At 43.6% G+C, this 72,089-nt stretch overlaps 1 long non-coding RNA gene and 1 pseudogene across 1 annotated transcript; one reads left to right on the top strand and one right to left on the bottom strand.

The window, feature by feature from the left end:
* The first annotated feature begins 19,793 nt into the window (after positions 1–19,793).
* Positions 19,794–21,671, top strand: LOC137324007 (leucine zipper transcription factor-like protein 1 pseudogene; annotated as a pseudogene).
* A 20,642-nt stretch (positions 21,672–42,313) lies between these two features.
* Positions 42,314–65,503, bottom strand: LOC137323327 (uncharacterized). Its single transcript, XR_010963350.1, has 3 exons — positions 65,381–65,503; positions 65,135–65,233; positions 42,314–42,958 (listed from the first exon to the last, which is right to left on the bottom strand). It is a non-coding gene; the product is annotated as an uncharacterized lncRNA (long non-coding RNA).
* Positions 65,504–72,089: the final 6,586 nt, after the last annotated feature.

Genomic DNA, 72,089 nt, shown 5'->3' with positions numbered 1-72,089 from the left:
CATTCCCAAGGTTAACAGATCCCCTTTTATTGTGAGGTCCGCCACTGGAGATGATGTAAATTGCCCACCAAATTTTCCTCTCTCTGAAAGGAACTACATTCCATACTGACAGACTAAAGCATATAGGCTAAAACTAACAGGCACATTTATTTACAAATAGAATAATACACAGAAGCAGTAAGATATATCAAGATACTAACAGTACAATACTTAAACAATAAAGTTAGAAAAAGTACATGAAAAGGTAAAATTCCCTTTTTATAACATACTTCTTACATAGTTGGATAAACAACAGATTTTTTTGTTAATTCATTCTCAGGATATGGGCATCACTAACAAAGCCAGCATTTAATGCTCATCTCTAATTGCCCTTGAGAAGTTTTTGTAACATTTTATGCAAGAAGTAATTTGACAAAATGCATCTTCCAATAATGCACTAATGACATTTTCAATGGATGCTGCAGGCAAAACCCAGAGGTAATCCTTGTGCAACCTGCAGATGGCTCTCCCAATATTGTGCTATGGTTCACATTTTCTGTCATTATTAGCAGATAGTGCAGTTTGTTTTGTAATAGTAAACAAACTTAAGATAGCATGGCTCAGTGGAGCATTAGTTAAAAACAGCTGCCTCATTTCTCTGTGGTCGCAGGTTCAAATCCCATTATAGTTGTGTTGAATACCCAGTGATGTGTGTGATAAACTTGCCACTTCTCAGTCAGCTGTTTGCCCGAGAGGTCCATTGGTGTCAAACTGACAGTTCTGGCTTGGTAGCCATGTGATTCAGAATCTATCATGCCAGAGAGCTACAGCAGACTATGCATTACTGAGGACTGTAGCTCTGTCTAGAAGACTGCTAGTGCGAGAATTTGGATGTCTGAGACATGACATTCAGTGGCAGCGTGCCAACAGGGTCTGCATAATGTTTCTAATCTGGTTGACCAGTAGGATTTGGGGTTATTCTAATGTATTTGTCTAGAGACATCTTTTTACATCCTGAAAAATGAAAATTTTTGGCATGAGCTCAACATGGTCTCTGTCCTTGTAACAAAAGTAGAGTTTTCATCCCGTGACAGATGGTTAAAATGGAAGCTATCTTTCCTGATCAAATTTTAAAATGGAGACCAAAAACAATGAGACACAGGCCAAGTAGTTTGTTCTATAAATCAATCAGGATATAGGGCCTTTATCCTAAGTACTAATTAGATCAATTAAGTTGAAAATAAAGTTGTATTTTAGTGGCTGGAGCAATTTAGTGGAATGTTAACAAATGTAAACTGACAGAGCAAGGGTTGGTTGAATTCAATTTGTCTGATAGTTAAACCATTGAACGGAGATATTTGCTTTTATATTATTCTTCTGCCACCAGTTCCCACAAATAGATTGTGCACAGGCAGTGGCTGCTACAAGCTAAACATGAAGGATTTTTGAAGAATAATAACCAGAATGACTCAAATTTTATTGGGGTAAAGATTGCAGTAGCTCCTTTTTTCAATGACTACAAAAATAGCATTTAAAGGTGACTCCAAAAAAATCATATAACAGAAAATAATAGGACAAATTAGTGTAAAATGTAGAGAATGTCAGTTAACACCACTCTGTCAGCCAATGAGTTGGAGGCGGGGCAGGATTAAGGCAGGACTCACAGCAAACAATCTGTTTACTCAGCAAACAAAGTCTATTTACAGAGTTTGTTTAAAAAAAGTCTCCATGAACCACAGCAAACAGAACTCATGACTGGGACAACAGCAACTTCTCTCGATAAAAGCAGGGTGATTTCTCCAGCAAAATGCAATGAGTGGAGGATAGTTACATAATACAAATTATGCATGTAAAATCCTCATTGGAAAAAACTATCATGTTAAGCAACCAGACATCCTTCCATGTATGACAAATGGCAAAACCTTCATTCACTTACCACGCAGTTGCCTTGCACTCATTAGTAGGTTTTTCTTCCACCCTCAAGAGAACATTTCTCATCCTCTCAGAACATCCACAATAACCTGCAGGGCTTCATCAGTGAGTTTTCACAACCTGTGGTTTCTTTCCATAAACACTTGAATTCACACATTCCAAAGCTGAATTAACCCACTCTATGTTATTTATAGCACTTATGTGCCAATTAAGATAATTGATTCAACAGCATTGTTACAGGTACATTTTCATTAGATCGTTCAATTGTCCATTAGTTGTCATACATCCAAACTCAAAGAAAGTAAAGTGTTCCTGCCAGTGCACTAAAATGAAATCAAATTCCACATCCTGTTAAATCCATATGTGTAGTATTAGAATCCAGAGGGATTACTTGATTCATCTGGCATTCTATTAATATTGGGCACTGTTTCGAAGTTTTCATTTTCATAGCAGATAATTGAATGCTGGTCTTTCTGGGCCAGATGAAAAAGTAATCAAGTCTTTAAAATTGATTGTGATTTAGTGAGCTGTTACATTTAACCCTATAGCTTTGTTCTAAAATTAAATTTTATCTTTGGGAATAGATATAGCAACTCTCCTACAGGGGTGATTCAGCATTCTGGTCCATTATATATCTGTTTTGAGTGGTAGGTCGTGCAATGTTAAGGCCTGAGAGCTATTTGTTCAAACTTCATCAACTCACAAAATCAATCTTTATTTTCATTAAAGGACAATAGTGATGCTTCACTAATTAAAGAATAATCAGTTTTCCTTGAAATCATTTTGCCAGTTGAATTTGTCAAACTCAGTAAGACCAAATGTGACTGGAAAATATATTCTTGTACAATATTTTGAAATAAATTAATAATTGGCACAAGGCAAAGGATCTTCTTTACAAATATATTTACAAAATAAAGAACCAAAGAATAAAAGGATACCACATAGGAACATAGGAACAGGAGTAGGCCATTCAGCCCTTCGTGCCTGCTCTGCCATTTGATAAGATCATGGCTGATCTGTGATCTAACTCCATATACCTGCCTTTGGCCCATATCCCTTAATACCTTTGGTTGCCAAAAAGCTATCTATCTCACATTTAAATTTAGCAATTGAGCTAGTATCAATTGCTGTTTGCGGAAGAGAGTTCCAAACTTCTACCACCCTTTGTGTGTAGAAATGTTTTCTAATCTCACTCCTGAAACGTCTGGCTCTAATTTTTAGACGGTGCCCCCTATTCCTAAAATCCCCAACCAGTGGAAATAGTTTCTCTCTATCCACCCTATCCGTTCTCCTTAATATCTTACAAACTTCGATCAGATCACTCCTTAACCGTCTAAACTCCAGAGAATACAACCCCAATTTGTGTAATCTCTCCTCGTAACTTAATCGGGGAATCAGGGGGAAAACTCTCCAGTGGCTGGAGTCATACCTAGTGCAAAGGAAGATGGTAGTGGTTGTTGGAGGCCAATCATCTCAGTCCCAGGACATTGCTGCAGGAGTTCCTCAGAGCAATGTCCTAGGCCCAACCATTTTCAGTTGCTTCATCAATGACCTTCCCTCCATCATAAGGTCAGAAATGGGGATGTTCGCTGATGATTGCACAGTGTTCAGTTCCATTCGCAACTCCTCAGATAATGAAGCAGTCCGAGCCCGCATGCAGCAAGACGTGGACAACATCCAGGCTTGGGCTGATAAGTGGCAAGTAACATTCGCGCCAGATAAGTGCCAGGCAATGACCATCTCCAACAAGAGAGAGTCTAACCACCTCCCCTTGACATTCAATGGCATTACCATCGCCGAATCCCCCACCATCAACATCCTGGGGGTCACCATTGACCAGAAACTTATCAGGACCAGCCATATAAATACTGTGGCTACGAGAGCAGGTCAGAGGCTGGGTATTCTGCGGCGAGTGACTCACCTTCTGACTCCCCATGGCTTTTCCACCATCTACAAGGCACAAGTCAGGAGTGTGATGGAATACTCTCCACTTGCTTGGATGAGTGCAGCTCCAACAACACTCAAGAATCTCGACACCATCCAAGATAAACCAGCCCGCTTGATTGGCACCCCATCCACCACCCTAAACATTCACTCCCTTCACCACCGGCGCACAGTGGCTGCAGTGTGTACCATCCACAGGATGCACTGCAGCAACTCGCCAAGGCTCCTTCGACAGCACCTCCCAAACCCGCGACCTCTACCACCTAGAAGGACAAGAGCAGCAGGCACGTGGGAACAACACCACCTGCACGTTCCCCTCCAAGTCACACCCATCCCGACTTGGAAATATATCGTCGTTCCTTCATCGTCGTTGGGTCAATATCCTGGAACTCCCTTCCTAACAGCACTGTGGGAGAACCGTCACCACACGGACTGCAGCGGTTCAAGAAGGCGGCTCACCACCACCTTCTCAAGGGCAATTAGGGATGGGCAATAAATGCCGGCCTCGCCAGTGACGCCCACATCCCATGAACGAATAAAAAAAAAACCTTGAAGTCCGGGTATCATTCTAGTAAACCTACGCTGCACTCCCTCCAAGGCCAATATGTCCTTCCGAAGGTGCGGTGCCCAGAACTGCTCACAGTGCTCCAGTCACATTTGGTCTTATTGAGTTTGACAAATTCAACTGGCAAAATGATTTCAAGGAAAACTGATTATTCTTTAATTAGTCTAACCAGGGTTTTGTACAGCTACAGCATAACTTCTGCCCCCTTGTACTCCAGTCCTCAGTCCTCTAGATATAAAGGCCAGCATTCCATTAGCCTTATTGATTATTTTCTGCACCTGTTCATGACACTTCAATGATCTATGTACCTGAACCCCTAAGTCCCTTTGGACATCCACTGTTTTTAACTTTTTGCCATTTAGAAAGTACCCTGTTCTATCCTTTTTTGATCCAAAGTGGATGACCTCACATTTGTCTACATTCACCAGGAAGTTACCAGGGCTGGAGCGCTTCAGCTATGAAGAGAGACTGGGAAGATTGGGTTTGCTTTCCTTGGAGCAGAGGAGGCTGAGGGGGGACATGATTGAGGTGTACAAAATTATGAGGGGCACAGATAGGATGAATACTAAGGAGCTTTTTCCCTTCGTTGAGGGTTCTATAACAAGGGGACATAGATTCAAGGTAAAAGGCGGGAGGTTTAGAGGGGATTTGAGAAAGAACTTTTTCACCCAGAGGGTGGTTGGAGTCTGGAACTCACTGTCTGAAAGGGTTGTGGAGGCAGGAACCCTCACAACATTCAAGAAGCATTTGGATGAGCACTTGAAATGCCATAGCATACAAGGCTACGGACCAAATGCTGGAATATGGGATTAGAGTAGACAGGGCTGATGGCCGGTGCGGACACGATGGGCCGAAGGGCCTCTATCCGTGCTGTATAACTCTATGACTCTATGACTCTATGAATTCCATTTGCCACAGTTTTGCCTATTCACCTAATCTATCAATATCCCTTTGTAATTTTATGTTTTCATCTACACTGCTTACAATGCCACCAATCTTTGTGTCATCGGCAAACTTAGATATGAGACTTTCTATGCCTTCATCTAAGTCCTTAATAAATATTGTGAATAATTGAGGCCCCAAGACAGATCCCTGCGGGACTCCACGAGTCACATCCTACCAATGTGAATACTTACCCATTATCCCTACTCTCTGTCGCCTTTTGCTCAGCCAATTTCCTAACCAAGTCTGTACTTTTCCCTCGATTCCATGGGCTTCTAACTTAGCTAACAGTCTCTTATGTGGGACCTTATCAAATGCCTTCTGGAAGTCCATATAAATAACATCCACTGACATTCCCCTGTCCACGACTTGATTCACCTCATCAAAAAATTCAATCAGGTTTGTCAGGCACGACCTACCTTTCAAAAATCCATGCTGGCTCTCCCTGATTAACTGAAAATTCTCGAGGTGTTCAGTCACCCTATCCTTAATTATCGACTCCAGCAATTTCCCCACAACAGATGTTAGGCTAACTGGTCTATAATTCCCCAGTTTCCCTCTCTCTCCTTTCTTAAAAAGTGGAGTGACATGTGCAATTATCCAATCTAGAGGGACAGTTCATGAATCTAGAGAACTTTGAAAGGTTATAGTTAGGGCATCTGCAATCTGCTCACCTACTTCCTTTAAAACCCTGGGATGGAAACCATCTGTGTGAGCATACTCTAGAGCCACTTTCAGCATGCGATAACATCAAAATAAAATTAGCAGTAAACTTCACGAGTAATCCAGATTAATATAACATTCTAACAATTACTCAAAGTATCTATTACATTTTTTTTTATTCGTTCATGGGATATAGGCGTCGCTGGCAAAGCCAGCATTGGTGGCCCATCCCTAATTGCCCTTGAGAAGGTGGTGGTGAGCCATCGCCTTGAACCCTGCAGTCTGTGTGATGAAGGTTCTCCCACAGTGCTGTTCGGTAGGGAGTTCCAGGATATTGACCCAGCGACGAGGAAGGAATGGCGATATATTTCCAAGTTGGGATGGTGTGTGACTTGGAGGGGAATGTGCAGGTGGTGTTGTTCCCATGTGCCTGCTGCCCTTGTCCTTCTAGGTGGTAGAGGTCGCGGGTTTGGGAGGTGCTGTCGAAGGAGCCTTGGCGAGTAGCTGCAGTGCATCCTGTAGATGGTACACACTGCAGCCGCAGTGCGCTGGTGGTGAAGGGAGTGAATATTTAGTGTGGTGGACAGGGTGCCAATCAAGCGGGCTGCTTTGTCCTGGATGGAGTTGAGCTTCTTGAGTGTTGTTGGAGCTGCACTCATCCAAGCAAGTGGAGAGTATTGCATCACACTCCTGACTTGTGCCTTGTAGATGGTGGAAAGGCTTTGCGGAGTCAGGAGATGAGTCACTCGCTGCAGAATACCCAGCCTTTGACCTGCTTTTGTAGCCACAGTATTTATGTGGCTGGTCCAGTTAAATCTTTGGTGGGGGATTCGGCAATGGTAATGCCAAATGTTGAATGTCAAGGGGAGGTGGTTAGATTCTCTCTTGTTGGAGATGGTCATTGCCTGGCACTTGTCTGGCGCGAATGTTACTTGCCACTTATCAGCCCAAGCCTGGATGTTGTTCAGGTCTTGCTGCATGCAGGCATGGACTGTTTCATTATCTGAGGGGTTGCGAATGGAACTGAACACTGTGCAATCATCAGTGAACATCCCCATTTCTGACCTTATGATGGAGGGAAGGTCATTGATGAAGCAGCTGAAGATGGTTGGGCCTAGAGCACTGCCCTGAGGAACTCCTGCAGCCATGTCCTGGGGCTGAGATGATTGGCCTCTCTCATCCACTACCATCTTCCTTTGTGTTAGGTATGAGTCCAGCCACTGGAGAGTTTTCCCCCTGATTCCCATTGACTTCAATTTTACTCGGGCTCCTTGGCGCCACACTTGGTCAAATGCTGCCTTGATGTCAAGGGCAGTCACTCTCACCTCACCTCTGGAATTCAGCTCTTTTGTCCATGTTTGGACCAAGGCTGTAATGAAGTCTGGAGCTGAGTGGTCCTGGCGGAACCCAAACTGAGCATCTGTGAGCAGGTTATTGGTGAGTAAGTATCGCTTGATAGCACTGTCGATGACACCTTCCATCACTTTGCTGATGATTGAGAGTAGATTGATGGGGCGGTAATTGGCCGGATTGGATTTGTCCTGCTTTTTGTGGACAGGACATACCTGGGCAATTTTCCACATTGTCGGGTAGATGCCAGTGTTGTAGCTGTACTGGAACAGTTCTGCTAGAGGTGCGGCTAGTTCTGGAGCACAAGTCTTCAGCACTACAGCTGGGATGTTGTCGGTGCCCATAGCCTTTGCTGAATCCAGTGCACTCAGCCATTTCTTTAAAAACAGTGCACGGTGACAACCTTCCAAAGGTGTTGCAACTGTTAATTGGTACAGTGAGTATAATGTTACATGACACAAAATTACATGTCAGGACAATCTGAAGCAAAAATAAAGATGTAACCTTTGGGATCATGCAAGAGGGAATTTTTTTTAAAGGAAAGGTACTTAAAAAAGTCTCCAATTGATTGTAATTGTAAGGACACGAGCAATAGATATAGATAAAAAATCAGATGCTTGTCCATGACAAGTAATGTTAGTCAAAATACCAGCTTAAATGCAATCATGGCCAAACATGACTGAAAGCAGCCTACAAAAAGATGTCTCACCGAAATGCCAAAGGAACCCCATATTGAATGTTATGATACAAAATATTGGGAAACAGAATAAAGCTCATAATCCAAACCTGGAAACAGGATGAATTACGGTGCTTGGACCAAAAATTGAAAGTTCATACCGCCGTGCAAAGAACCATCCATTGAATTAAAAATGTCCCATTGGAAACTGATACCTGAAGATTGAACCCATTCCACACTGATTTGGAAAAATCACCGCAAAGACCCTCTCCTGACGACTGGAATCCCCCCCCGCCATCCCCGAACCCACTTCTTGTCGAGAAAACAATCACACCCCGTCTCTCCCTCCTTCATAACTGAAGGCAAATTACGCACTGACTCCTGCCCCCCCTTGTTGAATGGGAAACCACCTCTGCCCCTCCCTCGCTGACAGTACTTTCCCCTGGCTGTCACCCCCCATTCACTAATGTGTTCATTCATCGCACTACTATAAACTCTTGCAGTAATTGTTGAATGACACTGTGACCTATACTTAAATACACTTTTACACTGTACTAAACACTCACAGCATTTTAGGATACAAGCTTGTTTCTTTAATTCCTCAAACAGAGGGCTTTTATCCTCCTATATAGCAGCAGAAGGAACCATGTGGAAAAGACCAAGCATTTCTCTACATGGCGGAATGAGGGCAAGTCACCTGCAGTCACTCTATTGTATCTTCTAATTAGTTGAGGAAATTGATTAAGGAATTAATTGAGGAAAGCCACACAGATTTGTTAAAGGCAAATCGTGTTTAACCAACTTGATTGAGTTTTTTGATGAGGTAACAGAGAGGGTCGATGAAGGCAATGCAATTGATGTGGTGTATATGGACTTCCAAAAGACGTTTGATAAAGTGCCACATAATAGGCTTGTCATCAAAGTTGAAGCCCATGGAGTAAACGGGGCAGTGGCAGCATGGATACGAAATTGGCTAAGTAATAGGAAACAGAGAGTAGTGGTGAGCGGTTGTTTTTCGGACTGGAGGAAGGTATACAGTGGTGTTCCCTAGGGGTCGTTACTAGGACCATTGCTTTTTTATATATATATTAATGACTTGGACTTGGGTATACAGGGCACAATTTCAAAATTTGCACATGACATAAAACTTGGAAGGGGAGTGAACAGTGAGGAGGATAGTAATAGACTGCAAGAGGACATAGACAGGCTGGTGGAATGGGCGGACACGTGGCAGATGAAATTCAACGCAGCAAAGTGCAAAGTGATACATTTTAGTAGGAAGAATGGGAAGAGGCCATATAAATTAAAGGGTACAATTCTAAAAGGAGTACAGGAACGGAGAAATCTGGGGGTATATGTGCACAAATCATTGAAGGTGGCAGGGCTGGTTGAGAAAGTGTTTAAGAAAGCATTTGGGATCCTGGGCTTTATAAATAGGGGCATGGAGTACAAAAGTAAGGAGGTTATGATGAACCTTTATAGAACACTGGTTTGGCCACAGTTGGAGTATTGTGTCCAATTCTGGGCACTGCACTGTAGGAAGGATGTGAAGGCCTTAGAGATGATGCAGAAGAGATTTACTAGAGTGATTCCAGGGTTGAGAGACTTCAGTTATGTGGATAGACTGGAGAAGCTGGGGTTGTTCTCCTTAGAGCAGAGATGGTTGAGAGATCTGATGGAAGCATTCAAAATCATTAAGGGTCTGGACAGAGTAGATAGAGAGAAACTGTTCCCATTGGCGGAAGGGTCAAGAACCAGAAGACATAGATTTAAGGTAATTGGCAAAAGAACCAAAGGCGACATGAGAAAAGATTTTTTTACACAGCGAGTAGTTGTGATCTAGAATGCACTGCCAGAATGGGTGATGGAAGCAGACTTTCAAAAGGGAATTGGATAGGTACTTCAAGGGAAAAAATTTGCAGGGCTACGGGGATAGGGCCGGGCATTGGGACCAGCTGGATTGCTCTGGCAGAGAGCCAGCACAGACTCGAGGCCAAATGGCCTCCTTCCGTGTTGTAACCATTCTATGATTCGATGATTCTAACTTATTGTTGAAGGATAACACAAACGGATAATTGGAAGTATATCACCTGCCCATCATCTCAACTAGGGAATTATGAACGGCCCTAAAAGAAAGATAAGAAAATGCCTTCTGAAGAGGAGGAGAGAAAATTGGCAGTGAAAATTGGGGGAAAGAAAGAAAAGACCCACCATGCATTCATCATGAAAATATAGCTCGAAAGAAAGAAGTAGAAAGGCAACCACAAGAGTGCGCTGTTACATTATTAATTGTTTCTAGCTCTACCTAGCTCCACCTGGTAGAAGCTACAGGAATTGCAACCATGTTTATAACAGACAAGCTTTCGGCCCGTGTCAATAGTAATGCCAATCATACTTTTTTCCTTTGGTAAAACTCCCCTCACATTCTACATAAAAGGTATTTTTATATGTGAATGTAACTTAAATGGATCCCATAAATCACAGTGACGCAAAGTAGCTAAAAATCCGTGAGTTTGCAAAGGAGCAAAAGATGAACCAATACACCACAAATTCCAAGAATGGTCTTTTTGCTATATTGCTTTAACAGAATCCAACACCCTGAGAACTTCAATAGTTTTTTTTTAAAGCGACCTTTCAATATATTTTTTCTAACAAGTCATTGTGTAAAATCGGGTTGTTGCAGAACAGTTCCAGAAGAAAATGCAGAAATGTCTCTTTAAATATAGCTCCTTTTACTAAAGAGGTGCAATAGTAGTTGCCTTTTTTGGAAGTGGTGCAAAAACATTGTTACAATCTATCAAAAAGGGCAGAGTGACATTCCTCGTGATACAGCATGCCATGGAGTGGGGGGGGGGGGGGTACAGCTTCTTCCTCTTGTCCCCCATGAGTTCCTCATCTCACCCAATCTTTTTTTGGAAATGCGTTGAATGGAAATGTGCAGTCAGTCTTTTGGAAGAAAGAGAAAGAAAACTGAAGGGCAAATCAATGTGAACTGCTCTCATGCACATCTTCCCAGCCACTTACAGACCCCTTGTCGGAAGGTATATATGCCAGTTTGGCCAGGAATTGACAGGTGATTCAGGTATCATGTTGCATTACTGCTGGCACTAATCTATTTCCACTCAAACTGAGTTGGTGCGAAGCACCTTGTTCAGCAGTTTCTCTGAAATATCAGTCTTTTTTTTCAAACAACACAAATCAAAACATTAAACATTAGTAGCTTTTAATTGAATTACTTCATAGGATAGCCCTGAAAGAATTAATCATCCTTAAAAAACACTCCCAGTTGGTTACTTTAATTATGGTTTTGTTTCAAGAATATTAAATTTTAATTATTATCTTGGCTGCCCCAAATATGTCTTATGGACAATGACTGGAAGGTGGAGACTTTTTATGCTTGGGAAATATTTCCATATTATTTCCACATATATTTGACCGCAAAGCAGGATTCTTAAAAACAAATAAAATTGTGCTGTGGTCAACAACAAAAAAACATAATCCTCAGCAGTTGCCCCTTCTACAGCTAATTATTTAGACCTTTATATTCTCTGTTCACTTTGCAATATGAATTATTCATTGTTCCATTGTAGAATTGACTATTCCAAACAAGCTTTGCCTATTTTCACTATAAAAGTAGTCATAGATACAATAATATTTTTAGGGTCTCCAAAAAAATATAGAAGTAAGAATGAAAGATGGGGCTGCCAGCTGCAATGATCAATGATATCTCGGCTGATTGATTGATTTATTCTCTGAAGTGCTATTTGTTGCATTGTTTCTAGTTAAGTAGTTTGTTTTACTTCATAATTTCAAACTCTCAGTATCTTGTTTTTTTTTTCAGGACCAGCAGATGCCTGTCATACTTCACCTGTAATTCTCTTTGCCTGCCTATACACACTGTCAAAACTGTAAACCCTTCAAATTCTCACAGCCCAACAGCAGTGGGGCATTTTTCATCCCTGTCACTTATCACTGCTCTCACTTGCCTCTAGTGCAAGAAAGGTGGGTATGTGGAAAGAACCTATTCTTCAAACCTGTCATATCCTGCAGAGCAAAGACAAGAATCATTCAAAAGCAATTTTCCCTACTCTTCTCAATTGCAGTGAGGAGTCAGATGTGAAACATACTGCCGGGAACAAGTGGGGAGCCGTGACAATGAGGTTTACCGTCTTTATGAAACCTTTTTTTTTAGCTCGAAACTAAAATTTGAAACAAAGTTTTATTTTAATGACTACTTTATTTATGCTATTTACAATTGTTCATTCTGTGAAGCAGTAAGATAAACATCTTCCATTGAATGTATTTTTAAAATTCTGGTGTTTGATAGAAAGGCAGATGAAAAGTTCACATTTGAATTCAGCAAAAGAAACGATATGCCATATCACTAAACAGGACAGATTTAATTGGCAATAGACCCAAAGGAAATGTCTTGTACATCCCAATTGAGAGAGAATATCCTGATCTGATTCATGCATAGGATCTTGATGACACTATTCAGCACTTATCAAGAATTATTTGTTAGCCGTCTTTCAAACAAATGGAATTCAGAAATTGAAAGAATGTAAAACCCTTTCTGATCCTTTCTGGAATCGTGCGACATGGCGGCAGAAAATGACACTGCCTCACCACCCCGACCAGGATTTCCCTGCCCCTGCCCCCACTGGAACCACTGCTGGCCACTCCATCCCTGCCCTGCAAATGGTGGTGGTGGGTGGGGGGGTGCAGGGCTGAGTCCCATAAGAACATAAGAACATAAGAAATAGTAGCAGGTGTAGGTCATATGGCCTCTCAAGCCTGCTCCATCATTCAATAAGATCATGGCTGATCTTGGACCTCAACTCCATTTTCCCGCCCAATCCCCATATCCCTTGATTCCCCTAGAGTCCAAAAATCTACCTATCTCAGCCTTGAACATATTCAACGACTCAGCATCCACTGCCCTCTGGGGTAAAGAATTTCAAAGATTCACAACCCTCTGAGTGAATAAATTCCTCCTCATCTTAGTCTTAAATAGTTGACCCCTTATCCTGAGACTATTCCCCTTAGTTCTAGACTCTCCAACCAGGGGAAACAACCTCTCAGCATCTATCCTGTCAAGCCCCCTCAGAATCTTGTAGGTTTCAATGAGATCACCTCTTATTCTACTAAACTCCATGGAGTATCGGCCCATTCTACTCAATCTCTACTCAGAGGACAACCCTCTCATCCCAGGAATCAATCTAGCGAACCTTTGTTGTACTGCCTCGAAGTCAAGTATATCCTTCCTTATATAAGGAGACCAAAACTCTACATAGAACTCCAGATGTGGTCTCAACAAAGCCCTGTACAACTGTAGTAAGACTTCCTTACTCTTGTACTCCAACCCCCTTGCAATAAAGGCCAATATGCCATTTGCCTTCCTAATTGCTTGCTGTACCTGCATGCTTGTGTTTCTTGTACAAGGACACCCAAATCTCTCTGAACACCAACATTTAATAGTTTCTCATCATTTAAAAAATATTTTGTTTTTCTATTCTTCCTACCAAAGTGAATAACCTCACATTTCCCCACATTATACTTTAGCTGCCACCTTCTTGCCCACTCACTTTATCTATATTCCTTTGCAGACACTTTGTGTCCTCCTTTCAGCTTACTTTCCCACTTAGCTTTGTATTGTCAGTAAACTTGGATACATTACAGTCAGTGCCTTCATCTAAGTCATTAATATAGATTGTAAACAGCTGAGGACCAAGCACTGATCCTTGCGGCACTCCACTAGTTAAAATCTGGCAACCTGAAAATGACCTGTTTATCTACTTTCTGTCCATTAACCAATTCTCTATCCATGCTAATATATTACCCCAACCTCATGAACTCTTATCTTGCATAACAACCTTTTATGTGGCAGCTTATCAAAGGCCTTTTGAAGATCCAAATATACTTCATCCACTGAAACCCCTTTATCTACCCTGCTAGTTACATCCTCAAAAAACTCTAATAAATTTGTCAAACACAATTTCCCTTTCATAAAACCATGTTGACTCTGCCTAATCATATTATGATTTTCTAAGTGCCCTGTTACCACTTCCTTAATAATGGATTCCAGCATTTTCCCGACAACTGATGTCAGGCTAACTGGCCTGCAGTTCCTTGTTTTCTCTCTCCCTCCTTTCTTGATTAGTGGTGTTACATTTGCTACCTTCCAATCTGCTGGGACCATTCTAGAATTTAGGGAAATTTGGAAGATCATAATCAATGCATCCACTATCTCTGCAGCCACCTCTGCAGCACCCTAGGATGTAGGCCATCAGATCCAGGGGATTTATTGGCTTTTAGTCCCATTAGTTTCTCCAGTACTTTTCCTTTACTGATAATAATCACTTTAAGTTCCTCACTCTCATTAGACCTTTGGTTCCCCACTATTTCTTGTATGTTTTTTGTGTCTTCTACTGTGAAGACAGATACAAAATATTTGTTTAATGTCTCTGCCATTTCCTTATTCCCCATTATAATTTCTCCTGTCTCAGCCTCTGAGGGACCAACGTTTACTTTTGCTACTCTCTTCCTTTTTACATACTTGTAGAAGCTCTTAAAATCTATTTTTATTTCTTGCTAGTTTACTTTCATATTCTGTTTTCTCCTTTTTTTAATCAATGTTTTGGTCATCCTTTGCTGGTTTCTAAAACTCTCCCAATCCTCAGGCTTACTACTCTTCTTCGCAACATGATTGGCCTCTTCCTATAGGAGTTCCAGGAGGATTTCCTTCTCATCCACTCCTCTTACTGCCGCTTCACAGGGCTGCCTGGTGTAAGGTGGCAGTTGGCTCCGGAAGGGGTCTTTGGCTCCCTCAGTGGAGGGAAATGGCCTTGTAGCATCCTTGTCGTCCTCCAATCTAGCCCCGGTGACTTACCTGTATGGGTCTTGGTCCCTGGAGGGGTTCTGCCTCATTTATTCTGTTCTCCCCTCTTTGGGTGCTGCAGTGGTCATTCCGCTGCACTACCATCAGAACTTCCCTTGGGGCCAATGGCAGGCTCCCTCTCAGCAGCGAGAATCTCACAAGAAGCCCACCATGTATATTTGATGACTCCTGACCCAGGGAAATGGGTTGGAGTTGGGCTGGAATCGGAGGCTGGAACTTTCCAAAATCTTCTTATGCTATAACAATTTCCTACTGTTGAAACACTAAAATGTTCTAACAATTTTCAGTCAGTGGACAAATTTACAGAGCATATGTTTATGCACCATTTGCACGGAGAGAGAGAGGGAGAGAGAGAGAGAGACAGACAGACAAAGAGGTGACAAAGAGAAAGACATACCCATTTGCTCCATTTTGTTCCATTTTTGATTGTATTTCTCATAGAGTCATAGAATCTTACAGCACAGAAGGAGGCCATCTGGCCCATTGTGCCTATGCTAACTCTTTGAAAGAGCTATCCAATTAGTTCCACTCTCCCGTTCTTTCACCATAGCCCTGCAAATGTTTCCTTTTCAAATATATATCCAATTACTTTTTGAAAGTTACTATTGAATCTGCTTTCCTTTTTATTTGGATCCCCCATGCCAGAGAGTGTGCCCCTAGCTCTCTGCCACTGTAATCTACTAATAGGAGGTGCAGAAGTGACCCAGGGCGACACACCCTTCAGCTTCCCCTTTATCCCTGTGAAGAAGTGCTTAGACTTTACATGGCAGCTTCCTCTGACTGCCCTGCTGAGACCAGGATCGTGCCACCTGGTGAATTGCGGGTGTGAACCTGTCTCTTACCCCTTTGTTAATGCAGCACATTGCTTCATCATCCCAGTTACTGTAATACTAACATCTTCTAAATTGCTCATGCTATATTCAACAGTACTGCATTGCATTAAAGCTAATATAATTATTAAAATATTGTTTTCTGTTAGTGATGTTTTCAAGTGCCTAATTACTTAAATAAACATACCTATAACCCTTAATCAAAAGCAAAATACTGCGGATGCTGGAAATCTGAAATAAAAACAAAATGCTGGAAATAATCAGCAAGACAGGCAGCATTTGTGGAGAAAGAAACAGAGTTAACGTTTCAGGACGATGACCTTTCATCAGAACTGGAAGAAGTTAAAGGTTTAACAGTTTTTAAGCAAGTACAGAGCCAGCAATGGGGGGGATGAAGGCGAGGGGGAAGGGAGGAAAGAACAAAAGGGAAGGTCTGTGATGGGGTGGAGGGCTGGAGTGATTAAATGACAAAAGGGACGATGGTGCAAGGCGAGGAGGGTGGTAATGGGACAGGTAAAGAAACAAAAGATGGGTCGAGAGGAGCTGTAAATGGCAACAGCAGAACCATTACCAGCATCTGCTGTCCAAAAAAAATGGGAGCAGTGGTTATGATCTGAAGTTAATGAAATCAATGGTGAATCCGGAAGGCTGTAAAGTGCCTGATCGAAAGATGAGGTGCTGTTCCTCGAGCTTCCGTGAGCTTCATTGGAACAGTGTAGGAGACCGAGGATAGAGAGGTCAGAGTGGGAGTGGGACGGAGAATTAAAATGGCAACCGGAAGGTCAGGGTCATTTGCTTACAAACTGTTAAATCTTTAACTTCTTCCAGTTCTGACGAAAGGTCATTGACCTGAAATGTTGGGCCAGAAATCGTGCAGAGCGGCGAGGCAACGCTCACTGCAGATCCTGTGAATTTAATTAACATAAATACTTACTGTGGGTTCTGTGGTGTCCAATTGCTTGAATTTGAACTTTAAACAAAATGTGCGCTATCAACCCAGCCTCTGAACAGCGTGAGTTGCCGCGCGGCTAGAAACGTCTGTGAGGAGAAAACACACCCACAAAATCTATCAGGAGGAGAAGTCAGGCCCACAGATTCAGGCTGCATTGCTCAAGCAGGCAAGCAGACTTCATTCATTTAAAGTGTGTATTCTGGCTGTCATTGAAAATAAAAATTTCAATTTTTAAAAAATAAAAAGCCAAAGAGATAATTGCATTAAATTAAAGACACAGAAGGGAAAAATAAAAAAAATAATTTTTAAATTTAAATATTTTTTTAATGCCCAAAAACTATTAAAATAAGGAGTAATATGAGACGCCACATTTTTAAAAGCTAATTTTTAGTTGTTTGGCAGTCATTAAGACTAACTGTGATTTTAAAATTTAGTTCAGATCTGGTATTTTTAAGTGTATCTGTTTGGTGGGGTAATCAGTTACTTTCCAGCTGGACAGAAAAGTAAGTTTGCGATTTTTCAATGATTTCTTTGATTGCAGTGTGTGATGTCCCTTTAATTCGAAGCTGTCATATCGCCAGCGAACCACTAGGAGCATGATTTCCGTATTTTACTGTGCTTGTGCAAACGGGGGAACTTGCTTCTTCAATTCACCACTAAAAACTGAGAGGGCTGTTGAGCTCCTCCATTATTTTGGGAGCGATTTCTGGCCCAAATGTTAACTGTTTCTTTCTCCACAGATGCTGCCTGACTTGCTGAGTATTTCCAGCATTTTCTGTTTTTATTACCTATAACCCTTACTGTATTGTTCATTAAAAAGTTGGTAGTTACTTTTAAAATAGCATTTTTTTTGCTTATGTAGATGAATATCTTTTAATTACACCCTCCAGACTTTTAACATTAGCTTAATTACCCAAGTTCTTTTCACTCATTGTACTAAATTAAACGAAACTCAGTTGATCTCGTAGGCAAAGCTCCCAATGTAAAATAAACAATATTTCATTAGAATCTTGTCTACACTAGATAAGGCAAATGTGGAAGTAGTCTTCAAAAATGTTTGTAGCTTCTGGACAAAAGGAACTGAATTTACTATGACATTAAATTGTAATGGATAAAGTAATTTTGAGTGAGCTTTTGGCTTAGTGGTTACATTCCCACCTCTGAGTCAGAAATTGAAGGGTTCGAGCCCCATTCCAGACAGACCCAGCGAGTGGAGACTAGAATATGGTCTCTAAATACTGGGTTGACATCCAGCAGGATACTCACATTTGGAGGGACTGACCACTGGCTCAGTGGTAGTATTCCTGCCTCTGAGTCAGAAGGGTTGGGTTCAGGCCCCACTCCCAACAGCCCCAGCGAGCAGAAACTGGAGCACCAGCTCTGAATACTGGATTGATGTCCAGCAGTGATACTTGCATCTGATGGGTGTGGGTGGACACCTATTGTAAAGGGGAGGTGGGGGTCTTTAGCCTTGTTTGCAGCCCACGTGGGAGAAGGTACTCCCGAGGCAATGGGAAACCACCTCAGTTACTCTTCGCTAGTAAGTGGCTCATGAATGAGACTTGAGTTAGGACCTGGATGGACACTAGTTTCTCTGAGGAGATGGACAGATCCAACCCCCTTATCTTATATTTGTGTTCTATAACTAGTAGGAGAAGAAGGCTAATAAAAATCACACAAGGTGTCCAAGCACCTGTATGAGCCTCTGGCATTATGCAATATAAGACTACAGAGACAAAGTTAAACACTGAAACACAGGGATATCACTGTGGGCAACTTCAAAGCATATGCCTGATAGTGATAGAATATTGCAATTCTAACTGGCAGGCTGGTCAGACAAGTGACAGGCTACAGTGGTTAAAGTGGGTATGTTCCAGTTCATACATTATTGGGTATTTTATAGCAGCACTTTGTTGTTAGGCCGTTCCCATTTGCTAGTGCCACCGATGGCCACAGCAGTCTACCAATGCAGATACTGGCAACATTCATTAATACTTTCACTGTTTTGGCTGACTGAAATAATGGGGAGAGCATCAAATTGGGGAGGCCTGTAACAGAACAGACAGCTGTGAGATTCAGCTCCTAAGCATCTATCTTGGCTCGCTTTGTAGCACTCTTACCTCTGAGAAAGAAGGTCAGGGGTTAAAGCTCCACTCTAGAGACTTGAGCACATAATCTAGTCTAACGCTCCATTGCAGTACTGAGGGAGTGCTGTACTGCCGGAGGTGCCTTATTTCATGATGAGACTTTAAGCTCAGGTGGATGTAAAAGTACCCACGACGCTATTCGAAGAAGAGCAGGGGAGTTCTTCCTGGTGCCCTGGCCAATATTTAAACCCCAACCAACTCCTAAAAAGCAGACTATCTGGTCGTTTAGCTCATTGTTGTTTGTGGGATCTTGCTTTGTGTGTTTCCTACATTACAAGTGACAGTACTTCAAAAATACTTCATTGGCTGTGGAGCACTTTGGCATATCCTGAGGTCATCAAAGGCGCTATATAAATGCAAGTCTTAGAACAAATGAGTCAGTAGAACAAATGAGTTTCACAGCTGATTGAAGTGACAAGAGAATGAAATAGTGGGAGATCAGAGCTTCATAGAATAGAAGGGAACTGAGTCCGAAAGCCAACAATTTATATATCTCTCGGACTCAGCAATCTACTCAGCCCACTAGCATTTCACTCTGTGGACATTTCAATAAACCATGAGACTCAGAGAGAGCTGTATCTTTGTAAAATAAGCCAAGTGGAGCAAGTGTCAGTGGGGGAGCATTTAGGGAGCAGCAATCAGAGCATCATAAGGTTTAGAATAGCTATGGATAAGGACTCTGACCACTCTGAAGTAAAAATACTTAAATGGAGGAGGGCCAATTTCAGTGGGATGAGAACAGATCTGGTCTGGGTAAATTGGAATCAAAGATTGGCAGGCAAAATTGTAATTGAACAGTGGGCGGCATTTAAAGAGGAGACGAGTTGGGTACAGACAAGGTACGTTCCATCAAGGGAGAAAGGCAGGGTAACTAAAGCCAGAGCTCCCTGGATGACAAAGGAGATAGAGAGTAAGATGAAGCGGAAAAAAGGTGCATATGACATGTGTCAGGTTGATAACACAAGTGAGAACCAGACAGAATATAGAAAGTTCAGAGGGGAAGTGAAAAAGGAAATAAGAGGGGCAAAGAGAGAGTATGAGAATAGACTGGCGGACAACGTAAAAGGGAATCCAAAAGTCTTCTACAGACATGTTAACAGTAAACTGGTAGTAAGAGGAGGGGTGGAGTCGATTAGGGACCATAAAGGAGATCTACTCATGGAGGCAGTGGGCATGGCTGAGATATTAAATGAGTAATTTGCATCAGTCTTTACCAAGGAAGAAGATGCTGCCAGAGTCTAGGTAAAGGAAGATATAGTTAAGATACTGGATGGGCTAAAAATTGAGAAAGAAAAGGTAAGGAGTCTAAAACTGTACACAGTACTCCAGGTGTGGTCTCACCAGAGCCCTATATAATTGCAGCAAGACCTCCTTACTCTTATACTCCAACCCCCTTGCAATAAAGGCTAACATACCATTTGCCTTCCGAATTGCTTGTGGTACCTACATGTTAACTTTCTCTGAAGACCAATATTTCTTAGTCTCTCACCTTTTAATATATATTCTGCTTTTCTATTCTTCCTACCAAAGTGGGTAATTTCACATTTCCCCACATTATACTCCATCTGTCACCTTCTCGCCCACTCACTTAACCTGTCTATATCCCTTTGCAGACTCTTTGCATCCTCCTCACTGCTTTCTTTCCCACCTAGCTTTGTATCGTCAGCAGACTTGGATACATTACACTCGGTCTCCTCATCTAAGCCATTGATATATATTGTAAACAGCTGAGGCCCAAGCACTGATCCTTGTGGCACCTCACTAGTTACAACCTGCCAACCCGAAAATGACCCATTTATTCCTACCCACTGTTTTCTGTCCATTAACCAATCTCCAATCCACGCTAATATATTACCCCCAATCCCATGAGCTCGAATCTTGTGTAACAACCTCTTGTGTGGCATCTTATCGAATGTCTTTTGAAAATCCAAATATACTACATCCACTGGTTCCCCTTTATCTACCCTGCTAGTTACACCCTCAAAAAACTAATAGATTTGTCAAACATGATTTCTCTTTCATAAAACCGTGTTGACTCGATCTAATCATATTCTGATTTTCTAAGTGCTAAATTTTTTCAACGTCTTTGAGTGTCACTGGAACAGTTTTCTCATCGTTGACAGAGATGCCAGGTGGGTGAATTGCTGGTAGGCTGGGGAGATTGCTGAGTTAGGGAGGCATGCCAACAGTCAGCTGTGACTTCTACAGTACTTCTAGGTCAGCTGTTCTGTCAGGGTGAAAAATGGTATCAAAAGTTATGACTGACATTTCTAAACTGGAAACTGTTGGAGCAAGTGGCAGAATTTGAAAAGGCAGAAATTGCTTCATCAGAAAAGAAAGTGATAAAGTTCAGAAACCAATAAAGCAAAACTTGCTCCATTGAATGAAGGAGGTTAGTGCCTGGACTCGACAACAAGGAAATTACAAGGATACAAGATGAGAGTGGCAAGCTAAAAGTCAGACTTAAGACTAGAAGCATGGGCTATAAGTGTATTGGATGAAAAATCCAGACTAGAGAAAGCTCTTAAAGACTTGGGAAAAAGTTTAAGAAAACTAAAAACCTCAATTAAAAATTCAGGAAGTTACTGGTCTTGAGAAGCTGTTGCATCATTGAATGCTAATTCTGAGAAGACTGAGTGTGAACACCGAAAAACAGAAAACTTTGGAGGGTAATCCAGTTTCCAACAATTTTGACCCACTCAAGCTACATTAATGGTTGAAGAGGAGTTGGATAAGAAGTTCCAGGAAACTACTGCCCATTGAAATGTGAAAGAAATATTGACCAAAAAGTGAAGGAATTATGTAAATACAAAATGTATTGTGAGGAGACATACTCCATGACCACTGTAGAAAATAAATTTCAATGCTCACATTGCTGCTTCAGAAATTCCTAAATCTGCCACCGCCCACGTTCTGGTCCTGGTGCTGTGCCCCTTTGTTGCCTGGATCTGGTTCAGAGTAACAATACTGGGAATTAGTCAAGATGCATTTTCACCAAGCTGCTGGTGTTATTGAATGTTACAGGGGCGAAGTTAGGGATTGGGGGCGGGAAGGTCAAAGATCTTGCAGGTGTGTGGGGGACCCTTATGTAACAAATTCCACATTAACCTTTGGCTTCAGAGAACCCATTTCCTGTTGCTGGGCTCAGTACATTTTAACACTATGCAGACCAGTGGACCTAATAAGGATGGTTTACAATATCAGAGAAATGTGATAGGGCTGGTAATGCTCTAAAAACATTGACTGAAACTGCACAAAAGTTGCATAGCCCCATGTTTATGACAGGATCTCAAGAACTATTACATCTGCACCTCTACATTCTGCATCAATTCAAAGTAAATGCACAGAATGCCAGTCTCACAGGATCGCACACCATTTCTCCGTCTGTGGAATTCCTTCCCAGAAAGTGTTGGCTGGAATCCCGCCACTTGTTTGCAAAAGTTCAAATGCAGATTTCACCATCACAAACTGAATCATGGTGGCTGGAGCATGCTGTAGACAACAGGAAATCTGCTGTTCATTGGTAGCGACATCACAGCTTCTCTAAGTTTCAACAAACATCAGGGTCAGCATTTGGTGCACCTGTCATTGTTACAGTTGTCTCCCGGTGCAGCCTGTTATGCATCTTATATACAAAAAAAATCCAAAGTATTTAGTAGTAATAAATATAATAATAATATAAATGTGAAAATGTAAAAAAAATCAGAAAATTATAATATTACAAATTTACAAAAGCACCATCACCTGAGTGTTGAGGCTGCAGTATGTAGGATCTATGGGATGCACTGCAGCAACTCATCAAGATTACTTTCCTTGCAACCTCCACCACTGAGAAGGATATCGCCGTTCCTTCATCGTTGCTGGGTCAATATCCTATCATTCTCCATCTAACACCATTGTTGGAGTACCATCACCACAAGGACTGCAAAAAGAAGGCCCATCACTGTCTTTTCTGAGCAACTAGGGATGGGCAATAAATATGGCATCGTCCACATCCTGAGAACAAATTTAAAAAAGATCAAATTATAGGAAATGTCCTCGAAGATTAAAGCTACATGCCTCATACTTTGTTAAAATAATTGAAAGAGATATTATTCACTGAAATTGCCATGCTTTCTCTCCAAACAGCTGAAAAATATTTTTCGAGCCCTTGCAGCGGTGTTTTAATTCTATTTGCCGACAGGTACTTGCCCAATAGAAATTTCACCAACGTGACAGAAGAGCAGAAGAAATCTGAAAAACATGTACTTAGTTAAAAGCAGAATATGCCAGCCAGCCGCATGGTCGCCCAACCTTATTTACATCGGGCTGAAGCCAGAAACCAAGAGCCCCAGAGCAACCTGCCAGCTTTGGGCCAGAAGGAGATAGGTTCTGGTGAGGGTCGGGGAATCTGTGGAGAGGGAAGCTGGAGCGGCAGTGGCCCAGGTTGGATTTGTGGAGCCAGGAGAGACACTCCTTCTCCCCCGGCGCCACAAAAATGAAAAGGAACTCACCTTCGGCGTGCACGGCACATGCTTTGCCCAGTCACTCCAAAACTGACAATCTGGGCCCAAGTGCATTTTAGGACCCAGATTAGCATCTTCAATGTGCCTACTATCTGACTCCAGGGGCTGTTCCGGCTACCCAGTGGTGGATCCGGAGAAACATTGCCATGGCCACAACAATGACAGTAATGGGTCGCTAGTTCATTGCTTTTTCGGAGCGCTACTGCCCCATTCCTGCCAGGCAGGAGGCCTGAAAATTGACCCCATTGGCTTTGATCTGCTGAACCGACAACGCCATGTCATCATGATTGATAAACATTGGAATATACAAAAATCATCTTAAACTTCATGTTCTAAACTTCAATTTTAAATGAGATTTTTCAGAAGTTATATCTTGATGAATGTTGTTAATCTTAACGAAAACCATGGTGGAACTTTAACCCTTATTTTAAACCCCCTTCCCGATGATAATAGAGGCAGAGTACTTAACTTCCCCGTTCACGCTAAGCTTACGCCCACTGCCAATTTAACTCCAGGCTTTTGGAAAGGGTGATGTCATTCGGACCCGAATGCGATTTTAATCTCAGAGCACACGAGTCGTGCACATGGTGAAAGATGCTGGGAAAGCTGGCAACAGATGGATCGAGGGCCGGAAGACTCCTGGCAAGGTAAGTTTTTTTTACAGTTTTAATGGGACCTCTGGGCCCCACGTGCAAACCCTGGGCCTCCCCTAAACCAGGCTTCCCCCCTTCCCAGACGGCAATCTAATCCTGCCCGAACCCTGATGATTTACTTTAGTGCAATGGACCGTTGCCAGGTGACCCTGGTGGCAGCCTCCTGCTACCTGAAATCCCGCTCCTGCTGGCCCCCTTCTCATTCCGGCCGGGTTTGAGCAGGAGTCCATCCTGGAATATGGTGATGAAGCACAGGGGTTAAAATGGCCCGGGCCTTACGTAGGCTCGGCCATGCAAGCTTAGAGCTCACTCCCTCCCTCACACCTCACTCCCTCCCTCACACCTCACTCCCTCCCTCACACCTCACTCCCTCCCTCCAACACTGCACTCCCTCCCTCACACCTCACTCCCTCCCTCACACCACACTCCCTCCCTCACACCTCACTCCCTCCCTCACACCTCACTCCCTCCCTCCAACACTGCACTCCCTCCCTCACACCTCACTCCCTCCCTCACACCACACTCCCTCCCTCACACCACACTCCCTCCCTCACACCTCACTCCCTCCCTCACACCTCACTCCCTCCCTCCAACACTGCACTCCCTCCCTCACACCACACTCCCTCCCTCACACCTCACTCCCTCCCCACAACACTGCACTCCCTCCCTCACACCACACTCCCTCCCTCACACCACACTCCCTCCCTCACACCTCACTCCCTCCCCACAACACTGCACTCCCTCCCTCACACCACACTCCCTCCCTCACACCACACTCCCTCCCTCACACCACACTCCCTCCCTCACACCTCACTCCCTCCCCACAACACTGCACTCCCTCCCTCACACCTCACTCCCTCCCTCACACCTCACTCCCTCCCCACAACACTGCACTCCCTCCCTCACACCTCACTCCCTCCCCACAACACTGCACTCCCTCCCTCACACCTCACTCCCTCCCTCACACCTCACTCCCTCCCTCACACCTCACTCCCTCCCTCACACCACACTCCCTCCCTCACACCTCACTCCCTCCCCCAACACCGCACTCCCTCCCTCACACCTCACTCCCTCCCTCACACCACACTCCCTCCCTCACACCTCACTCCCTCCCCACAACACTGCACTCCCTCCCTCACACCTCACTCCCTCCCTCACAACTCACTCCCTCCCCACAACACTGCACTCCCTCCCTCACACCTCACTCCCTCCCTCACACCACACTCCCTCCCTCACACCTCACTCCCTCCCTCACACCACACTCCCTCCCTCACACCTCACTCCCTCCCCCAACACCGCACTCCCTCCCTCACACCTCCCTCCCTCCCCACAACACTGCACTCCCTCCCTCACACCTCACTCCCTCCCTCACACTGCACTCCCTCCCTCACACCACACTCCCTCCCTCACACTGCACTCCCTCCCTCACACCACACTCCCTCCCTCACACCTCACTCCCTCCCTCACACCACACTCCCTCCCCACAACACTGCACTCCCTCCCTCACACCTCACTCCCTCCCTCACACCTCACTCCCTCCCTCACACCACACTCCCTCCCTCACACCACACTCCCTCCCCACAACACTGCACTCCCTCCCTCACACCTCACTCCCTCCCTCACACCTCACTCCCTCCCCACAACACTGCACTCTCTCCCTCACACCTCACTCCCTCCCTCACACCTCACTCCCTCCCCACAACACTGCACTCCCTCCCTCACACCACACTCCCTCCCTCACACCTCACTCCCTCCCTCACACCACACTCCCTCCCTCACACCACACTCCCTCCCTCACACCTCACTCCCTCCCTCACACCACACTCCCTCCCTCACACCACACTCCCTCCCTCACACCTCACTCCCTCCCCACAACACTGCACTCCCTCCCTCACACCTCACTCCCTCCCTCACACCTCACTCCCTCCCCACAACACTGCACTCCCTCCCTCACACCTCACTCCCTCCCTCACACCACACTCCCTCCCTCACACCTCACTCCCTCCCCACAACACTGCACTCCCTCCCTCACACCTCACTCCCTCCCTCACACCTCACTCCCTCCCCACAACACTGCACTCCCTCCCTCACACCTCACTCCCTCCCTCACACCTCACTCCCTCCCCACAACACTGCACTCCCTCCGTCACACCACACTCCCTCCCTCACACCACACTCCCTCCCTCACACCACACTCCCTCCCTCACACCACACTCCCTCCCTCACACCTCACTCCCTCCCTCACACCTCACTCCCTCCCTCACACCACACTCCCTCCCTCCAACACTGCACTCTCTCCCTCACACCTCACTCCCTCCCCACAACACCACACTCCCTCCCTCACACCACACTCCCTCCCTCACACCTCACTCCCTCCCTCACACCACACTCCCTCCCTCACACCACACTCCCTCCCTCACACCTCACTCCCTCCCTCACACCTCACTCCCTCCCTCACACCTCACTCCCTCCCCACAACACTGCACTCCCTCCCTCACACCTCACTCCCTCCCTCACACCTCACTCCCTCCCCACAACACTGCACTCCCTCCCTCACACCTCACTCCCTCCCTCACACCACACTCCCTCCCTCACACCTCACTCCCTCCCCACAACACTGCACTCCCTCCCTCACACCTCACTCCCTCCCTCACACCTCACTCCCTCCCCACAACACTGCACTCCCTCCCTCACACCTCACTCCCTCCCTCACACCACACTCCCTCCCTCACACCTCACTCCCTCCCCACAACACCACACTCCCTCCCTCACACCTCACTCCCTCCCTCACACCTCACTCCCTCCCCACAACACTGCACTCCCTCCCTCACACCTCACTCCCTCCCTCACACCTCACTCCCTCCCCACAACACCACACTCCCTCCCTCACACCACACTCCCTCCCTCACACCTCACTCCCTCCCTCACACCACACTCCCTCCCTCACACCACACTCCCTCCCTCACACCTCACTCCCTCCCTCACACCTCACTCCCTCCCCACAACACTGCACTCCCTCCCTCACACCTCACTCCCTCCCTCACACCTCACTCCCTCCCCACAACACTGCACTCCCTCCCTCACACCTCCCTCCCTCACACCACACTCCCTCCCTCACACCTCACTCCCTCCCCACAACACTGCACTCCCTCCCTCACACCACACTCCCTCCCTCACACCTCACTCCCTCCCTCACACCACACTCCCTCCCTCACACCTCCCTCCCTCCCTCACACCTCACTCCCTCCCTCACACCTCACTCCCTCCCCACAACACTGCACTCCCTCCCTCACACCTCACTCCCTCCCTCACACCTCACTCCCTCCCCACAACACTGCACTCCCTCCCTCACACCTCACTCCCTCCCTCACACCTCACTCCCTCCCTCCAACACGTCACTCCCCCCCACGTCACTCCCCCCCTCACCTCACTCCCCCCCCACGCCTCACTCCCCCCCACGTCACTCCCCCCACGCCTCACTCCCCCCCACGTCACTCCCCCCGACCTCACTCCCCCCCCCACACCTCACTCCCCCCCCTCCACACTCCCCCCCCGCACTCCCCCCCCACACCGCACAACCCCCCCCCCCACCACATTCCCCCCCAGACTGCACTCTCCCCCACACCGCACTCCTCTCCACAGGCACTCCTCCCCTCCCCCTCATTGCCCTGAGTTAAAATCGAGGCTTCAGTCTTTACAATGCTTTCCAGTTTAATTTCCAACTATTTCCACTTTTCAATTTAATTTCCCATTTTTATTCCTCTGCTTCCATTATGTCATGATGCATTATTCTTTCAGGTAGGAAGCTGGTTGGGTGTGACACATTGCATTTTCTCACAGCGCTTCTCTATGGCTCAAATACAGGCATGTTATTAATGGGGCAAAATGGCTGGAGAATCCACTTTTCCCAAGGGTCGGAATGTTGTTTTCTCTGACTGCTTTTGAGAATGTTATAATCAATATTTGAACCAATGAAATTATACTCCAGGTTTGATTAGATGTGTGACTGGTGTCATGTTAAGGCTCTATTGGGAGTCCCTTTCAGCTGAAATGATTGAAATGGTGGTGTTCTTCATAAACTGTATCACTATCTGCACTTGGTTAATAGGCACGTGTTTTCTATGGGACTTTCAGACTTTCAAACTCTGACAACATTTGATAAGGTTGCAAAGACTGAAAAGCATTGCCATCTAAAAGCTTGGCAGTGGAACTGCTTAAAGAACATGATGCTCTGGGGAGTAAACAATCTAACGATTTAAATAGCTTAGAGGTCTGGGTCCTCTCCTCCCTCATTCTTTAGGCTGTAGTAAGCTGGAGACAGCAGATGACTCTAAATGAGCTTCGGTGATTTTTTTGAATGATGTCGAGAGACTTTTTGGCCTCTTAAAAGATTGGTAAATGAATGTCACTGGGATAAAAGTTTAGAAAGATTGCTTCATCTTACACTCTCTTGGATTCTGACTCTTTTCTTTAAAAAGAAAGTATAAGGCCATTTCCACCAAAGGGGAAAGAATGAAAAAACAACTCAATCACTGTTTTATTTATTTGGACATACTTTACTGTAAACATTTCATATCATTTATCAGTATTTTGTGCAATGCAGCTAGTGGGTGAGTGAGTGTCTTCATAAAGCTATTACATAGAAATACAGAGTGTACAGCATAGAAACAGGCCATTCAGCCCAAATGGTCTATGCCAATATTTATACTCCACACGAGCCTCCCCCCACTCTAATTACCTCTTCCTACTTTGCCCCATACCCCTCTACACCCTTCTCCTTCATGTATTCATCAAGCTTCCCCTTAAATGCATCAATGCTATTTGCTTCAACCATTCCATGTGGCAGTGAGTTCCACATTCCCACCACTTTCTGTGCAAAGAAATTCCTCCTAATTTTTTTTTCACCTGTTAGTACTTATTTTATATTTACGTCTACTTGTTTTGGACTCACCCATAAGTGAAAACAGTTTCTCCACACCAACCCTATCAAACCCCATCATCATTTTTAAGACTTCTATTAGGTCTCCTCTTAGTCTTCTCTTTTGCAGAGAAAAGAGTCCCAGCCTGCTCAATCTTTCCTGATAATTGCATCCTCTCAATTCTGGAACCATCCTAGTAAATCTTTTCTGCACTTTCTCCGATGCTTCAATATCCTTTTGTAGTATGGAGAACAGAACTGCACACAGCACTCCAAGAGTGGTCCAACCAAGATTCGATATAAGTTTAACATTACCTCCCTGCTTTTGTATTTCATTCCTCTGGAAATGAACCCCAGTACTTTGTTTCCACTGGGAAGCAAAAGGTACCAAACATTAAACCATGCAGGGAAATTCTGCCATTATACACTTTAAAGCAAAACTTGTGACATGCTATTGGATCACTAACATGCAGGTTCTTTTAAATTAAAGAGCGTTAAAGATCAAGAAATTGTCTTGTCACATTTACAACTTTGAAAACAAATTATCACAAGGCATACTTTAAAATAGCTTGCTTTGAAAATCGCAGATGTCTTCATGTTCAATCCTTTTATAATTAAAAAAAGCACCTCAAGTTCCTTGCTGCCTTGTATTTTCAACGGTTAAAATACAAATTGGAGCTACAAGAAGTCCATTAGAATCGATTATTAATAACATTATCGGTTATTAAAAATTTATTTTGCCAGCAGGGTCAGAAATATTTTAAAAATCTCACACCTTGGTTCCCAAACATACAGTATGCACTTATACCCGAATGTGCTTCTGGGCAGGAGGACTCACAAAAAGGGGAATTTTAACTTCCAGGTGGGAAGCCAACTGGATGCATAGGACACCCACCTAGGAGTTGCAGAGAGAGGCCCAGTCCATTTTAACTGCGGGCCTCATTTACATCCTGCTGGCCAGCTGCCCGCCTAAATCATGCATCTGAAGGCAGCTCCCTGGCCTTTGGCCTGCAAAGATTGGGCGGCCTGGAGACTATCAGGGCAGCAGTCAAATAAATTGCCTGAGGAACGAGGTAAGGGAGGGTTTTGTGGGTGGAAAAGGGTGGAGTTCGGGGCAGTAGCAGCCCAAACTTTCTTTGCGGGGCCTGATGGAGCACTCCTGATCCTCCTGGCCCTACAAAGAACTACTTTAACGCTTACCTTAGCTCCTGCTTCTTGCCCGCCAGGTTTACTGAGCGGGGTGTCCACAACGAATGCCCAAAGTGATAGGACCCAAACTTGAATAAATTTATGACGCTCTTGCCTAAATCAGGCAGGCACCTCAGGTGCCTGATAAAACAACAGCATTAAAATGGCCACAGGATGGGAATCAAGTGATAAGTGTACGACTTCCATTTTAACTCCCTCCGCCTGGTTTCTGCCCCGGTGGAGGGAATTCAAATTCCCCCTAAAAGGATTAGACATCTTCCTGTCTGACTAAAGCAGCGACACTTGTTGATTTACCTGAGCTTTGGTACAACTACTAAATCATTCGGCTAAATCACAACCTTCATAAAATGAAGCTCAGAGACCAGTAACTGCATCATTCAAGCTACAAATATTATAACCAGGACAAGCAAAGATGTCAAACCAATAAGGGAGGGAGGAGAGAGGGAGAGAGAGGAAAAGATCTGAACAGTTTTCAATGCACTGAATTGATCCTAACTTTTTGAAAGGCTAATTTTCTTCATTCCTGATCTGAAGGCTATTATTTCGATTCTCAGTTCACAACATTATTAAGAGGAGTAAAACACTCAATAAAGAATATCTTTACTCATTCTATTGATGTCACAGCTATCCACAATATGGGTTTCTTGATTGGAACATGAAAGAAAAAGCAGGACTATGGTGCTTTTTTTTATATAGGAAACTCATAGAGGTCAGTCAGGCTATTGTGCTCTGGGACTTTGCGCTCCAAAACAATGGTGGACCTTACGAGGAGTACTATGTGAAGGTTAAATTGTAACAGGTTAGCCTTCTCCAAAATAGTTGATCTTTGGCTAGTTTCAGGGAAAGAAAGTGCACGGTACATTTTCTGTTTACTGGAGCAGCTCGGGATGCCTGCAGCTTTAGCATGATGACAGCGGCTAAGTTCATGTTTTGACCTAAAGTGGCAATCGGGGTTCTATTTAGATCAAAGATTCCCGATTTCCATATTAAAAGGAGCCTATCGCCTGAAACAGGTGGGTGCTTTGGACACCTGGCGGTAGGCCCCTTTCAAAATGGAGAGGGTTGCATTGCCGATGTTAATAGGATAGTAAGGCTACTGACCCCATTTTGAGGCTGTTATCGTCCCGTTAACGCCAGGCGAAGGCAGTCAAAATTGACCACAGGGTGTGATAACTGTTGTGGTACTTGAGCTTCATTGCTATTACTTGGCAGACAGTGAAACAGCTGTTGGGAGGAGGTAGAAAACAGCAGTAGCTTTTCAGGAAAGATTGTGGGAGGCTTACCAATGCCTCACTATAAAGCAAAATTATATACTCATTAAGGGAAATACAATGCTAATTTGCATTGCGTTTCATATCATCATAAAATTTGACATGAAAGGATGTTTGGAGTACTATAATGAGGACATGGTTTATCCAATGAAGGAAATTAAATTAGTAACATTGTCTCATTTTGTACATTAAAATGCTTCTGGAAAGCTGTCATTTGATTAGTGAATGTGCACCATGACAATTATTTCGCAAATGTTTATGGATCATTTCTTTCTTCTGTGAACCTAATCTGTATGGGGAAATGTAAAGCCTTATGTCATTGTGAAGCTCTTGCTTTCCCCAGCTACAAGTTTTAGTGTACATTGATATTCTGAATATAAAAGATTAATAGGCATAAAATGTAAAAGTGCCAACCAATTATATTGGTATGCTACAAGCTGATTTTAGCTCGGCACATTTCACACATGGCCAAGCTTATTTCTGAATTGTGTTTTTGAATACTTTTACAAATCATAGTAGTTCTGAAAGCAGATGTGTCCAGCTGCATGGCTGTAGAAATGAAACAGACATGGTAATATAAAAGTCAAATTCACTACACTGAGTCAGCACCAACTCCAGTCAATCATTTCCTTAAACTGTAGCCAGGGGTCATGGAATTCTGTAATTCATAGATGCTGGATATGCCACAGAATCTTCCCTCTCAAGTGGACATGAAAGATCCCACAGCACTATTGCTAGGAAGTGCAGAGGAGTCCTCTCTGGTGTCTTGGCCAATATTTATCCCTCTACCAACACCTAAAAAAACCAGATCAACTGATCATTGTCACATTGCTGTTTGTGGGACGTTGCTGTGCGCAAATTGGCTGCTGTGTTTTCTACAATACAACAGTGACTACACTTTATCGGGTGTAAAATGCTTTGGGACGTCCTGAGGTCATGAAAGGCGCTTTATAAATGCAAATCCTTCTTTCTTTTTGCGTATATGAGAGAGAGAGAGGAAACCATAGCCACACACAAGGACAGGGATTGCTTTTCATTATATATGGCTACAGAGGAACTTCTCAGGGGAGTGAAGCTGCCATTGAGGACGTGCGTACAAAACATGAAAATAAAACTATTTTGCTCCAAGATAATTAGGAGTGCCCATGCTAAATCATTAATGGGGATTTCCTGAGATGCGCTTCCTGTAAATGCTGTGCCCTATTGGGATTGCTGGTTGCGGAATCCCCTTTATTTTTAAACATTAAACTTGATACTAGAAATTTGTTTTTCTATTTCTTCTCTTATAACTTTTGTTGAAAAATAAATCTCTTGTTTTGGCACATTATCTATACAGAACTAGATTTGCAAAGATATACATAAAGTTTAAAGTTTATCCTCGGTGCTATACTTCCTCTGCACTGAAACTGGCATTTTCAGAGTAAAAATTATGTGTTTGGAGACCGATGTCAGTGTTACATTTCACATTCTGGAAATGGTATTTTTCGGAATCGAATCTTGTTGTCGTCCTTTGACAGTGGTTGTTATGTGTCACAGTGGTAGATTCTTTTGAAAGTTGAAGCTAAGTTACCCTGGCTGTTTTTAGTTCTGCAAGATACCTTGAATATTTATGTGTGCATTGTTTTATATATTTTCTCTTGCTGAATTTATGCAACAGTTACTTATTTATTTGTTCATCTAGAAGCAGAAATAGCACAGGCAAATATATACCTGAAGGGCATAATATAATTACAGCAAGAAACATGGACAAAAAAGTTACAATAAATATATGGTGAAATGTTAAACTTGGAATCCCATAATATACAAGGAAATAAATAGTTGATATGTACTGAATAAATACAAATGCCATAAATTTTTTTAAAGCAAGAAATAGATTTTAAAAAGCTGTTTCCATTACTGTGTCATTACAGATAATTTCTTCTGCAGAATTATAACTTAATTCCTAAACATATTAAAGAGAGATCGATCTGCACACTTATCTTATGGTTGTTATTTGTTGCTGTGCTTTATGCTTTAAAATTTTTGCTTGGAAGCAACCCAGGAGCTGACATTTTGTCTGAAACTCTTCCTGACATGCTATCACAAAATTCTATTCCAGTCGTATGAAAGGGATATACTGCCCACAGCTCAATATTTATGTGTTACATCAGGGAATGTTCAACACAAACTAATTATTTACAGGCTACCTCTATCGGTTTTAAAGCTGAAAACATAGAGGGAGATTTTAACTCCCTTCACCCGGCAGAAACAGGGTGGTAGGGGAGTTAAAATGGAGGTGGTGGACTCATTCTGTTCCTGTTCTGCTATCATTTTTTCCGGGGCCTCCCATTGGTTGGCTAGGTACTGGATTGCATCAGGCAGAGACTCTTTAATCTACGCAAACTGGGGTTCTACGGTGTGCATAGAACCCTGATGCCATTTTAATTGCCTACTGGATGGGGCATGCGACATGGATGCTCTGCTCAGTAAAACCTGGCGGTATAGCAGTAGAGGCCCAAAAATGTAAGTGCTAACCTTATTTTTGTGGGACCAGGAGGAGCAGTAGTGATGCACCGGGCTCCACAAGAAGAATGTGGCTCGCTGCCACCCTGGGCTCCCCCCACCCCCACCGTCCGAGCCTCACACCGGCACTATCGCACTCCATCAGTCGGCTGCCTGATAGTTAAAATCTACCGTATGGTAACAAGAAGTGACTGACATATATAAGTGTACAGTTATCTTCATTTTCATTCTCACCTTTTTTGGTAATTTTCACCCTCGCTCCTTTTCCTCTCCTGAAGGAATTGGAGCCAATTTTTCTCTTCAGATCTAAGTCAGTTAAAAACTGATACAAATTCCACGCAAAAGATCAGATAAAAATAGCGTTCAATTCTCTGGTGTAAGCTTATTTGCATAATTATACACACCACTAGTTGCAGACTCAGACAGGTCTACATAGAATTATATAGAATGTACAGCACAGAAACAGGCCATTCAGCCCAACATATCCATGCTGGTGTTTATGCTCCACACGAGCCACCTCCCTCCCTACTTCATCTAACCCTATCAGCATAACCTTCTGTTCCTTTCTCCCTTATGTGTTTATCCAGCTTCCCCTTAAATGCATCTATGCTAGTCACCTCAACTACTCCATGTGGTAGCGAGTTCCACATTCTAACCACACTCTGGATAAAGAAGTTTCTCCTGAATTCCCTATTGGATTTATTAGTTGTAAACAATTTTACAACACCAAGTTATAGTCCAACGATTTTATTTTTAATCCCACAAGCTTTCGGGGGCTTTCCCCTTCCTCAGGCGGTGTGGAAATGACATTTTCGAATCCTTCGCATTTTAAGATCACAAAACAATGCCTGGTGATTACTGCCCGTTGCCAAGGCAATCACAGTGAGCAGACAGAAAGGTGTCACCTAAAAAGGCCACCGAATATACAAACCCCCAAAAAAAAGAGAGAGAGAGAGATAAGGAAGACAGTCAATGACCCGTTATATTAAAAACAGATAACATTTGTCCGCTGGTGGGGTTACGTGTAGTGTGACATGAACCCAAGATCCCGGTTGAGGCCGTCCTCATGGGTGCGGAACTTGGCTATCAATTTCTGCTCGACGATTTTGCGTTGTCGTGTGTCTCGAAGGCCGCCTTGGAGTATGCTTACCCGAAGGTCGGTGGCTGAATGTCCATGACTGCTGAAGTGTTCCCCGACAGGGAGAGAACCCTCCTGTTTGGCGATTGTTGCGCGGTGTCTGTTCATCCGTTGTCGCAGCATCTGCATGGTCTCGCCAATGTACCATGCTCTGGGGCATCCTTTCCTGCAACGTATGAGGTAGACAACGTTGGCCGAGTCACAGGAGTATGAACCGTGCACCTGGTGGGTGGTGTCCTCTCGTGTGATGGTGGTATCTGTGTCGATGATCTGGCATGTCTTGCAGAGGTTACCGTGGCAGGGTTGTGTGGTGTAGTGGACGCTGTTCTCCTGAAGGCTGGGTAATTTGCTGCGAACGATGGTTTGTTTGAGGTTGGGTGGCTGTTTAAGGCGAGTAGTGGAGGTGTGGGGATGGCCATAGCGAGGTGTTCGTCATCATTGATGACATGTTGAAGGCTGCGGAGAACATGGCGTAGTTTCTCCGCTCCGGGGAAGTACTGGACGACGAAGGGTACTCTGTTGGTTGCGTCCCGTGTTAGTCTTCTGAGGAGGTCTACGCGATTTTTCGCTGTGGCCCGTCGGAACTGTCGATTGATGAGTCGAGCATCATATCCCGTTCTTACTAGGGCGTCTTTCAGCGTCTGTAGGTGTCCATCGCGTTCCTCCTCGTCTGAGCAGACCCTGTGTATTCGCAGGGCCTGTCCATAGGGGATGGCCTCTTTGACGTGGTTAGGGTGGAAGCTGGAAAAGTGGAGCATTGTGAGATTGTCCGTGGGCTTGCGGTAGAGTGAGGTGCTGAGGTGCCCGTCTTTGATGGAGATTCGTGTGTCCAAGAAAGAAAGTGATTCTGAGGAGTAGTCCATGGTGAGCTTGATGGTGGGATGGAACTTGTTGATGTTATCGTGTAGTCTCTTTAGTGATTCCTCACCGTGGGTCCATAGAAAGAAAATGTCGTCGATGTATCTGGTGTATAGTGTTGGTTGGAGGTCCTGTGCAGTGAAGAAGTCCTGCTCGAACTTGTGCATGAAAATGTTGGCGTATTGGGGTGCGAATTTGGTCCCCATGGCTGTTCCGTGTGTTTGGGTAAAGAACTGGTTATTGAAGGTGAAGACATTGTGATCCAGGATGAAGCGGATGAGTTGTAGGATGACGTCTGGAGATTGGCTGTTGTTGGTGTTGAGTATTGATGCTGTCGCAGCGATGCCGTCATCGTGGGGGATACTGGTGTAGAGTGCCGAGACGTCCATCGTGGTGAGAAGTGTTCCTGGTTCAACAGGTCCGTGGGTACTGAGTTTTTGTAGAAAGTCTGTAGTGTCGCGACAGAAGCTGGGGGTTCCCTGCACGATGGGTTTCAGGATGCCCTCGATGTATCCAGAGAGGTTCTCACACAGGGTTCCATTGCCTGATACGATAGGACGTCCGGGTGTGTTGGCTTTGTGTATCTTTGGGAGGCAGTAGAAGTCTCCCACGCGGGGAGTACGTGGGATGAGAGTGCGTAGGATGCTTTGAAGGTCTGGATCGAAGGTCTTGATCAGTTTGTTGAGCTGATGGGTGTGTTCTTTGGTCGGGTCTGCGGGTAACCGTCTGTAGTGTTCCTGGTTGTCCAGTTGTCGGTATGCTTCTTTGCAATAGTCCGTTCTGTTCTGTATGACGATGGCTCCTCCTTTGACCGCTGGTTTGATGACGATGTTGCGGTTGGTCTTGAGAGCTTTGATGGCGTTGCGTTGTGCTCGGGTGACATTCTGGACTGTCTTCCGAGTGCGGCTGATGAATCTGGCATAGATGCATTTCCTGACAGCTTGAGCATACATGTCAAGCTGAGGGCAGCGACCCTCTGGAGGAGTCCAGTGAGACTCTTTCCTCATCGGTTGCTGTACCGCGGATCCCTCTGTCTGCTGTTCCGGATCGTTGATTGTCTCATTGGGTTCGCTGCTGAAATTTTGTGGTTTGTGGTAGAATTCCCGGAGCCTCATTCTCCTGATGAATTCCTCTGTGTCTGCCGCGAGACTAGTGGGGTCCATTTTGGTAGTGGGGCAGAAATTGAGCCCTCGGCTGAGAACTTCGATTTCGTCTGGTTGAAGGGTGTGGTCGGACAAATTGACGATAGACTTCCCTGTGGTTGCAACCGTGGTACCAGGGGAAGCTTGGTCGATGCTGGTGGTGATGTTGAGTTTCTCAAGCTTCCTGCTCTTGGTTTTCATGTAGGCAGCGTAGTTCCGTTGCCTCGTCTGTTTGGCGGTATATCGTAGCTGGTCTGCTGTGTCCTGAGTACAGGTTGAGAGTATGGACTCTATCTTAATTTCGAGGTTGTGGCGTCTGCTGTAGAGTTGGTGTATGAGATGGTTGCGGAGTGTGCGAGAGGTACGACGGCAGAGTCTCTCAGCATAATCCGAGTTGTATGTGGACTTGAGTGGGTTTGTGATCTGTAGTCCTTTCGGGATCTTGTCTGCTTTCTTGCAGCTCTGTAAAAACTTGATGTCTGTGTCTAAATGCGCGATCTTCTTGGATATCCTTTCCACTGTGAGCCGGCAGTTTGTGGTGTCGATGGTAGCCATGATGTGGAGATGCCGGTGATGGACTGGGGTTGACAATTGTAAACAATTTTACAACACCAAGTTATCGTCCAACAATTTTATTTTATTTATTAGTGATTTTATTTATTAGTGATTATCTTATATCTATGGCACCTAGTTCTGGTCTCCCTTGCAAGTGGGAACATCTTCTCTATGCCTACCCTATCAAACCCTTTCATAATTTTAAAGACCTCTATCAGGTCACCCCTCAGCCTTCTCTTTTCTAGAGAAAAGAGCCCCACTGTGCTCAATCTTTCCTGACAGGTATAACCTTTCAGTTCTACTATCATTCTAGTAAATCTGTTTTGCACCTTCTGCATGCCTCTACATCCTTTATAATATGAAGACCAGAACTGTGCACAGTACTCCAAGTGTGGTCTAACTGAGGTTTTATACAAGTTTAACATAACTTCTCTGCTTTTCAATTCTATCCCTCTGGAAATGAACCCGTGCTTGGTTTGCTTTTTTTTATGTCCTTATTAACCAGCATGGCTACTTTTAGTGATTTAGTGGGCCTGATATTAGGAGGGAGGCGGGTTGGCAGCAGGGGGGTCAACTGGGAGCTTGGGTCCAGAACTGCGCAGCGGGCGCACTGCGCACCCGCATCACAGGCTGTCAGAAGGAGGAGCCCTATTTAAAGGGACAGTCCTCCAATGCTCCTCCTGCAGCAAAGAACCAATTTTGGATCATGGAGCAGGTCAGAGGCAAGGCTGCTCCAAGGTTCTCTGACTCCTCACTCCAGGTGCTGCTCGATGGGGTGAGGAGGAGGAGGGAAATTTTTTTCCATCGGATGGGAGGAGGTGTCCTCCCTTCGCCACCAAGAAGGCTTGGCTGGTGGTGGCCGAGGAGGTCAGCAGCAGCGGCAATGTGTCCAGAACCTGGGTCCAGTGCAAGAAGCGCTTTAATGACTTAGCCAAAGTGAGTATACTTATGCATTCGCCCACACTCCATCTTCCACATCACCTCCACCATCACACAACTCCTTCTGCACTGCCACCACAACGCTCTCGCATCACTCCTCACATCCACTCAACTATCATCCTCACCTTGCCTGCACGTACTCACCGCCCCAGTTCCCATTCGAACACTACCACGCAACCCAATCCTCATACAATCTCATGGATATGTCTCACACGTACCCTCCCACGCATCTCCCTCACGCTCACCCCCACACAGACCAATGCATGCAGCGGGTCACCATGCAACCATCACTCAATCACGCCTCTGTGTTTTGCCTTGATAGCAGAAGAGGTGCCAGAATGCCAGGGAGAGCGCAAGAACCGGAGGGGGCCCGCCACACCAGGTGGTCTTAACAGACACGGAGCAGCAGGCATTCGAGATAAGCCGGACGCTGGAGTGCCTTTCCGTGGCGGATGCCGAGACTGGGAGCGCACAAGTGGCTGGTGACAGAAATCTAACACTCAGCACTCATGATAGCGAATGATCTTAGCATCACTTGGCATCTGCAGCACCTCAACATCTGTCCACATGCTTAATATTGCTTTCTGTTCTCTTGCAGGGCCATCTGCAAGCGCCGTGTCGGCGGAGGGCGATTCCTCAGAGGACCTGCCGGCCTCTGAGGGTGCATCGTCACATCTGAGCCAGCCATCCACCAGCGCAGATACACACACCTTGGTGGGTCCCCGTCCTCACTTAGTTGGGCTTGCACATGGTGAGTCACCACGCACATGTGAGCATGAGCAGACCCTGGTGGCAGGGGCAGCCTTGGAGAGCCCACGTCGGTGGGAGCACTCTTCTCCAGGCTCTGCTCAGCTGGACCCAGATGCTGAACCCTGGGGGCCAGCCATGAAAAGGAGAGTCATCGAGGGCCAGCAGCACATTGCTGAGGTACTGGAACAGTTGCCATGCGCACTCTCCACAATCGTGCAGAGGATGGAGGAGTCCAACTCCTGCATGAGAGGAATGGTGGCACAGGTACAGGAGGGTATCTCCGAGATAGTGTCACAGGGACGTGAAGGCATCTCTGAGATAGTGTCGCGGGTAGGTGTGGGAATGTGTGCGATGGAGGAAAAGCTAGCCTCCATCGAGCTTCAAGCACGGCTCAACAATGAGTCCATTCAGGCCCTGACAACGGCTGTTCGGATTCAGGGTGAGCAACATTCTTCCACCTTAAACAGGCTGACAGATACATTACAACTGGCCTTCCAAGGCTTCACACAAGTCCTCCAAACTGTCGTCCAGCAGGGTGGAAGGAGTGATGTGGGCCTGGGCCAGGAGAGGGATGATGGTGAAAGGGGACATGGAAGTGGGGACACCACTCAAAGCCCTCCCACGTCTCACCCGTTGCCCCCCTCTCAACCAGTACCTGCAATGCTGCCCCCTCTCCAGGTGGCTGAATCTGCCCCTGCACAGGTGCAGGTGGAGCAGTCTTTGGAGGGGTCCTCACGGGCACTGAAACCCAGAGGGCATCCGCGCAAAGCATCTCATCGGTCAGGGCATGGACAAGAGCAACCTGCCACTACCTCTGCTGAAGCCACAGGGGTAGCACCACATATGGGTTCCTGTAAACATAAGGCGAAGGTTTTGTGAGCACAAAGGGCATGCACAAGAGTGTAAGACAAAATGTTATATTTTTGAATTACTTCTGTTCGTTTTGCAAAAAAACATAAACATTTGTTATTACCACTAGTGCCACGTCTTTGCAAATCTTGTCTGGTTTGTGCAATAATGCCCTTTCCTGAGGATCACCTTGAAGACTCACAACATTGTGTCACTGCAGAGTGGGTGTAGGTGTATTTGCAGGGCTCTCTTGTGCAGACGACTGAGAGACGCCGGCAATGTCCCCGGTGGCACCCTGGAAGGATGCGAAGGAGAAGTTGTTGAAGGCAGTGGTGACTTTGACAGCGACAGGTAAGAAGATGGTGCTCGGGCCAGCCGGGAGCAGCTTGGCATGAAGGAGGCTGCAGATGTCCACGACTACATGTCGAGTGACTCTGAGCCTCCATGTGCAATGCTGCTCAGAGTGGTCCAGGAAGCTGAGCCCCGGTCTGTAGACCCTGTGGCAAGGGTAGTGCCTTCTGCGATGCATCTCTCTCTGCAGTTCCCCTCCCTCCTGCTGTGCAGGTGGATGTGTCACAGCATTGTGTTGTGGAGCTCCACTTGTCAGAGGTGGACGGCATGGCCGGCGAGGCTGGTGATGCTATTCGTCCTCCGAGGAGGTCATGACTGCAGCTACGGTGGCCCCCATCCGGAAGATGTACGTTTGAGGAGGTCCACAAGGTAGGTAAATACGTCTGCACACCGGGGACTGAGGTTGCTAGATTGCGAATTTTTGTGTTAGGAGGAGGGTGGTGCAGGCCAAACTTTGTCCAAAGTGACAGAATGGCCTCCTGCAATGAGTGAGGGTCTCCCCCGCCTCACCTGTCGAATGGACCTTTGCAGCTGCCACAGGCTGGTGGCTGCAACACGTCCATTTCAACTGGGAATGTTTCCCTCAGAACGGGAAACACGCTCAGTTGACCTGAAAATCCCACCCCTCCTAAAATATCCTACAAATCAGGTCTCCTGACGACCTGAAGTATCCAATTAATTGATTTAATTGGGATCCCGCCGGCTTTAATTGTCGGTGGGAGTCCCGTATGCGGGGGCTACGTGCGCATCTAAGCGTGTCATTGGGGAACCCGGAAGTGGGCAGGTTGGAGCCGGGCTCCGGACCCACCCCGGGAATCCCCAACTTTTGGAGCCCCCTCCGCCACGAACGCACCAGGTCGGGGGTGCGAAAATCGAGCCCAGTGTATCTGTACCCTCAGATCCCTCTGCTCTTCTACCCCAATCTAACTCTTATTATCCAAGCAGTATGTGGCCTGCTTATTCTTCCTACCAAAATGCAATACCCCTCACACTTATCTATTTGAAATTCATTTACCTATTACACGCTCATTCTGCAAGTTTATTAATGTCTTCCTGTATTTTGTCACTTGAGAGGATATTCACGGTCTGAGAGGAAAACTGCATGCAAGTCAAATTTAAAGACAAGGAACAATTGAGTGATACTGCTGTCTCTCAGGAGAGCAGCACATGCCAGATCTCCAGCCTTTCCCCTCTGAGCATCGCACCAGTGGAACATGGGGGACAGCACCAAGCTGCTTAGGAACAAGCTTCAGAGGTGCAGCCAGAAACGGCTCTCTCCCAGGAACGAATTGCCATGAGAGTAATACCATATCAGTCCCAAAACCCTTTTGGAGAACATGAGCAGCGAACCACCTCTCGCGACACTGACTCTCAGATTGCACCTAGGAGAATAGGTAAAGGAAAGGCCCATGTAGCTTCCTGTGGACGCACGGTGAAAGGGAAGAGTAGGTTCACATGTATTCGCTTTGTACTTTGTTGTATTAAAACAGAATGTTATTCATGAGGGTTAGTCATACAGATAAGGGTGCACTTATTCCATGCTGGCTTATTCAAGCGGGAGATTCTTATTGACATGGTCATGCAGCGGCAAAGAGAGCTGATATGTTGTCATGTTCTAGGATGGATTCTGGATTGAAGGATTGGTCCTTTAGTTGAAGGTGGGGGAGAAGAAGTTAAAGCACTGGTGCCTAAGCTAACTTTGTTAAACCAAAGAGTAGACGTCAGTGATCAGCTGTGCTCTGATGCCCCCCCTTGCAGTAGTCATGGAAGGATCATTGATATTAGTATAGGAGAATTTAATTGACAGGGAAATATTGACACAAAGTATGACAAAAAATCATGACAATCGGAAGTAAGATTTTTGGACAGGATGTGGTTGTCTTACACAGATTTTTTTAATAAACTACAGGAACAAGCTATATGGTAGTTTTGTTCACATTTCAAAGCAGTCACTATGTCAGTTAGTAATACTTTAACCAAGCACACACATATCACAGCTCTTTGCTATAACTTCATATGCTCAAGTGCTGATTTTGGTCATGTCATAATATTTTGACAGCAGGTGATACAATTGCTCGATTCTGATTGGTTGTTCAGAGAACACCAACATAGCATTGCAAGTATCAATTCAGTGATGTTTTTCAACAATTATAAGGGTATTAAATATTTTATATAGCAAAGATACTGCTGCATATTGGAGCATCAAGGTGTTCTGCTGGAGCAGTAAGATATGGATTTACACCCATGATTCTCCACACAATGAATTCCTGATCTCAGCCATGCCGCCATTGAGTGGTCATTATAGGGAGGCAGGAAAAATCAAAGCGACAGTCAGTCACCCCTTGGTCAGTCTCACACACAAACAGTTTCAGAGCTGAATCAATAGAGATCTGTGACCATAGTAGAAACTGCTGGAAACATTCAGCAGATCAGGCAGCATCTGTGAAGAGAGAAACAGATGAGTTAATATTTCGGGTGTGGACCCTTTGTCAAAACTGATGCCTGGCACTTGGGAAATCATCAACCCTCTGACCTGGAGTTGTGTAGACTCACCTTCAATGAAAAAGCTATAGTTCTCTAAATACTTTACGTGATATGTGCCATGCGAATTAATTTCTATTGCAAAATATTCTTTATAAGCTTCTCTTAAGTATATAATCCCTAAGAGGTGTATAAAAATAGTGGAAAAGCAATGATATATTTAACAAGTATAGTAATAAATTTATCAATTGGAACCTTTATCCATCACCTTCGGCTCAGACAAAGAGAAACTTGTTAATGCATGTGCTAATGGTGCATAATCTGAAAATTAAATGACTGTCATGCTTCACACAGGCACAGTCTCCTTTGGGTACAATACAGCCATGAGGTGACGGACAGAGAAAAAGTATTTTAATGCTGACTGCGATTCGTTAGCAACCGTAGTCAATCTTTTTCCCCACAGGAGCTCCTTGCACAGCAGGTGGAAAGTTCCAAGCTTTAGATTTCTGCATTAATGCTCAGCTTTTATTAATTCCATCAATGATCATCTGTTCCACAAGCAACTGGCAGAGGTATAAACGAACTGTGTCAGTGCTGTATAGTTTTTTACAGGTTTCATACTTTACTTTTTATATTTTTCTTTTAAAAGTTATTTTCTGTTTTTCCCTCTCCCTCCTCTAAGCCTCCTGCTAAGCCTTCCCCCAAATCCAGTTGACAGGTCACACAAAGGTGCCTTGATCCTGGGCCTCTTTATTACTGCTTTTGAGCCAGTTTCTAGGGATTGCATCCATGTGGCCCCAGATGATGTAGCTTCGTTTCTCCTGACTACTCATGATATAGTGCACTTCTGTTCCAATGGATAGTGGCAAATTTCAAAAAGTCCAGAATTCTCTGATTGTATGAAGATGTTGACTCACACTAGATTATCATCAGTCAACCTCCAGTACCTCACTCAAGTGAGCCTGGACAGTGAGTATTGGCAGACTATTCATCATCACAACCAACTCCAAACCCGGACCTTAAATCACCCAACATCCACACATGTGCAGGGATGAATACTGAATAGCGATCAGGAGTTGGAGTGGTGGCTGATTTTCTTCTCCCTAACACAGGGGCTTGAGACCAATTATAGCACCTATAAAGCCACCCCGGTGAGACCAACTAGCTCAGTGCAGACTGGGAATCAAGCCTGAGGCTTTCTGGTTTGTATGGCTCAGCTACATGTTACCTTGATCATCTATTGTCTTCAGTGATGCCTACTTGTGAAAGTACATTGCTAATTATCTCTATATCCATTGGTACAGTTATGTGCTGCAACATCACGATTTCTGTGCTACTGTGCACTATCATAGCTGTTCACTATTTCGATTCAGTTTCAGCCTGCACACTGTTATAACCTATCAGACCTGTCTAAAGCATGCACCCTGAGAATCACCATAACTTTCATATAACGTCTCGACTGATTCTTATTTCCACATACAATTGGTGTTAGTACAGTTAGATTTTTTAATACAGTAATCACTCCAAAGAGCTATGTCCACTGAAACAGTTAGATAAGATACTGGCTAGTTCATAATTAGAAAATGAACCAGCTGTACACTGTGACTTGAGATATAATAAGAGAATTGACAAATGCTTAATACACATTTCAGAAATATAGATGAGATAAAAATAACCAGCAAAATAGGAAAACCAAATGGTACAGCAGCCTGTGCACAATGAATATTCCTGATTTCATTTTAAAGCACTATTAGAGAAGATATGTTCAAATGATTAAAGATATTTTGCTGTACAATCAAACATAAATCTTTAAGCTCCATTGTCAGATTCATTTCCTAATGCAAAAATGCAGTTGATGAATGAATAGAAATAAGATTACCATACAGTGCACATTCATGTGTAAAATGAAATTTCTATTACAGTGCGTTGCTTCAGTGAAATAAGCTTTTATGCTCTCCCCAGGGAGATGCTTGCTGATTTCTGACACAACCTGCTGAAAGCTGCACTTTCTAATTCTATATTTGTGCTCACCATTAGAAAAGTCATGTGCTGATTTTTTTTTTACGACTGTAATAAAGACTACACCTGCCTGTTGATTCATTTCTGCTTTTCCTATGTAACATGGCAAAGCATGGGGGCAGGACAGAGAAAAAGGGATGGTTATTACTATCAGTGGAAACAGCACTGCCGAAACATTGCTGGATTCAGCTTACGAACTGAAACACACAAGGGCTACCTTTATAAGACTTGGAAGGAATGTTTGATACACTAAAAACAAAACTCACCGAATTTATGATATCCCAAAGACATATGTAAATAAGCTCATTAGAAAAATATCATTTCTCCAATGCTTTAAAACTGTAAATTTTATGTGAGATTTGGAAGAAATGCTAATGATAATAAAACGAACAATGTATTTTGAAAGTGTCTCTTAATTTTCATATGCAGATCAGGTTGATTACAAAATAGTTTCCACTGTAACTCCTAAATTCGAAGTGCTTCTTGCTGAGATAAAGTCCAATAATATTGCAATGTTATTATTTAAGTGGTTGTAACATGGGGGTGGGTGTAAGTTAGTGGTGACAGGAAGGGAGAGAGACTTGGGAGTGTTCTTGATGATTCCCTAAAGGTCAAAGCTCATTTTCAGGTGGCTGTGGCCAAAGTAAACATCGTTCTAGGCTGTATTGCCCAGACTGTTCAATATTAAACCAGAGCCACAATAATAGGGTTACATGAGGCCCTGGTGAAACCTTGTCATTTGATCTCCCATTTGAAGAAAGACATTTTGGCTTCAGAGAAGGTAGAGAGAAATGTGACAAGGATGATCTCCGACCTAAATATATTGACGTATGGCAATAGATCACATGCCCTGGGCTTAGATTTGCTGGAGACGTGTAGACTTGGATGTGATCTGATTCAGGTCCTTAAAATTACTAAGGGCACTGATAACATACAGGCAATGAGGCCGAGTAGAAAGTAAGGGTCAACCATTTAAATTGCGAAAGCATGGAATGAGGTTGGCTGAGCGGAAATTTTATTCTTCTCAAAGAGCAATCAACCTATGGAAAAGCATTCTGGAGGGAGTAGTGGAGGACTCCTTGTAGTCCTTTGAAAAGGTATTAGATTAATTTTTGGAAAATTATCAGATCATAGCAGAAGATTGTTCCTAATAACCAATGGGTTTGGGGCTACCTGAGGGGTTGGAGAAGAATCTTTGATAGAGGTTTCCTGAATTGGCTGTGGGACTTGGCTTTTTTGCCTTTCCCAGGATGTGGGTTGAGGGGGAAGGGCAGGGATATGATAATGAGTTTGATAAAAAGTGAGCCACTACCTGGCCTTTTCTTGTCCTCAGTGCATGACATGAAATGACAAGACATTACATCCTTTACAACAGGCCAGATGGAAACGTATTATTTTATTGACAGTACATTTAATTAAAGAAGAAAGAAAGACTTACATTTATATAGCACCTTTCATGACCTCAGAAAATCACAAAGCGCTTTACAGCCATTGAAGTACTTTTTTGAAATGTAGCCAATTTACGCATAGCAAGATCCCACAAACAGCAATGTGATAATGACCAGATAATCTGTTCTTTTTTGTGATGTTGTTTGAGATAAATATTGGCCAGGACACCAGGGAGAACTCTCTTGCTCTTCTTTGAAATAGTGCCATGGGGTCTTTTACATCCACCTGAAAGGGCAGACGGGGCCTTGGTTTAACTTCTCATCTGAAAGATGGAGCCTCTAACAGTGCGGCACTCCCTCAGTGATGCACTGAAGCGTCAGCCTAGATTTTTTAGTGGGAAAATCCACAACCTTCTGCCTCAGGGGCAAGAGCGCTACCACTGAGCCACGGCTGACACTTCCAATTAGATTGAAGTTAGTTTGTTACAGTACCCGATCGTGTAATAAAGGTCAATAAAATAAACACTAAAGGTACAGAGCATAGAGAATGCATGTGTTCTGAAGTCACAGAACTATGTATTGGGTAGTAGCATGAAATTAATTTTCTTCTATGTTGCCATCCTTGGCATAATGGTTAAGTTCTTAGCAGACTGGGCCCGAGTTATAGTAAATCCCCTATACACTCACTCAATTCAGGCAGAAGGCTGGAAAGAATATAGATATTTACATCTGACCAGTTGTGAATTTTACTGGATAATAGTATGTGAGCAGGCACCAGAATTTGTTCAGTACCAATTCGCATAGAACGATACCGAGGTCCCCTGTGAAGTGACTGAAGGACTTGTATTAAATCCCAAAGGAGAGCTATTAAAGATAAAATCCTGTATAATGCATCAGATCTTGTTTTAATCAATGCAGATATCTGTTTATTTAGATGTATTTCTCAAGTGAATACTATTTTTGTAATAAACCACATGTTAATCCGAGATTTGACAAAGTTGTATTTGGATGCATAGGGTCATGCGTAAATTCTGATGTGGGACATAGTGAAACCAACGTAAATTCTGCCAAAATTTCATTTCATACTTATAATATTGCTGTTATTTTCTCTTAACCCCAGGAAGGGGAAATTATACAGACCCAGAGGAGTTGGGAAGGTCAGGGGGTGTAGCACGTGCACATGCTGTGATTGGCTTGGAGCCAAATTATAAATCCAGACTAGAGGGATTCAGTTTATCCCCCACATGGGTGTGTACTAGTTCTCCATGCAGTGCCTTGAGAATCCCCTTTGATGTCTTTATTGTAAGTGTGCCTCTTTGACTGCTTGCTTACTGTGCTATTGTTCTTGCTGGCTCTCCTAGTTGGTCTCCCACCGTGCACCCTCTGTAAACTACAGCTCATCCAAAACTCTGCTGCCCGTATCCTAACTTGCACCCAGTTCCGTTCACCCATCACCCCTGTGCTCGCTGACCTACATTTGCTCCCGGTCTAGCAACGCCTCAATTTTAAAATTGTCATCCTTGTTTGCAAAGCCCTCCATGGCCTCGCCCCTCCCTACCTCCGTAACCTCCTCCAGCCCTACAACCCTCTGAGATCTCTGCACTTCTCCAATTCTTGCCTCTCAATCCACGATTTTCATCGCTCCACCATTGGAGGCAGTGCCTTCAGCTGCCTGGGACCTAAGCTCTGGAATTCCCTCCCTAAACCTCTCCGCCTCTCTACCTCTCTCTCCTCTTTTAAGACGCTCCTTAAAACCTACTTGCTTAAGTGGCTCTATCAAATTTTGTTTGATAATCGCTCCTGTGAAGTGTTTTGGGACATTTTACTACGTTAAAGGCATTATATAAATGCAAGTTGTTGTTGTTGTTGTTGTGCTTAATAACTTTTAAAAATATATATCTATCGTGGATAACTGGGTCTCATAGTGTTTGTTTAATGGCCACAACATTGCACTTGAGCCCATGGCCTGGTCCGTCATAGGACCTAAAAATAACCCAGAAAACTCCTCCCAGACGGAAGCCTCTAGCGTAGCGTGACAGTAATATCAGTTTTCTTTTCTCAGCTGAAATCAAGAATATAAATGATATCATATTACTTATTTATTACTATGTTGTGAAAGTTGCACTTCAACAAATAATTTATTTTTGAGTTACATGATTACCTTGCTGCTGACAAATGGCTGCCTTCTAAATATGTGACCTTTAGGAGGTTGTTGTGGGACCAAATACTGAAAATTCTTCGTTTCTGTGGAAATAGAAACTACAGGTCTACTTATCACCGTATATTAGATTATGAAAAATGGGGGAGATGCAACAATACTGGAATGCAGTTTACCCCTGGCATACGAGACTGAGAATTTTATACCAGTTCAGAGCATATTTCTGACACAAATGGCTTATGCCATTACATAACCAGAACAACACAGGGGGATCAAAGTTGAAAATTAAATGAGTGATCTGACATTTTGGAAAATTCGCGCATCAGGTAAACATGTTTCTAGTCACTGGATATTTCATTTGGATAAAGCAATTTTCATTATTATTATTCAGTGTTCAAAATACACAAACTGGAATTGGCAGCAATTCTAGAAATGGTAGGAAAAGTATATGTTTTTGATAAATATACAGCATTCGGATCAAGTTTTTAGCATTTGAACGTAGATTTCAATGAGGAACATGAGATATATAAATATCTTCAGAAGTGTCAGGGGTGAAATGTAAAAATAATCGCAGTAAATAGTTTAAAAGATTTTGAAAATGTGCATCCTGCGTCAGCATCAAATACGCTCGGTCAGATATAGCACAGGTAGAGATAGAATAACATTCCTTCTACCCTGTCCCAAATATTTATTTTAACTTCAACATCAGAAGAGAACCCTCACTATATCAGTCTAAAGCTTCCAATTCTCACACCAGCCATCTTTATGGCCTGAGTCAGATTACCAATTTTGGGGCCAACCTTACTTTCTTTGCCTGATTTTAGTAAAAAACAATAGATGTGAGTGAAGAGTGGTGTGATGATGATGGAAAGTGCTAACAAAGTGCTTGTTTTTGGTTAATAATGCTTTTAGGATCCCGTCCCCTAACAAATATTAGTAAGAAGTCTGTTTTTTCTTGTTGAGGCCTTGTTAAGGTCATTAATGAAGAACTCATGAAGCATTCCACAGTTGCACAGTTAAATTGAAGAGAGAGGGGTTAATTTTGACTTTGGGCAACAGTGTAAAACGTACAATATCGGCTTGGCCACCTGTTAAACAGCTCTCCTGATTTCCGTTTCCATTGAAGTCATTGAGCACAAGAGCATGACGGGAGTAGGAGTGAGTGAAGTTTCAGGCCTCTCTGTTTTATAGACTCACTAACACAAAGACAAACAGTCAACCACAAAAATATCAAACACAATATCTAACAAAGCAAGGACTGTTTGAAGGTGCTTCTTTGAGGTAGTATTTTTCCTCATCTGTTTTTGTAGGTCAGGGTAACAGAGTGCCAGCACAGTACAGCCACTGTCTCTCAGCAAGCCAGCACCTCAAACACCTGACATCACTCTCACCACCTTTGTGAGCACCAGCATGGGTACACATACATTAAAGGATAAAGATAGCAAGTTTGAGGAGATAACACAGAGTCCTAGTTCATGAGTAAGGAGGAGCAAGTGGTGGAGACAGAGGAGAGCCGGTGCCGGTTGCTCAGAGGACTAGCATAATTCCTTCGTTCAGGTACAGCAGTTAAGGATTCTGACCTCACAGAGGAGGGCTAACTGAGCAGGATCATTTACAACAATTATTCTGCCAGTACAAAATACCCTGCAAGGTATGCCAAGGGGTATGGACAAGTCCACTACCACATCTATGCAGACATGGATGAAGGGTTATCTGCACTGCAGTCTGCCATGGAATGTGTGGCAACTCCAGTGGCATCTGCAGTGAACTCCTCAGTGACACAGTTCCTAAGAGCAGTGGTAGTATCTCTCATGAATGTTCAGGTTGCTGTTAAAGAAGCCTTGGTCTCCAATATAGAAGAGGTTCACTTGTTTGGCTCCAGTATTCTGGGTGATCAGGTAATAGAACTGTAAGTCAGGGATTATCAGACCTCATTGCTGCACTGAGATCTACTCCAGCACAGATTAGTTGACATGCTGAGTGGGGGCCCAATAGCAAGGGCATGGCTGGAGTAAGCATGAATGAAGGTGACACAACATCCAGCCCTTTCAGCATCCCATCCGCAAGTGACAGTAGATGCGCAACAAAGCAAGCCGGACCAAATAGACACAGTAAGCAATGGAAGTAGCTGAATCAGTTGCATGGCTCTTATGAACCAGCACAAGAATACACATAGCCACCTGAATCCCAACTGGCTCCCACTGACAGCCAGCCAACACATTTACTCTTCCCGCTATGGAATCACTTAGAAGTTGTAGGTTAGGGGTTAGATGGCACAGTGACACTGTGGGAAAACTCACTAACATCACTCACACATGACATTAAGTAGGGTAATTAATTGGTTACACTGTATTTGAACTTTATTTCTGAATGTGTAGAATAAGATAGCAGCATAGCAAAGATGATAGTTGAGAACATGCAGGTGTTTTGGGCCACTTTATTGTGTTCATGTGAATGGAATGATTCCTTAAGGGAACCATTCAGGCACTTAGCTAAATGTATCTGGGGAAATCTTTCTGGTTGCATTGATGTTTCAGGACTTATATCCTGCTCTGGCCTTGTTTCAGGCTTGACCTCCTCCCCCATGGTTAGGCTTTTTTATATAGCAATGCTATGCAGCATGCAGCAGGCTATAATGATCTTGGGGAGCTGTACTGTAATGTGCTCCTTAATCTGTTCAGACTTCTGAAGCGCTGCTTAAAGACTCCAATGATATGCTCAATAATAATCCAGGTAGTTGGATGGGCCGCATAGTATTTGTGCTCTTACTGTCTGTAGCTACTGTAGGGTGTCATTAGACAGGATTGCAGTGCCTGCCACAGATGATTGACACAAAATCAAAGCATCATGAGTGCTGCCATCACTAGCCGGCTGCACATTGGTGGAGTAAAACCCCTTTTTCTCCTTGTAGACCATTGTATTATGGCGAAAGGCTTGGATGGTCAACTGTGTGCCACAAAGCACCCACCCAGGTACATTCAGAAAGGCAGCATTCCCTTGGAATTGGGCAGCCTTGTCAACTTGCTGTTGCCTGGTGGCAAAGGGGACAAAGGCATTGGCCTTCCTGAATAAAGCTTCTGTCATTTGTTTGATGGAAATTGCTTGATACTGCTGATGCCCTCAGACTTAGCTTGGAAAGAGTCAAAGGCATAAAAATTGAGGTCAGTAGTCACCTTGATGCCCAATGGCAGTACCATCCCTGTGTTCGAGGTTGTCTGCAGCTCTTTCAAGTAAATGGTAAAGCTCTATAGATGCCTTCCTGCCAACCGTGAAGCTGTGCCTTTTAGATGTTGCCCAGTAGCAGTGCTTGGGCCTGTAAATGCGATGGATGCCTTATTGGTGGATCTAACCTGTGCCTTTGGTGCTACCTCATGTCTCTGGCAGCCCTTCCCTGCTCCTGCTCATCCTCCAGTATGAAATCAAGTGGCGGAGAAGCACAGAACGCAACTCCCACTGTAATGGGCTTTCTGTATGAAACAACAGCAGTTCCTTTTGATTCCTGACACGCGAGAACCTGCCTCAGCTGTAACACCCATTTATTATGAATGAATATTGGAAGCAATAATTGGGGACTTAACAAGCATAACAAGACTAATGCAGAGTATATGCACTACACGCATCACCAGCTCAAACGTGTAACAGTAATTTCCTAACAGGCATACAGCAGGTGGCACTGGGGTGAAATGATGGACTCCTAGAATTGCCGGCCAGAATTATTTTATGCCAACAGCCATTTCTAGATCATATACACAAGATAAACAAGCTTGCCAAGGCACACATTTTATTTTTAGGAAGCATTAAGAATTAATTATTGCAGATGTGTCGTGATTAGATGTTATTTTTCCACTCCTACTAATGAAATCACATTTTCTGGACTTGTAAATTTTAGAGCCATGCATTCCCATAATTTCATTAGTGGTCATTAATTACAATGAAAAATGGGCAGTTTGCCCATTTTTTTGACAAAAGAAGAAAATCTAGCCTTCACTGCCTAATTATGGATAGCTTTATGTTGCTGAGTCAAGTTCAATAGAAATTGGATTAAGATTTCCCAAATTCTTTGAACTACACAGCTGGCACAGAATAAGACTTTTACCCCTTCATTTAGGGCTAGATTCAAAACAGGCTCCAGAGGTGAAAGGAACATAAGAATATAAGAAATAGGAGCAGGAGTAGGCCATACAGCCCCTCGAGCCTGCTCTGCTATTCAATAAGGTCATGGCTGATCTCCTACCTCAACTCCACTTTCCTGCCCTATCCCCATATCCCTTAGTGTTCAAAATTCTATTGATCTCAATCTTTAATATATTCAACGACTGAGCATTCACAGCCGTCTGGGGAAGAGAATTCCAAAGATTCACAACTCTCTGAGTTAAGAAATCTTTCCTCATCTCAGTTCTAAATGGCTGATCTCTTATCTTGAGAACATGACCCCGAGTTCTAGACTCTCTAGCCAGGAGAAACAACCTCTCAGCATCAACCCTGCCAAACCCTCTAAGAATTTTACACATTTCAATGAGATCACCTCTCATTCTTCTAAACTCCAGAGAATATAGGCCCATTTTACTCAATCTCTCCTCACAGGACAACCCTCTCATCCCAGGAATCAATCTAGTGAACCTTCGTTATATCCCCTCTAAGGCAAGTATATCCTTCCTTAGGTAAGGAGACCAAAACTGTATACAGTACTCCAGATGTGGTCTCACCAGAGTCCTATATAATTGTAGCAAGACCTCCTTACTCTTATATGCCAACTCCCTTGCAACAAAGGCTAACATACCATGTTCCTTCCTAAATGCTTGGTGTACCTGCATACTAACTTTCTGTGATTCATGTACAATAACACCCGAATCCCTCTGAATACCAACATTTCTTAGTCTCTCATCTTTTAAAAAATATTCTGCTTTTCTATTCTTCCTACCAAAGTGGATAATTTCACATTTCCCCACGTTATACTCTATCTGCCACCTTCTCGCCCATTCAATTAACATCCGCAAACGTGAGCAAACTTGGATAGATTACACTCAGTCCCCTCATCTAAGTCATTGATATATATTATAACCAGCTGAGGACCAAGCACTGATCCTTGCAATATCCCATTAGTTACAACCTGCCAACCTGAAAATGACCCGTTTGTTCCAACTCTCTGATTTCTGTCCTCAATCCATGCTAATATATTACCCCCAATCCCATGAGCCCTACTCTTGTGTAACAACCGCTTGTGTGGCACCTTATCGAATGCCTTTTGAAAATCCAAATATACTACATCCACTGCCCCCCCCTTATCTACCCTGCTAGTTACACCCTCAAAAAACTCTGATAGATTTGTCAAACACGATTTCCCTTCCATAAAATTGTGTTGACTCTGCCTAATCATATTATGATTTTCTAAGTGTCCTGTTACTACGTCCTTAAGAATAGATTCTAGCATTTTCTCTACTGATGTCAGGCTAACTGACCTATAGTTCCCTGTTTTCTCTCTCCCTCCTTTCTTGAATAGTGGGGTTAGATTTGTTACCTTCCAATCCACAGGGACTGTACTGGAATCTAGGGAATTCTGGAAGATCAAAGCTAATGCATCAAAATTAATTGTTTAACGTCTCTGCCATTTCCTTATTTCCCATTTCTCCTGTCTCTGCCTCCAAGGGACCCAAGTTTACTTATGCCTATCTCTTCTTTTTTACATACTTGTAGAAGCTCTTACAAACTGTTTTTATATTTCTTGCTAATTTACTCTCATATCCAATTTTCTCCCTCTATCAATTTCTTGGTCATCCTTTAGTGATTTCTAAAACCCTCCCAATCCTCAGGCTTACTACTCTTTTTGCCAACATTGAAAGCATCTTCTTTTAATCTAGTACTAACCTTAACTTCTCCAGTTAGCCACGGTTAGATCACTTTTCTCGTGAAGTTTTTATTCCTCAAGGGAATGCATATTCGTTGAGAATTATGAATTATTTCTTTAAATGTTCGCCATTGCTTATCTACCGTCATATCTTTTAATCTAATTTCCCAATCTACTGTAGCTAACTTGCCCCTCCCTATGTAATTGGCTTTGTTTAAATTTAAGACCCTAGTTTCGGACTTAACTACATCACTCTCAAACTCAGTATGAAATTCTATCATATTATGATCACTCTACCCCAGAGGATCCTTAACGACAAGTTAATAATTAACTCTATCTCATTACACAATTCTAGATCTATAATAGCCTGTTCCTGAGTTAGTTCCTCGCCATATTGTTCTATAAATCCGTCTCAAACGCATTCCATAAACTTGTCCTCCAAACTACTTTTGTCCTATTTTTTGGTAGCATTCTATCTCTTTGGGCCATCATTTTTTACATTTCTCCTTTTCATGTATGCTTAAGAAGATGACAGCTGAGAGGAGCCGAGCCGAGCGGAGGGAGCGTCCGATAAAAGGCGGGATTTCAGAGCGCTGAGAGGAGCCGAGCCGAGCGGAGGGAGCGTCCGATAAAAGGCGGGATTTCAGAGCGCTGAGAACAGCTGAGAGGAGCCGAGCCGAGCGGAGGGAGCGTCCGATAAAAGGCGGGATTTCAGAGCGCTGAGAACAGCTGAGAGGAGCCGAGCCGAGCGGAGCTGCGACCGAGTTCGAAGTGACGTCAGGAATCAGATCGGGACGCGACACAGGGGAGGCACCTGATTGGTGAGTAGGTTCAGGTGAGTATTTCTCCTTATCTACAGTAACTGAAGTAAAAGGAAAGGGAAGGTCTGCAGGTCTTATAGGAAGTAGCGTTAATTTTTTAGTGAATCAAGGTCCCTAGTGTAGTTAACATTCTCTAAATTGAGAACAATTTAAAGGAGTAAACTCCTTAAAGGGAGTGGTAAGTAGTTTTTCTTTCCTTTTTTTTTCTCTTGACATTGTAGTTGTTCTTAAGCTAATTTAAGGGTTAAGTCATGGCAGGAGATCCCAGGGCCGTGTCATGTTCCTCTTGTGGGATGTGGGAATTCAGGGCTCCTTCCTGTATCCCTGATTCCTTCACCTGCGGGAAGTGTGTCCAGCTGCAGCTATTGTTTGACCGCTTGACGGCTCTGGAGCTGCGGATGGACTCACTTTGGAGCATCCGCGATGCTGAGAAAGTCGTGGATAGCACGTTCAGTGAGTTGGTCACACCGCAGATAAAAATTACTGAGGGAGATAGTGAATGGGTGACCAACAGACAGAGGAAGAGTAGGAAGGCAGTGCAGGGGTCCCCTGCGGTCATCTCCCTCCAAAACAGGTATACCGTTTTGGATACTGTTGGCGGAGATGGCTCACCAGGGGAAGGTGGCAGTGGCCAGGTTCATGGCACCGTGGCTGGCTCTGCTGCACAGGAGGGCAGGAAAAAGAGTGGCAGAGCTATAGTGATAGGGGACTCGATTGTAAGGGGAATAGACAGGCGTTTCTGCGGACGCAACCGAGACTCCAGGATGGTATGTTGCCTCCCTGGTGCAAGGGTCAAGGATGTCTCGGAGCGGCTGCAGGACATTCTGGAGGGGGAGGGTGAACAGCCAGTTGTCGTGGTGCATATAGGCACCAACGATATAGGTAAAAAACAGGATGAGGTCCTACAAGCTGAATTTAGGGAGTTAGGAGTTAAACTAAAGAGTAGGACCTCAAAGGTAGTAATCTCAGGATTGCTACCAGTGCCACGGGCTAGTCAGAGTAGGAATGACAGGATAGCTAAGATGAATACGTGGCTTGAGAGATGGTGCAAGAGGGAGGGATTCAAATTCCTGGGCCATTGGAACCGGTTCTGGGGGAGGTGGGACCAGTACAAATTGGACGGTCTGCATCTGGGCAGGACTGGAACCAATGTCCTAGGGGGAGTGTTTGCTAGTGCTGTTGGGGAGGGTTTAAACTAATGTGGCAGGGGGATGGGAACCGATGCAGGAAGTCAGTGGGAAATAAAGTGGTGACAGAAACAAAAGGCAGTAAGGGAGAGTGTACAAAACATGACCGGACAGATGGTCTGAGAAAGCAGGGCAAAGACCAAGGGAAGACTAGATTAAACTGCATTTATTTCAATGCAAGAAGTCTGATGGGCAAGGCAGATGAACTCAGGGCATGGATGGGTACATGGGACTGGGATGTTATAGCTATTACTGAAACATGGCTAAGGGAGGGGCAGGACTGGCAGCTCAATGTTCCAGGGTACAGATGCTATAGGAAAGATAGAGCAGGAGGTAAGAGAGGAGGGGGAGTTGCGTTCTTGATTAGGGAGAACATCACGGCAGTAGTGAGAGGGGATATATCCGAGGGTTCGCCCACTGAGTCCATATGGGTAGAACTGAAAAATAAGAAGGGAGAGATCACTTTGATAGGATTGTACTACAGACCCCCAAATAGTCAACGGGAAATTGAGGAGCAAATATGTAAGGAGATTACAGACAGCTGCAAGAAAAATAGGGTGGTAATAGTAGGGGACTTTAACTTTCCCAACATTGACTGGGACAGCCATAGCATTAGGGGCTTGGATGGAGAGAAATTTGTTGAGTGTATTCAGGAGGAATTTCTCATTCAGTATGTGGATGGCCCGACTAGAGAGGGGGCAAAACTTGACCTCCTCTTGGGAAATAAGGAAGGGCAGGTGACAGAAGTGTTAGTGAGGGATCACTTTGGGACCAGTGATCATAATTCCATTAGTTTTAAGATAGCTATGGAGAAGGATAGGTCTGGCCCAAAAGTTAAAATTCTAAATTGGGGAAAGGCCAATTTTGATGGTATTAGACAGGAACTTTCAGAAGTTGATTGGGAGAGTCTGTTGGCAGGCAAAGGGACGTCTGGTAAGTGGGAGGCTTTCAAAAGTGTGTTAACCAGGGTTCAGTGTAAGCACATTCCTTATAAAGTGAAGGGCAAGGCTGGTAGAAGTAGGGAACCTTGGATGACTCGGGAGATTGAGGCACTAGTCAAAAATAAGAAGGAGGCATATGACATGCATAGGCAGCTGGGATCAAGTGGATCCCTTGAAGAGTATAGAGATTGCCGGAGTAGAGTTAAGAGAGAAATCAGGAGGGCAAAAAGGGGATATGAGATTGCTTTGGCAGATCAGGCAAAGGTGAATCCAAAGAGCTTCTACAAATACATAAAGGGCAAAAGGGTAACAAGGGAGAGAGTAGGGCCTCTTAAGGATCAACAAGGTCATCTATGTGCGGAACCACAAGAGATGGGTGAGATCCTGAATGAATATTTCACATCGGTATTTACGGTTGAGAAAGGCATGGATGTTAGGGAACTTGGGGAAATAAATAGTGATGTCTTGAGGAGTGTACATATTACAGAGAGGGAGGTGCTGGAAGTCTTAACGCGCATCAAGGTAGATAAATCTCCGGGACCTGATGAAATGTATCCCAGGACGTTATGGGAGGTGAGGGAGGAAATTGCGGGTCCCCTAGCAGAGATATTTGAATCATCCACCGCTACAGGTGAGGTGCCTGAAGATTGGAGGGTAGCAAATGTTGTGCCTTTGTTTAAGAAGGGCGGCAGGGAAAAGCCTGGGAACTACAGACCAGTGAGCCTGACATCTGTAGTGGGTAAGTTGTTAGAGGGTATTCTGAGGGACAGAATCTACAGGCATTTGGAGAGGCAGGGACTAATTAGGAACAGTCAGCATGGTTTTGTGAGAGGAAAATCATGTCTCACGAATTTGATTGAGTTTTTTGAAGGGGTAACCAAGAAGATAGATGAGGGCTGTGCAGTAGACGTGGTCTACATGGACTTCAGCAAAGCATTTGACAAGGTACCGCATGGTAGGTTGTTACATAAGGTTAAATCTCATGGGATCCAAGGTGAGGTAGCCAATTGGATACAAAATTGGCTTGACGACAGAAGACAGAGGGTGGTTGTCGAGGGTTGTTTTTCAAACTGGATGCCTGTGTCCAGCGGTGTGCCTCAGGGATCGGTGCTGGGTCCGCTGTTATTTGTTATTTATATTAATGATTTGGATGAGAATTTAGGAGGCATGGTTAGTAAGTTTGCAGATGACACCAAGATTGGTGGCATTGTGGACAGTGAAGAAGGTTATCTAGGATTGCAACGGGATCTTGATAAATTGGGCCAGTGGGCCGATGAATGGCAGATGGAGTTTAATTTAGATAAATGTGAGGTGATGCATTTTGGTAGATCGAATCGGGCCAGGACCTACTCCGTTAATGGTAGGGCGTTGGGGAGAGTTATAGAACAAAGAGATCTAGGAGTACAGGTTCATAGCTCCTTGAAAGTGGAGTCACAGGTGGATAGGGTGGTGAAGAAGGCATTCAGCATGCTTGGTTTCATTGGTCAGAACATTGAATGCAGGAGTTGGGATGCCTTGTTGAAGTTGTACAGGGCAATGGTGAGGCCACACTTGGAGTACTGTGTACAGTTCTGGTCACCCTATTATAGAAAGGATATTATTAAACTAGAAAGAGTGCAGAAAAGATTTACGAGGATGCTACCGGGACTTGATGGTTTGACTTACAGGGAGAGGTTAGACAGACTGGGACTTTATTCCCTGGAGAGTAGGAGGTTAAGGGGTGATCTTATAGAAGTCTATAAAATAATGAGGGGCATAGATAAGGTCGATAGTCAAAATCTTTTCCCAAAGGTAGGGGAGTCTATAACGAGGGGGCACAGATTTAAGGTGAGAGGGGAGAGATACAAAAGGATCCAGAGGGGCAATTTTTTCACTCAAAGGGTGGTGAGTGTCTGGAACGAGCTGCCAGAGGCAGTAGTAGAGGCGGGTACAATTTTGTCTTTTAAAAAGCATTTGGACAGTTACATGGGGAAGATGGGTATCGAGGGATATGGGCCAAGTGCAGGCAATTGGGACTAGCGTAGTGGTATAAACTGGGCGACATGGACATGTTGGGCCGAAGGGCCTGTTTCCATGTTGTAACTTCTATGATTCTATGATTCTATAAGATGAATAGTGACACAGACAGAATAGCTTTGATGTGGCTTTTTTGATCAGCACAACAATGGAAGTGAAAAATTTGTCTAATTGTACAAAATCTCATCAATGTTAGACTAGGGTAGCTCAGAGAAGAGTCAACTGATGAACAATATTCAGGTTGTTTTTGTTTCTTATCAAAAAGTTAGTATGGCAAGGAAAAAAAGACACTGTTGCTTGATTTTAAAGGAGCATAAAGGAACTTTTCCTCCTACTGCTTGTAAATACACAAAGCAATGCCATAATTCACATCTTAATGATGTTATTATGCTTCAGAAAAAGAAAAAATGAGGCCTGAGGCCCAATTTCAATCGGGCCTCAGGCCTATCTGTTTCGGCACTGTGATTATTCCCTGCGACCAGTTTGCAGGCCAGAGCTATGCAGCATTCGTCCCATTGAGTCTGTACAGGTAGGTTTCTTTTGCTGCTTTGACTTCAAAGTACTGTAAAATCTAAGAATAAAGGTCTTTTAACAAAAAACGGAAGAATGCCTGATTTTCTCTGCGATTAACAACCCACTAAGAAAGTTGCATTTTTAGAAATTGTTTGTTCTCAAGTTGCAAAATTCTGCAATTAATTAGTTAGCATGTTGTTACTTACAGAGAAAAACTGACATTCTCCCATTTTCGATTTAAAAAAGTTAAGTCAACATTCCACACAGAAATGTTTTTATGTCCTTTAAATGAAAGGGAAAACTTATACATTAATATGACTTCAACTTGTGTTGGTAAAATGGTGGTCGTAAAATAGGAGAGCAATGTATGTATGGGTTCGACTTATACATCAGATTTTATTGTAATAATCAGGAAACATCAGCCTGCGTCCTCCCTGAAAAATATTAATTTCAAGCTCCTTGGGTTTTCTGACTAGAAATTATCTCTGTAATTTTCAGCAATTTATTAGCGTAATTCAACCTATACCAATATGTATAACAGGGAGGTGAAAGGTAGAGGTGGAAGCACGACATAAAAATTACATCAAAACCCTTCTGTCTGGGATAAGACTTGTCAGTAGTATTGCAAACACTTGACCTAATAATGATTGGTTCAAAGAGAAGAAAAGCCGAGATCCAATGAGCAATTAAAGAAAGAGCCATACTACTGTAATTTTCACCTACTGAGTTGTAAGTTCTGTCAAGAGATGCTGAAGCTATGAAATTGATTCTTAAATTTCCTTTTTTTAACCAAGGATCAAATCCCCATTGACTCTCTGAGACTAATGTACCAAAAAATACCAGGGCTAAAAGGTTTACATACTGAGGACAGGTTACATAGACTAGGCTTATATTCCCTTGAATAGAGAAGATTAAGGAGTGATCTAATTGAGGTGTTTAAGATGATTAAAGGATTTTAGAGGGTAAATAGTAAGAAACTATTTCCTCTGGTGGGGGAATCCAGAACAAAGGGGCATAACCTTAAAATTAGAGCTAGGCCATTCAGGGGTAATGTCAGGAAGCACTTCTTCATGCAAAGGGTAGTGGAAATCTGGAACTCTCTCCCCCAAAAAGCTGTTGAGGCTGGGTCAAATTATAACTTCAATGCTGAGCTTGATACTCTTTTGTTAGGCAAGACGTATTAAGGGATATGGAAGCAAAGCGGGTAGATGGAGTTAAGATACAGATCAGCCATGATCTAATCGAATGGCAGAACAGGCTCATGGGGCTGAAAGGCCTACTCCTGTTCCTATGTTCCTAATAACTTTACTCACTTTACAAGTTACTTCCCCGTTGCCCTGCATATAATCACTTTGAGTTAAAGTTGAAGGCTTGGAGATCTAAGGGGGCAAAATAATTTTTGTAACTGGGGAGTTAAGTACAAAGACTTCATACCTCCATGCGTTGCTACTAACAGTCCTGGATCTGATACTGGCCCCAGTGGAATCAATTATAGAATAGCTGCACTCCCAATTGATGTTCTCTGACACCTCGATGCCCAGTGCCACTTAACTTCAGACAGCTCAGTTTTGGCATCAGATTCCAATTTTAGAATGTGCAAAATTATGGGATTAGTTTAATTTACATAAATGAAATAAAAAATTTTAGGCTTACAGTTCAACTAATTTTAAGAATTCTTACGAAGACAGTATTGATTAAAATCAAAAGTGTTAGCCATCAGCTGTAAATTGTTACAATCTTCTTCATTCATATAATCTTAGTGCAGTCATCTCAACATTTTTCAGAGATATGATTCTCAAAGGATTTAGAACATGAATGATTAAGTGCTCTTCTCCCTTCAATGGCCTGTTTAGCTAACTTACCAAACTTCAAAGGGCATCATGTGCTATATTGTGTGGTGGAAGCAAAATCCGAGAAGAAAAGTAATATATTTTGCTGAACAAGAGGATGTGATCATGAAGAAACCATCTTTGGAGTTTATAATGTATTAGTTTTAATCCTTCAGCTTAGATGGGTCAGAGTAAAATTCACACTTTGCGAAAACTTCAAATCAAAGGTCTCTGGCTGAGTCAGCAATTGTATCACTTATACATATTCTTTAATTTATACAGCCAAGACCAGGCTTTTCAGAGATGAACAGTTTCAGAATGCTCAAATTTCAGTTGTGTGGATCTATTTTTTTGTTAATGATTAATTTCTAGATAAAGCTGTAAATAAAATCTAACTGCTGTAAAATATGGTACAGATCCGTAACACAAACATATCCTCTTCCCATTCTCCAAAAGACACATTCTGATTACAAGTCTTTAATCATAGATCAAAAAGTGATTAAATACGGTGATATACAAAGAGATTTCTGAAGAGAGATAAAGGATAGTGATTCTATTGTGTGTGTTGCATTTCTGTACTTATAAAGAATAGTTTTGAAAGGTTTCTTTTTTTCGAGTCTATTTCTTAAGATCCTTAAAACTTGTGATGTTGAATTCAGATCATATAGTCCTTTCCTGCACTGCACTGCCATTGTCAAATATAGCACTGTGTCAAAACTTCCATGGCAACCAATGTCATTTTCCAGCACAATTTCTGCTATATTACAGGCAATTAGATGCTCAAAACTATATGTATAAATACCTTCCAGTGCTGATTTACCAAATGATTAGAGGAAATTCTGACATAAAATAAAATGATTCTGTGTGGAATCTAAGACACAAGGTGGGGTTAAATTTGATAACCCCCGAATGCGGGCACGGTGATCGCGGTGCGCGATTAACCCGCGCCCGGTCGTTGAGATGCAGGCAGCAAGTGAGATTTGTGTTGCCTGGTCATTTACCTGATACCTGCGAGCAGATAGGCCTACCTGTGCTGTTGAGTGGCTTCTCACCAGCAGGCAGGTTCCGATATCGCGAGTGGCTAGCATCATGTAAAGGCAGCCTGCACCTCTTAAAGGCAACCACGCACTACACCCCCAGTCACCCACCTACCTACCAACAAACTCTTTCAATCAGTACGAACTATTCCAATCAGATGCTTCCTCTCACCCTCACACATTACCACTGTTGCAAACCGCACACCCACAACTCACAGGTCACACACACTGGCAGCTATTCACCCATGACAGGCACATCACCCAACCATCTTGCAGAATACTCACCGACACACGTCCTGCTTTCTTGCAGTGGAATGTGGCGCATAACAGGAGGCAGCAAGTGGAACGTGAACCTGTTGACCTCTCTCAGGATGACAGCATTCCTGTCCCACCCCTGCCACACTGCCAGTGCCTTTGCTGTTGCCTGTCAGCTAGCCAGCCCACTCCCTGTAGAGTATTGAAACTTTATTATAGGAACATAGGAAGATAGGAATAGGAGTAGGCCTTTAGCCCCTGGAGCCTGTTCCACCATTCATTGAGATCATGGTTGATCTGTGACCTAACTCCACATACCCACCTTAGCCCCATATCCCTTATTACCTTTGGTTAACAAAAATCTATCAATCTCAGATTTAAAATTAAGAATTGAGCTAGCATCAACTGCCGTTTGCAGAAAAGCGTTCCAAACTTCGACTACCCATTCCGTATAGAAGCATTTCCTAACTTCACTCCTGAAAGTCTTGACTGTAATTTTTAGGCTGTCTCCTAGTCCTAGTATTCAAGTATAAGAGTCCTCCAAAAACAGGCACAAATGCATCAGCAGCCAGAAGCAATAAACCAGCAAATAATCTGTAACTCCTGCATGATTCCTTTAAATAGCGCTGGTGGGTTGGGGGGGAGTTCCTCCAAGCTGTTTACGACCTGCTGAGCTGTGCGAGGTTAAGACAGTGCATTGGCTGGAGCGTTGAGTTCCAAAATTGCATCTATCCCTTTAAATCAGCATTGCACGCTGATCTAACGCATATTCTCCCTACTTTATACGCTGCCGGCGTTCATTATCTGTGCGTGTGCAAACGTCTTTACCAAGATAACGTCCAGCGCACATCTCGCTAGAAGTGTGTGCGTGCATTCCGGACGCTATTTTGGATCCTTAGGAGGCCACATAGCGCCTACAAAACAGCCGCAATGCAGCCCAATTTATAGCCCGAGAGGTCGAAATTGGTTTGTGTTTCTCCCCTTTTTTTGGGCAGAAAATAGGCACAATGTTTACCAATTTCTAGGTGTGAGGTTCTGTGCCGGCAACATGGCCCCTGCCAAATTGGTCCTTGCCATTTTTCGCACCCTGGCGGCCGCCTAAAATCAGCATAGGTCCAATTTTAATATACAAAGAAGGGTCCTATGCCTGTTTCAGGACCCTTCTGCAAAATAGGTGGAGCATGCCTAAAAGGGACTGCTGGAGGCTGCCAGAGAAATGGTAGGAAAAGTTTTTTAGCTTCCCCTCCCAGGACTTAGCTGAGGGCTGCTGCTGGTGAGGCAGAAAGCCCAAATTTGGGTGAGCTGCCTCTGGAAGCATGAGAGGCATCAACAGCTCACCTCTATTAAAATGAGGCCCAAGGCCCAATTTTGGGTGAGGCTCAGGCCCACTTGCCGCAAGTGGTCTATTTTGGACCCAAAAACAGGCCAAAACTAATTTCTACTTGAAGGTTTTCAACAGATGAAAATCATTAGTTCAACTGCCCTCAGTTTATAGACAGGCTACTCCATTCCTGTTTGCTTTTAGTATAAGCCAATTCAGTCACGAGAATATGCTGCACGCTTGTAAAAATAGAATAACAAATATGCCTATTTCTGACAAATCTGATTATTGAAATCTGGATGCAACCTGGCTGAACAACATTTGCAATATTTATTTTGTAATAAAAATTGACAATGTTATGTTAAAAGAGCAAAATCTAAGACTTTACTCTGTGACAGATGTTCTTGTTATCATAAGTTGTACATATCAAACCTCCTGTCTGCATAAAATTTATCCTCACACTTATGCATAAAATCAGCAATGCTGGAAATGACTATCCTTGTCTTTTTATTGCTGCACGGAACAAATGTGAATCCAATTTTTTTTTAAACTGAAAAGAGTCAGGCATCTAAAATGAATGTGACAAATGTAATTTCTGTTAAATGAAACATGGGGATATCAGATTTTTTTAAATGAATGGTTCTTTTATTAAGTTAGAATGACAAGGACAATGTGAAGCCTATTAGAACGCAGCAAAAATCCTTCAAAGATTCCTTGTATAGTGCACAAAATAATTAATTTGAAAGGAATAATAACCTTCCATACTATTAGCTGTGGTAACGGGAATCTTGTTGTTTCTACTTACTTATAGAGCTTTCCGTTAATCATATGCGGGGTCAGTTAGGCCCACGGGCTCCAGTTTGTCTGATTTAGTCACACTCATGGTTGATTGTTGACTTCAAATCTAAAATGAATATAGTTCAGTTATTAAAGTTGCAATGCCTCATAAATAAACCCCTAGAAACCAAATGACACCTTTAAGGAATATGATCTAATCTTACTGACAATATTTCTATCTTTTTGAAATAATTTCAGTGGCTGAAAAACTGACCTTGTGATCTGTGTTGTGACTGTAACCAGACAGCAGTGATCCTCTTGAGCTCAGCCTTCTGAAGGTAATGGTAAGATGTATGGCATTTCACAGGCAAACACGTCTTCACAGCATTGCTTTGGTTACGGTGTTGCTGATTTTGTTGCTCTGCCGTGCATTAAGTTAAAAATTAACTTTGAAATGGCAGATTGTATCGTGCTCTCTGAAGATTCTTTTTCAAGTGTGAATGCTGCACTCATAAATAATCTCTATGGTAATATATGTCGGAATCGCTTGCTTTTGATGCTGAAACTGGAAGAAACAAGGTTTGTGGAATGTTGGGTGTGCTTATATCAATCAGTGTTGGCGAAGGTCACTATGATTAACAGTGCAACCTAGTATGTCTATGACAAAGTTACATGCTACTAAAATTTAGGCAAGATAAGCAGTGAAGATTAGAAAAACTATTTTTTCACAGATGGATAAGGGAAGGCAGCTACTTTATAATCATTGGATTTACAAAAAAAGCATGGAATTTTAAGCCGTTTTTTAAAAAAAAGGTTTGGACTCATATAAGGACTTTTGGTGCCTAGCTAAATTATTAGCACACTAAAGTCTATACTGTCTGGTAAACTCTATTAATATGCATCCAAAGCAACCATGTATCTTTTTACATTTTTGCATTGAATGATAAACTGCTTCATAGGTACAGGGAATCAATGACATCATGCGGTAGATTTTAAAGCCCCAGAGGGTTTTGGGTGGACAGGGTCGGGGGTCGGGGCGAGTGCAAAACACATTTGCAGGCCTAAAATTGAGGCCCGGGGTTTCTTAACCTGGTCAGTTGCCCACCTGAAACAGGTGGAAAGTGGCACCTAGCTCACTGGCAGTCAGGTAAGTCACTGAGGTGGGGGTTTCAGGAGGGTCTCGCAGGAGGGAAGGAGGGAGTCCGGGGCAGGAGAGGCCTTGGTTTTAGTGTAGGGTCCAGAGAAGTGCTCCTGCTCTTCCTGGCCCCAACAGCTTCTGACCTGGTTTTACCTGGTGATAAAGCAATGACTGCTTCCTCACTCAGGTTCAGCTAAAAATGCGGTCAGACGTCCTGGGGCACGATTTCTCTTAATTCATGAGGCACTCGCCTGAGTTTGGCGGGTACCTCATCTGCTGCCAAACCAATGGCATTAAAATCCAAAATTGGCAGTAATGGAGCCACTCCATTTTAATCACTCACCTGCTCCATTTAAGCTGATGGGGAGAGTTTAAATACACTCCCCCACCACGCCCCCGATGTCACCATGACTATGCACACCTTTCTATGTATACATTCTGCAGTGTAAGACACTTTAAATTAAGGCTTCTGCTTAGAGCTTCACCATTAAATAACCTGATGTGTCCTTTCAGTTTTGAACATACTTAATTCCTGCTTTCAGTTGTATAAAATCAGCTACAGTTGGTCAAACTGAAATCAATGAAACCCAAACAATGATTTTACTTGCATTTTATGACTCATCTTAGTGCGATTGCAGCATCAAATTGAATTTTACGGTAAAAATATTTCTGATCATGTTAGCTTATGTACGGTACAGTAAGTATTCAATAGTAACTTTTTTGTTTAAATATCATGGGGTAGAGTTTCCGCTAGATTGTGCTGGGTTTATCAGCGCAATCCGGCCAAAACAACATAGAAACATAGAAACTAGGAGCAGGAATAGGCCATTCAACCCTTCTAGCCAGCTCTGCTATTCAATATGATCATGGCTGATCCTCTATCTCAATACCATGTTCCCACTCTCTCCCCATACTCCTTGATGCCTTTTGTGTCTAGAAATCTATCTAGCTCCTTCTTAAATATATTCAGTGACTTGGCCTCCGCAGCCTTCTGTGGTAGAGAATTCCATAGGTTCACCACCCTCTGAGTGAAGAAATTTCTCCTCATCTCAGTCCTAAATGTCCTACCCTGTATCCTGAGACTGTGACCCCTCTTTTTGAACCCCCCAGCCTCCTTGCATCCAGTGTGTCTAGCCCTGTCAGAATGTTATATGTTTCAATGAGATCCCCTCTCAGTCTTCTAAACTCCAGTGAATACAGGCCGAGTCAACCCAATCTCTCCTCATACGACAGTCCTGCCATCCCAGGAATCAGTCTGGTGAACCTTCGCTGCACTCCCTCTATGGCAAGTATATCCTTTCTTAGGTAAGGAGACCAAAACTGCACACAATACTCCAGGTGTGGTCTCACCAAGTCCCTGAATAACTGCAGTAAGACATCCTTGCTCCTGTACTCAAATCCTCTTGCAATGAAGGCCAACATACCATTTGCCTTCATAACTGCTTGCTGCACCTGCATGTTTGCTTTCAGTGACTGGTGTACAAGGACATCAACATTTCCCAATCTATCACCATTTAAATAATACTCTGCCTTTCTATTTTTCCTTCTGAAGTGGATAACTTCACATTTATCCACATTATACTGCATCTGCCATGTATTTTCCCACTCACTCAACTTGTCTAAATCGCCCTGAAGCCTCTTTGCATCCTCCTCACATCTCACAATCCCACCTAGTTTTGTGTTGTCAGCAAACTTGGAAACATTACACTTGCTTCCCTCATCCAAATCATTGATATATATTGTGAATAGCTGGGGCCCAAGCACTGATCCCTGCAGTACCCCCCTAGTCACCGCCTGCCATCCTGAAAAAGACTCATTTATTCCTACTCTCTGTTTCCTGTCTGTTAACCAATTTTCAATCCATGCCAGTATATTACCACCAATCCCATGTGCTTTAATTTTGCACACTAACCTCTTATGTGGGACTTTATCAAAGGCCTTCTGAAAATCCAAATAAATCACATCCACTGGTTCTCCCTTATCTATTCTACCAGTTACATCCTCAAAAAACTTCAGTAGGTTTGTCAAACATGATTTGCCTTTCATAAATCCATGTTGACTTTGTCTAATCCTACTGATATTTTCTAAGTGTCCTGTTATCACATCCTTTATAATAGACTCTAGCATTTTCCCTACTACTGATGTTAGGCTAACCTATCTGTAGTTGCCTGTTTTCTCTCTCCCTCCTTTTTTAAATAGTGGGGTTACATTTGCCACCCTCCAATCTGCAGGAACTGTTCCATAATCTATAGAATTTTGGAAGATGACAACTAATGCATCCACTATTTCCATGGCAACCTCTTTTAGTACTCTGGGATGCAGATTATGAGGCCCTGTGGATTTATCGGCTTTCAGTCCCATTAATTTCTCCAGCACTTTTTTTTACTAATTCTAATTTCCTTTAATTCCTCCTCCTCACTAGTCCCTTGGTTCCCTAGCATTTCTGGGAAGTTATTTGTGTCCTTTTTCGTGAAGACAGAACCAAAGTATTTGTTTAATTGCTCTGCCATTTCCCTGTTCCCCATTATAAATTCTCCCATTTCTGAATGTAAGGGAGCTTCATTTGTCTTCACTAATCTTTTTCTTTTTACATACTTGTAGAAGCTTTTACAGTCCACTTTTATGTTCCTTGCAAGTTTACTCTCATACTCTATTTTTCCCCTCTTAATCAATCTCTTGGTCCTTTTTTGCTGAATTCTAAACTGCCCCCAATCCTGAGGCTTGCTACTTTTTCTGGTAACTTTATATGACTCCTCTTTGGATCTAATACTATCCTTAATTTCTTTTGTCAGCCATGGTTGGGCCGCTTTTCCTTTTGTGTTTTTGCACCAGAAAGGAATGTATAATTGTTGCAATTCATGCATTCATTCCTTAAACATTAGCCATTGCCTATCCATTGTCATGCCTTATAATGAAGCTCCCCAATCTATCATAGCCAACTCACTCCTCATACCTTCGTAGTTTCCTTTGTTTAGATTTAGGACCCTAGTTTTGGATTGGACTACTTCACTTTCCATCTTAATGAAGAATTCTACCATGTTATGGTCACTCTTCCCTAAAGGACCCCATACAACAAGATTATTATTAATGCATCTCTCATTTCCTGAAAAGATCGAGGAATTTCAATTTACCCTTGGCATAAATTACGTCCAGTTTCGAGTTTCTACGATCTTTTGCACTGGTTCAAAAGTAATCGCGCTGAAGCCAGCCCTGCCCACAAAACTGGCCATGCCTTCCCGAACGAAATAATGAGGATGGCGAGTTTCCACCAATTGCGTCCGTTCGAGGGGAGTCTTCAAATTAAGCTTGTTTTCTTAGGTGCACAGGCACTAGTAGGCACGTTTTAAACATTTTGCATATTAAAAAATATTTAATTTACTGAGAAGCTGACTAGTGTACACCAATGAAGGTAGTAAATGGTTCAGTATAGTTTTTGTTAAGTCATTTTCAGTGATTTATAATCAGGTTACTCACAGGTGGAGGACTAAACACTCTTATTAAAAACCCATTTTCAGCAGTATTAATAAAACTGCACCAGGTTACCACTCTTAAATACATCTTAAAATAAATACATCAATGAATATTTTTTATTGCAAGGATAAAAAAACAATTATGCTCTGTTAAGCTGGTCCATGGAAGATTTTACGTTTGTGATTATGCAAATGCATTTTAGCGGCACCTCGAACTTTAACCTAACCAGCGCAATTTTCGGGTGCAATTTGTGCCCAATTGCTGATTGCGCCCAAAGTGGAAACACTAGGCCGTAGTGTAGTGTTTTTGAACAGCATCTTTTAAAGAAACATTAACAAGCTAGTACAGTATAATTTTTAATGTGGTTTTTACATTTGATTGCACCATGGACACCTAAGGGACCAATATGGCCATCGCTGCGCGTGCCTCCATCCTGCGCTGTGCGTTCACCACCTGCCATATTGGATCAGGCACCCCAAGAATATTCAGGATGCATGCCAGAACCTTTCAAAAGCCTTATTAACATATTTAAATAAAGGTCCTACACTTGTCTGCCTCAGATCCTAACTCACCACGCCCGGCAACTCACTGCGTTAACAGTCAGGAAGTACGCTCCAGGTGTACTATTTAAAGGGCTTGTCCCCTCCATACAGGTTAGTTGTTGGTTTGACCATCTTAGGCTGTTGGTTAACTTCTGGGCCTTATTTGGGCTGTTTTCTGCATTCAACAAGTCAACATGGGTGGTCTGGTAGGTCTGCCTTTGGGGCTGGAGGACAAAGAGCGGGAGCAGTGAAGAAGACATGAAGAGAGCAGGAGCAGGTGGGAGAAGAGTGATGAGGAGGGCACTTTGCAGGCAGCCATATCCACAGTGGGTCTTCAGGGAGCACTTCTCATATCTCAACTTCTCTGAGGAGCAATGTGTAAGATGCCTGTGCTTCACCAAGGAGCCTCTCACCGAGTTAGGTCACCTGTTGTAACCACAATTGGATCCCCAAACCAGGGCATGGACAGTACTGCCTGTGGCTATCAAGGTCACTGTGGCCCTTAACTTTTACGCTACGAGATAGTTCCAGGCTGCAGAAGGTAACATCAGTGACACATTGTAGTTTGTTGTGCACCACTTTGCCAGGGATGTGACCGAGGCTCTACACCAGGATGAACACCTCCATCACATTTCTCAAGAACAGAGCAAAGCAGGACAAGGGAGCTTTAGGCTTTACCCACATTGCAGGCTTCCCCATGGTCCAAGGTACCATAGAATGCACCCATTTGCCTTGCATGCTCCCCATCACCAGCCTGACATCTTTCTCAAAAGAAAGTGATACCACTCCCTGAATTTGCAGCTTGTTTTCAACCACAGGCACCACATCATATGGGTCATGCCCGGTTTCCTGGCAGCAGTCATGATTCATTCATCCTGCGCCAGCTCTCTGTGCAGCCTTAATTATAACCAGGCCGTCAGGTCACATGCTGGCTACTTGGTCATGGTTTGGCTACTTAATATGGAGATCTGTCCTCTACTTGCTGCTTATGTGGACTTTCTGCCCTCTACATCATTAGGGTGCAGCAAGTGGAAATTTAAATGCTAACAACAAAAGTTTAAAATGAGTGTGATAGAAATGTATTTTTATATCTATGTTCAATTTTTATCTTGTATTTTGTATTGCATAAAACTGCATATAAGTGGTAAACTTCCAATCTTATGCTATTGTCAAAGATTGCCCACATTGTTCCTCAGAAGTACTTTGAGATACCTTGCTGTTTAAGATGCCATTTTATTCAATTCCCCCAGCATGGTGCAGAGACAGTCAGGCTACAAGAAGTATCTTTCTTCACTAATATATTCCTAGTAATTGATAAACTGTGAATGAAAGCTGTTCTGAGAAACATAGTCATTTGTTGCTCCCTAGGAAGGTGCTCACAAGCCATCTGGTCACAAATCAAGGATGGGCCCCAGCCAGTAGTGACTTTGGTTGACAATTGTTTCTATGACCTTTTGAGTAGAGGACAGGGGACCATTGATTGGTTGGAGTGTTCTGTGATGGGGAGCTTGGGCAGAGCAGAGACTTCTTACAAAATTTATAATGCCAATCCACAGCCAGTCTTCAGTGAGCAGTCAGTGAGTGAATCTTGCAGCCAACATTCAGAGAGCTGTCTGTCTTTCAAAAAGCAAGTGTTAACTTAGTAAAGGGGAGGTAGGCTGGACTGTGGCCAGGGCAAGTAAACCTCTGTTTAGGGAATAAAATAAAGTAGCATCCATATTATTTTGATGTATTTGAGGAGCATAGAGAAATTAAATATTTCACTGTGTTATAATGTTTACTGTTCATCTATCTTATGTAAACAAAACCACTTGTTGGTCCAAAACCTGCTT

Source organism: Heptranchias perlo, chromosome 7 (assembly GCF_035084215.1).
Source record: "Heptranchias perlo isolate sHepPer1 chromosome 7, sHepPer1.hap1, whole genome shotgun sequence".
NCBI classification, from domain to species: domain Eukaryota; kingdom Metazoa; phylum Chordata; class Chondrichthyes; order Hexanchiformes; family Hexanchidae; genus Heptranchias; species Heptranchias perlo.
The sequence above is the reverse complement of the archived record's forward strand: the minus strand, read 5'-3'. Positions and strand labels throughout refer to the sequence as shown.